The 70,837-nt window shown below is 49.5% G+C and overlaps 1 protein-coding gene across 1 annotated transcript; it reads right to left on the reverse strand.

The window, feature by feature from the left end:
* Window positions 1-5,102: 5,102 nt before the first annotated feature.
* PAX8 (paired box 8) lies at window positions 5,103-60,208 on the reverse strand. The gene is made up of 12 exons (XM_040994090.1): window positions 60,163-60,208; window positions 59,721-59,828; window positions 29,728-29,893; window positions 27,126-27,323; window positions 25,840-25,928; window positions 25,472-25,597; window positions 25,021-25,196; window positions 20,667-20,787; window positions 19,982-20,188; window positions 13,367-13,468; window positions 7,291-7,377; window positions 5,103-5,963 (listed from the first exon to the last, which is right to left on the reverse strand). The coding sequence occupies exons 2-12, from the start codon at window positions 59,743-59,745 to the stop codon at window positions 5,887-5,889; spliced, it is 1,374 nt and encodes a 457-aa protein (XP_040850024.1). The 5' UTR covers window positions 59,746-59,828; window positions 60,163-60,208; the 3' UTR covers window positions 5,103-5,886.
* Window positions 60,209-70,837: the final 10,629 nt, after the last annotated feature.

The following is a 70,837-nucleotide window of genomic DNA, read 5'->3' on the forward strand; positions in this document are numbered from 1 at the left end:
GAAGTCTCTTGGGTGCTCTTAGCTCCCCAGAGAACAGCGGTTGAGGGTGGGGAGGTGTGGTAATGCACCCAGCTGGAAAATTCTGCGCTGGGCCCCCACCCTGGGAGGAGATGAAAAGGCTGGTGGAGAAAGATGAGGTTGTCCTGGGCTGGGGGTCCCTAGTTCACGCTCTTGGTGAGACCTGGAGCTGTCAGTGGAATTTAGTCCTGCTGGCCCCAGCTCATCTGAAAGAGGCAGATAAACCTCAAAACAAGCAACAATCAAGCTCTCTTTGGAGACACATGCAACTCTGGTTCAAGAATGGCTGCTGGAGTTTGGGCAGTGGGTGGGCAGGTGTGCATGGGCATGATCGTGTGCACATGGGCGTGGGCTCTGGTGCCTGGGACTGGAGGAGAAGGTGCCTGGGATGGAGGGTGGGCAGCAGGCAGTCTGATAGGAGAGACTGCAGAGGAGGAGGAGGAGGAGGGTAGTGGGGAGTCTGGGGCGCACTAGGGGGAGGGTGTTGCCTTCACGCTGTTCCTACTTTGATTTATCCCTAATGAGTTCTCAGCACTTGGCTGCTCCCGGCTCACTCCAGGGGCCAGCGCGGCCTCCCGCGGGCCCCAGCCTGCCCGACTCTGCAGCAACAGCCGCCGCTTGTTCAGAAAAGAGCCAATTTCCACACTGCACAGTCCGCTTCACTCAAGGGGAAATCACATTTCCCTGGGCGAGCCGCAGGCAGCGCTCCACTCCATAGCCTGGCCCACTGCCACCCGGCACAGATGCATGGGGGCTGGGGTCCCACTACTTCTCCCAACCCCACCACCCCTTGTCTCCTGGATCCCACCCAGCCTTAGTCCCTGGCCCCAACTCTCCCCAGCCAGGGTTCAGCCTCATGGTGTGGGGAGCCAGGAGTGCTGGCCAGGTGGCAAGGGAGAGCTCTGTCCTCCTGGCCACTTCTAGAATCTCCCAGGAGGAAGGGATATGAAGGTGAAGGAAGAAGAATGCTGAGATAGGACTGTGAGGAGCCTGGGGAATCAAGTCTGTAGTCTGCCATTTGTGTCTCAAAGGCTCCTAAAGAGCCAACAAAAGGGGTGGCAGCAAGAAGAGCCAGCAGCCAGAGAGTGGGAGGCATAGATAGGGAGCCCAAATATCTTTTGGAGCTTCCTGACCACAGGTAGGGAGCTCTCAGTTTTTTCCACTTTCCCTTGCACCTGATCTTGACTGGAAGAAATCATTGCTTCAAACCCTGGAGAAAGGAAAGTAGTGTAAGATACAGAAAGAGATAAGAACAGGAAGAAGGAAGGGATGAAAGAAAGAGTAGAGGTAAGTGAGTCTTTTTTGGCATGGCTGGGTCCTTCCACAGAACTGTAGCCCTGATTAGCAGGGTCTCTTGTGTCAGGATGTGACATATGTTTGGGCAGGAGGAGGCAGCTTCAGTCAAATGGGCAGACTTTACTGCCCCATGGGCTGGAGAGGGGATGGAACATCAGGGCCATGGGTGCAGAGGAGTTGGGATTCGTCTGGCACATCTCAGCCCTGGCTGTTGCCTGCTTCTGCTGCTCTCAGCCGTCTCTCCAGGCTTCAGGCCAAGCCAGGAGGTGTGGCAGTGCCCTAACTGGGCCATCTCATAAAGCCAGGGCTGGCATTCCTTAGAAACCTGGCCAGGGTCAATGATGTGAGGCCTAAGCTTCTTCTGATGCAAGGAGGCCTCCGACAAGGGGCCGGGCTATGGTTTCAGCTTCTCTGCCATTGTCATCTCTTGGTCTGAGTTTCCCCATGTGCAAGCCAGGGCCAGTGTTAGGAATGGAGGAAACCACTCCTAAGTAAGGGGCTGTGAGAGCCTGAAATGAGGGGCTGGTGTGGTGTGGTAGGTTAGCCACCACTTCAATGTATAGGTTCAAGTCCAGGCTGCTCCACTTCCAATCCAGCTCTCCGATAATGCTCCTGGAAAGGCAGTGGAAAACGAGTCAAGTGCTTGGACCCCTGTCAGTCATGCGGGAGACTCAGAAGAAGCTCCTGGCACCTGGCTTCAGCATGGCCCAACCCCCAGGCACTGTGGGCATTTGAAGAGTGAGGCAGCAGATGAAAGATCTCATTCTCTATCTCTCCTTCTCTCTGCTAGAGGGGTCTAAAAGGGAACCACGATGCCTGCTTGTCCTCCTGGGCTCCTGAGGCTGAAGCACAGGCCCCCTGATGCTGGCTCGGAGACTTCTAGATGCCTCTCTCCCAAAGAACAAGGATATTGTGAATGGTCTTAAGGGGACTTGTGTCGTTACTGATGCAAAGTGGAGTGTGTAATTTAACAGTCAGAAGTGGTAGACTGATGGGGTCAGGTGGCAGTAGAAGCTGAGCATGTTCAACCTTCCTGGCCTCTCATTGACAGTCTGTACAGTGCAACCACCTCTCACTAGGGTTGAGTGTATAGCTGACGCACAATAGGCAGAAAATATATTTCTCAGTAGCTGTCCATGGCAACGATTCTGGAGAAGTGAGGCAAGATGAGAAGATGGGGTGGGGTTGGAGTTTGCCTGGGTGAGGACTCCCACTTCCCCCCTTGCTTACCTCAGGAGCTGTGGGATAGGGGCCAGGACATTGCAAGGGTTCCTCTCGCTAGCGGCCTCCTAGCAGGGTCTCTACACTCTGTGGTCCAGTTTGAAACCTGAGCAGGGCCTGTCTGGTCCTCCTGGCACCCTGGGAGGGCCTGGCAGGTCCTAGGTGGATACAGAGGCCATGATGAACCAGGGCAAACTGTGAGGAAAGCTGGGGGTCTCGCCATACTGGTCAGCAGCAAAAGGAACCATTGCAGGTGCAACAGGAGGTTGGGAGGGGGTGGTTGAGAGGGGCCTCGGTGTCTCAGGTGTGTCTTCAGTTCATGTCTTACGCCAGTTCTGCCATCAACACCAGCACCCATAGACCCTACAGACACCAGCCTCCCCCCACCCACTGCCCTGATCCCATGCCACACAGATGCTACCCTGCATTCTTTCCTCACTCCCCAACACAAAAGTGGCTACCAGCTCGGTCTGGCACCCCATCTGCCACCCCATCCCCGTTCTTGTCCCTTGTGGACTGTGACCCCCTCATGGGCCACCTCCACTGTCTCCTAACATCACGTCCCCACCTGCTGGAACACCTCAAATTGTCTTTGTCATCCAATGCCTAAGTATCTGTGTTTCGCAGTGGATCATGGATGAGGTTTGACTGGAGAATGGCAGGTGCAAGCCAGGAACCATGGTACTTGGAGACCCACCAAGATGCCCATTCAAGATTGGCCTAGGATGCTCTGCTCTGCTCAGAGAGGAAGGTGAATAAAGACCAGGGTCACAGCAGTAAAAGCACATCCCCAGTCCTTCTGTCACTGGGGGCTGGAGAAGGTTTTCCAGGGGAGTAGCATTACCAGAAGGCTTCTGGCTGCGAGGCTGCAGCATGTGGGCTCAGAAGCAGGTATTGTGTTCTTGGGCACTCAGGGATGCTCAGGTTTGGGGCCAGAAAAGCTGCCAGAGGCATAGGATGCTGAGTCCTCTGCCACAAACACAGCCAAGCGCAGATTCTGTTCTTAAAAATCCAGTTGCCTTGCAGGGATCTCTCAGGGCAGATGGGGATGGGCTTTCTTCATGGGAAGCCCTGCCCCTCCTCCCAGGGCTCAGCTGCTCTCAAGCCATCTCTCAAACACTCCTGACCTCTCCTTTGGGAGACCTTAAAAAAAGGTAGGATCTGGGCCTGGCATGGTAACCTGGTGGCTAAAATCCTCACTTTGCATGTGCCAGGATCCCATATGGGTACCGGTTCTGATCCCGGCAACCCTGCTTCCCATCTAGCCCCCTGTTTATGACCTGGGAAAGCACTGGAGGATAGCCCAAAGCCTTGGGACCCTGTACCCACGTGGGAGACTAGAAGAGGCTCCTGGTTCTTGGGTTTGGATTGGCACAGCTCCAACTGTGTGGCTGAGTAAATCAACGAATGGAAGGTCTTCCTCTCTATCTCTCCTCCTCTCTGTATCTGACTTCCCAATAAAAATAAAATAAATCTTAAAAAATTAAAAAAAAAAGCATGGTCTGTCATCTTCGGGATCCATGGCTGAGGTGGCCATTCTCTCCTTCCATCTGGCGTCGCCCTGCTGGGGAATGCAGCTGCAGACAGCTACAGGCACTCCTGTTGTCATATTGCTTCTTCTGCTTGTTCCAAATTTCCTGGGCTGGGGAGGGGTGGTCTGAGTCCCTGCAGGCTGCTTCCTCTCTCCGTCTCCCTCTGCTTGCCTATTCCTCTCCACGTCTTAGGTCAAATCTTCAGAGACCAAACCACAGAAATCAGACCTGTAGAGGCAGTTCCTTGAGTCTAGAACTCTTTGTGCTGTAGTGTTGGGGAAACTACTGGACTTAGGGAAATCTGCTATTTCCCACCCAGGGTGAGCCATGGCATTTCTATTCATTTTATTCAATTTCTATTCATTCTATTCAATATATGAATATATTCTATTCATTTTTTGTTTGTTTCTCTCCTTCCTCTTCCCCCTTCTTTCTTCCTCTTTTCTCTTTCTTGCTGGTTTGCTTTCTATAGCTGCTGTGTTCTTTTTCATTTCTTCTTTTTCTAAGCCTTCACTTTCTCACGTGGAAAATAAGACCAGTCCCAGTTTAACCCACATGAAGACCTCCACATCTTGCCTGGCACACAAGCAATCCCAATCTTCTATCCCTTCACTTGAGTATGTGGGCTCCAGTTTGCAGCTCTAACCCTGGTCAACTGAGCCTTATGCCAACAGCACCTACCTGAGGGGAGATGGTGACTGCCCTGGCACCATGCCACTGGTCTGCTTTATCTACACACTCGCTTTGAGTGGCAGCACCCAAAGCTTGGGATGTGCAATTTACCTAGTGCTAAGCATACTCTAAGGACAGAGAGAAGTGGGAGTGAGCTCTGGGGGCACTTTCAACCTACAGCTTAAGGTGACTTGGTCAGCCCCCAGGCTCAGGGGAAAGCTGGCCCTGAGATGCGCCTCCCCAGCCAGTCCAGAAGCCTGAGACAAGAGCAATGGTTTATTGAGTCATGTTGCCATGGCGGTGGTCTTTAAAAAGAAAAGAAGCATCAAGGAGTAAAGCCCAACACAGAGGGGGGCACAGCGAGGAGTGGCAGAGGGGAAGTTGGACCCAGAGTTTCATTTACAGTATTTACAGTCAGGCCTTGGGGACAGGCACTGGGGGAGGGGGCAGCTGGCTTGGGAGGAGGGCTTGGCCTCGGTGGGTTTTGTTGGTGGTTGTGGTGGGTGGGCCTGGGTAGCAGGAAGCACATTTGGTGCAAAGGAGCTGTTGGGAAGGTGGCAGCAGGTTCCTACCACTCCGCCCATGTGGTCGAGAGGAGTGAAGGAGGAAGAACACGCGTTAGGCGAGCAGAGAAAGTGGATGGCTCTAGCTTTGGCCCTAGGCAGGCAGGAAGTCAAGGGAGGTGGCTCTCCAGGTGGTATCTGGCTGTGACTTGTGGACTGAGTGAAAGTGCTTACAGTTCACAATGGTTACAGCTATGTGGATGGCAGACCCAGGTGTCATGACCCCCAGGCCTAGTCAGGCCGCGCTCCCCATCCACCATCCCCCTCGGGTTCCTCATGGCTCCTTCTCTGCTTTGGTGGGTGGGTACCAGCCAAGGGGACCTTTCTCCTCCAACTGTGTCTCTTTGGGAACGGGATGGGCCTGTTTCCTCCTGGCTGGGAAGTCTCAGCAGTTAGTCCATCCTTCCGCAAGGCCGTTGCATCTTCATGGTGCATGAAGTCCACCGCACGGGGAGCGAGCCACCATGCTGGACGTGTGGCTTTTTTTCACATAATAAATAAAGATTCCTTTGTGGGACTCTCTTGGGGCCTGTCCCAGGCTGAGTCCTCCCGTTGCTTGGTGGCTCTCACTGTCCCCATGGCAACTACAGATGGTCAAAGGCCGTGGCAGTGGTGGGTGGCGCACTTGGCCTTGATGTGGAGCTGTAATAATATGGGGAACCTGGATGTGTCAAAAAAAAAAAAAAAAAAAAAAAAAGAAGAAGAAGAAACATTGTTGGTCAGAAGGGGGAAATGTGCACCAGCCTTCCCTTCTATCTGCTAACCTGCAAGACAGCATGAGTTAATCATTGATTCCCTCCAGCATATCTGATCATCAAAGATTAACTCCTCTCTGGCCCCATTTCCTCTTTCTCTGGCCTCACCTTTGGGTTTCTGGCCAGAATGAGAACGGTGGCTTCTTGCATGCCCCCCACCCCACAATGTTTTGACCTTTAGTGAAGGAAGTGGGTAACAGAGAAAAAGACACATGTAGAATCCCTAAGATCCAAGCACTCGGGGGCGTCTCAGGCCTCCCTGCCACCCTTGTTCAGACAGTGCCAAGTCAGAAAAAGAACTGAACTCCTGACTGGTCAAAGGGCATCTGGGCTTGAGGATGTCCATGGCAAGTACCTTCCTCTGTCTGCTGTTGGAATGGCAACCCTTCAGAGAGAAGGTGCCATGAGCCCAAGCATATCTTACTGCCCACACTGTCCTTTCAGGAGAGGCGGTTTGGGAAGTGGAACTTATTTGTCAAACAGGGGCCAGTCTTTTCCAAAACGCCAGCAAGTGACAGCAGGTGGACGGGGTGGGGATGGAGGGAGTGCTTGGGGAATAGTTCTGCAGCCAGCCTACAGTACTGCCTGCCGGAGTCAACTCAGGTCTGCTCAGACACTCCCGAGGCCACCAGTTGAGTAGGTGGGGCTCTCACAGGATCCCTAAGGCTGTGACCAGCCCTGGGGTTACAGGGGGAGACAGGAACACAGAGTGGTCTGGAAGCTCCCCAAGGCTCAGTTCCTGGGCCTTGATCCTGACTGCTGTCCACTTCTCAAGCCAAAAAGAGACAATAGTGTGGAACAAAGGACTGATGGGGAAGAAAGCTGGTGCTGAATCCTGAGTGCTTGCGAGGGGGCTGTCATCAGCTGCCAGGTGAGAGGGCATGTGACACAGCTGGCCCTGCTGCTGCTGAGCCCTAAGTCCCTGGAGGCCAGAGCACCTCTCTTAGGCTACCCTCACTTTGCTCTCAAGGCCTGAGCTATGGCATCACATTGAACAGACATGGCCTTGGGGATCAGAAGCAAGAACAATGCCAGGAAGTCTGATCTTGGGCACCCCCTTTCCTATACACTGCCCTTCCACATCTGTTAAAGACAACACATGGTTCCCTGGGCTCATGGCTAACCAGAGGCCTCTCAGCTTCTAAGGCCTGACCTTGCCTCCCTTCCCCCTCAATCCATGGCATCTCATCAATCCCCACAGAGGACTAGGTGGAGGGGGCCCAAGGAACTTACTCAGCAAGCTGGAGTTGGGGAAGCGCCAGGCCTCGCCGTAGGAGGAGTAGGGGGTGTGGCTGTAGGCATTGCCAGAGTATTCACTTCCTGTTGGAGGCACAAGGTGAGAGAGCCCTGTGAGGTGGCTGGAACTCCAGATAGGGAGTGCAGGTGGAGCTCAAAAGGTGTTTTTCTCCATCCCTATGTCTGCATCCCTTTCTCCTGGTACCACAGAAAGTGCTCTGACATACTGCAGCCTTCAAGAAGCCCCAGGAGGGAGATGTGACTATTCTCACCCCTCATTTTTAGGGGGCAAAAACTCAGGCTTTGGGGCCCGAAGGGGCTAAGAGCATAGGTGAGGTATTGATTGGGTGGAGCGTGGAAGCTGGGCTGGGATTCCAAGGTACAGGTCCTAACCCAATTCCTACTGCTGTCTGAACCTGCAGAGGAGCCGTCAGCAAGTGGATGGGGAGGAGGGATCCAAGGGAGAAAACAGTAAATATGCGTATTTTGGCAGAGGGGTGCAGAGAGAGAGGAGGTGGGGAAGGGGACGGGTGTTATGCATTAAGGATGGGAGGGTAGGCTCTTCTCTGGGTAGGCTGTCCAAGATTCCCTCTGAGAAATCTATTGCTCCATCCTGAGACGGCTACATGAAGCCAACTTGGGCCATGGCGTTGCATAAAGTAGGTCAGATAACTTCCCGTAAGTGGGTTCTTGGTTTTCCCAAAGGAATTATTTACCAAGAAGTTGTTTAAGAATCCTTACATAACAATGACCAAGTCAAGCTGATCACCACTGTGGTGTGGAGCTGAACGTGGGCAAAGCACCATCCCACACGTCCTCACTCGCATTCTCACAACCAACCCAGGAAGCTCCCATCCATTCTGCTGATGTGTGGAAGGGGAACCTGGAAGGCAGCATGATGACTCGCAATTCCAGATAATTCCACCATAGGCTCATTACAAAGCCAGGTCCCTGGCTTGGATCTTGGACCTCTTAATGTCTCTGCTTCATCTTGTAAAAAGGCACATATTATTGTCCCTATCCTAGATGGCATGGCGAGAATTAATTGCAATAATGCTTATTGAGTGCCTAACACCATGCTTGGCAATGTAATAAGCACTCAATAAATATTAGTTTTTTTCCCATTTTCCCATTACACAAGTGATAAAATATAGCTCAACAGAGGCTCCAATGAGTCACTCAGCTGGCCTCAGATGCTTGTCAGAAAAGCAGGCATTTGCACAGCAGTCATGGGAATGAAGAGGAGGCTGCTTGGAACAGAGAAAGGCTTTTAGGGCCTGTCCTTGGCTAGGGTCAATGATAGGAGCAAGTTCACAGCAAGAACCTACTAAGTTCCTCAGGGGCAGGGAGGAAGGCTGATACAGATCAGGCCAATAAATACATACACACATATATGTATCTCAATCACCTCAATCATGTAAAAGAAGACATAGATGAAGGAGAAAAAAAAGTAAACACAAAGAAGACTAGGAAATAATCAAACCCAACCACCCATCCAACAACTGAAGAACCTGCTACCCAGATAGGGAAGGATATTTTCTCAAAGTTACAAGTTCAAATGTAGCTTTGACTGGAAGCCTGGCTCTATATTCCCACACTAGAACTGTGACTTGGGTCCCACAGTGTGAACTCTTGGCATACCCCAAGTCTCCCTGGTTCTAGCATTCCCTGGGCAGAAGCCAGTTCCATACCAGCTGCACGGCAAGCACCTTGATCCCACTTTACCAAATACCGAACATTGCAGGCTTTGAAGGACAAGGAAGAAAGGTAGGAAAAAACAAGGTGTTTGCCCTCTCATTTTGTCAAGCATTCATGCATTTACTTACCCACTCACGTACCCATTCATTGAACACATACTTATCAACTACTTGTCTGCTTATGTCACAGAGAAGCTAGGGCAGGGATAGGGCCTGGCAGGTTGTGCACTCCTGGGTGTAGCACCTGCCCACCATTAGATCAGTCAGCTTGTCTGCAGCCAACCTGCTTTCTTTGCTCAGTACCCAATCCATTCACCTGCTCACTTGGCTGCTGCCATGATGCCTTCCTTCTGTGGCAACAATCTCTCCCTTTTAAACTCATCATCCACCTCAGTGTGTAGACATGCTCAGAGCTCTCTCCTTTGAAAAACCCTCTTCCCGGCCCAGCGTCTCTCTGTTGTTCTCAGTTTCGTTGTCTGTCATAGAGTTTCTGCCTTCACCATGTCATTCCCTTCCAATCAGGCCAATAGTAATCCTCTCCAATCCCCATGGCTTCTGACTCCACCACCCTGGTAGTCACTTCTGTGTCCAAGCATCCTCCAACTGAAGGCTCATCATTCCCTCTATGCCAATCTCTAGATCAGCTTTGTAACTCATTTTTCTAACTCACTCTCCCTGTCCATTCTTTTTCTGTTAGAGCTCTGAGCCCTGTTACAGAAACCCCAGGTCTAACTTGTGAGCTTTCTGTGAATTTTCATCTATATTCTATTCCTGGTAAACTTTTCTAATCTTTTGACATTGGACAACAGCTTTGTACAAAATCTGACTTCAGACATATGCCATTAAGCTGGGGGTTTAGTAGGCATCTAAGTACTAAAATGGCCCACCTCTTCTTATCTTTCACATGCATAACTTGTCACCCTCACTCCTAAAGTACCCCAAACCCCAAATCTACAAGTGTTCCTTGTTTTCTATTTTCTCATGGCGACACCAATTTGAAAGCAAGTTTTGTTGGTTTTACCACCAAATATATATCCTCAGTGCCTCTCCCCTTCTCCTCCACTGGTACTTTCCTGAACCAAGCCACTGAAGAATTACCGTGAAGGGGCCCAATGTGATGGCTCAACTGGCTAATCCTCTCCTTGCATGTACCGGGATCCTTTCTGGGTGCCACTTTGTGTCTCAGCTGCTGTACTTCCCATCCAGCTCCCTGCTCATGGTCTAGGAAAGCAGTGGAGCATGGCCCAAAGTCTTGGGACTTGTGCCCACGTGGGAGACCAGGAAGAATCTCCTGACTCCTGGCTTTGGATCAGGTCAGCTCCAGCTGTTGCAACCACTTGGGGAGTGAACCAGCAAATGGAAGACCTTTCTTTTTGCAGCTCCTTCTCTCTGTAAATATGCCTTTCTAATAAAAATAAGTAAACCTTAAAAAAAATTACTTCAAGGATTCCCTAACTGACCTCTATGCTTGCTTTCTTCATGGTCAGTAATCTATTTTCCCGGAAGTCTGAGTTGTCTTTTCAAACTTGTATCAGCTTTTACTATTATCAACATTTTCTCATCGTGTAGTGTCACTCACTGCTGTTTAATGTACCCACCTCTCTTCCATGTGCTACCTGGCCAGTTCCTGCCTTAGGGCCTTTGCACTTGCTGTTCTTTTGGCCAAGGATGGTCTCTCCAGTTTATCCTTGGCTGGCCGCTTTGAACAGCTTCTCAGAAATGCCTTTCCTGATCAAGTAATCTCAAGTAGTTATCTCCTTTCCCTGCGGCTCTTTATGACATCATTTCATTTTATTGTCTTCACAGCACTTATCACCATCTGCCATTATGCCTGTTCATTCATTCACTTATTTACTGATCACTTCTCTCCATTGTTAGGGTCTAAGTTCCACACAGACAAGACCTGTTCTCGGCTGTGTCTCCAGCAACCTGTGCAATAGAGCCTCACCAGTATTTGTTGAGAGAAAAGTGGCAAATAGAGAGAGAATACAAGAATGGATGGAAGTACAGACAATAGGAAGAATAATGATTGAAGTAGTGGATGGAAGGGTAGATAGATGGATGGAGACAGAGAGAGAGAATGATTTGTATATGGAATGATGGCTAGATGGATCTATTCAACTGGCACTGTTGGTTTCACTACGGAACCGGTGCAAGGGTCACTACCTGCTAGTAGGGAAGAAACAAAAGAGAAGGCAAAATCAAAGCCTAAATGGACAAGAGAAACCTGCATTCAGGCCATTTTCCTGTGCCCCTCTTCTATAACTTGCTTGTTCATTTCTGCAGTGGGGTATAGCCCAAATAGCCTTGGATCTGAAGTCAGAAGGCCTGTGTTTGAACAGCTGAGTCACTTAGTATGGTTATGACCTGAGTATACCAGTTTGCTTTTCCATGCCTGCTTCCTTTTGTATGTAAGCCTACTCTTAAGGTTGAGGAAGAAATGAAAAATAAATTTTGATATATGAGTGGCAGGGTTACAGAGAAACGTGTAACAGATGATCACTCCCTTCCTTCCACAACTGATTCAGGAATGCTAAAGTGTGCTATTGGCACACTTTACTTAAAGCATTTATTGTGTGTCTAACATGTATGCAGTAGGTGCTCAATAAAACATACTACCTTCAAGTGGAAGGAATCCCCCTTATTCAGTCAACTGGGAGACAACAGGCAGTATTAAGAGATAGACATGGGATTTTCTTACCCCCCAAAATTTCTTGAGATTTCATTTGCATGATGGCAACCCTAGGAATCAGGTGATGCATTTCAACAGTACTGCAGTTTCTGAAACTCATGGGTATGCAACTTAGTGGGGACCCATCCTCTGTGTAAGGCAAGACCCCTCCCATTTCCAGTTCACTTTCAGCCTGTGTGGTGGTTGTGACATTTTTTTTTTTTCCTCTACAGTACCCACTGCAGATCAGGTCTCCTTTGATGAGAAGCCCAAAGCCTCCAGCTACCTTGTGGGTCACACTCTGGACTTCAGAAACCCCTTGACCTGGGCCTGCCCTTAGAGAATGACTCATAATTAAGAGGAAAGCCTTGTGCTTCATGTTTCTTCCTCCTCCTCCTGGAAGCATGCAGCACGGGAAGGTGGAGGGGTGGGAAGGGGGATGGGGGACCCAACTGGAGACTGGGATTTTGATTGAGAGGCCCCATTATCCACACTCTTAAAAAAATAACCGAATCTTTTCCTTTTTTATCTTGACCAATCTCATTTCACGCTCCAGAAGAGGAAAGGAGGGAGGGAGGGAGTCCGGGGCTAGGAGGGAGAGAGGAGTCAGTATTCTGTATTTTCAACGCTGCATTAAGCACATCGCCACGGTAACCGGGCAGCAACAAGTGCCAGCTCAGCAGGTTCCCAGGGAGCACAGAGCCTCCTTCCCTCCTCTTTCTCCCTCCCCTTCCTCTGCTCAGAAGAGCCTAGCCCACCTGCCTCTGTACTGGGTGCCCAGAGTGGATGCCTGGCAAAGAATAACACCTGGCAGTGAGGGAAGGGGGCAGGCCAGCAAGGCTGGCTCAAGGTTGGTATGAGGAATCAAGACAGACTGAGTTCACAGGTCCTTTCAGATGCTATAGGACCTCTTCGGGCAATAAAGTCATTTAGTTCTATCTCAACCATCCCAGAGTTTTTCCTATTTGGCTCCTAAAAAGAGTAAGATTCGCCCTAAGGAATTCTGACTGTCCTCCTGTTGTCTAGACCTGGGCATTCCTAAAGACCGTGGGATGACAGCTGGCAAAGAAATCCAAATGAGTGGCAGGCAGGATTCCAGGACAGTCCAAATGAAGATAAGCTGTAGAGGACCTGGAACTTGAGTCCTGCCCAAATCTGAGCAAGTGTTGGTGATCAAGGATAATATACTGCCATCACTTCATCACCACCACCGTCATGATCATCACCAATACAGCAGCTGCGTCATTCATATTCAGACTTGACAGGAAGAGATGACTGAGACTCATCAGACTTGAGTGGCTGGGAGATGTTGGGCTGTCTAAAGGCTGGACTCTGGTTTGGCCCATGGTGTTCCTCTAGTCGCTTGGGTGCTCCACGAACACCCAACCACTCAAGAGGGGAAACAGAGAAACCTGGCTGGACACATGGGGCTGTCTCAGACCCTCCCTATCCATCATGGTGGGTAATGTAGGCAGTCTGGGAAGGAGGGGTTTGAGCTCGGGTACATTCAGGAGCCAGGACTTCCCTGTGCATTTTCTAGAGGCTTTTTATAAGAAGGTTCCCCCCACCCCACTTTCAATAACCTTCCAGTGGTTTTCACATAATCTATAGATTGAGTTCTGGCCTCCCTCGGGTCACCCCAGTCCCATATTTCCCCAACACTACCTCTTTACAATGCTCTCCATTCCATAGGCTTGCCCCTTACCTGCCACCATGCCCGCGATGGCAGAAGAGGCATAGCTGCCCTGTCCGCTGGTTGGGATGTGGGGTGGGTATCCGGGCAGCGTGGGCCCCACCATCTCTCGCCCTAGAAAAACACAACAAGGAGTTATCACTCAAGCATAGAGACCCCTGGATGTGTTGTCTCATCCTCAGGAGGTTCAGCAAGCCTTCCTTTATGCCATTCCCTCTTTCTCCAAGGCTACTTCCTCCCTTGCCTCTCCTCCTCCAAGCCCAAGCTCTTGTCTCCTCTCAGCTCTTCTGCAGGACAGAGACTCCACCACGCGGAGGGCACGTGCTACTGGTGCCCCCTGTCCACCAGCAGTTTCAGTTACCTGATTATTTTTTTACCCATCCACAAAAATGTCATGTATTGGAAGCTGGGGGTTATGTTCCCCGGCTCTTTTTTCATTCCCCACAGCAATGGACACAGCTGCCATAGGCAAACACATCGGAAGGCACCTGCTTCAGTGTTCATCCCTTCTGGCCCTAGCTCTGAGGAGGACAAAGGACAAGGCCCTGTGAAGGGATGACTGGCCCATCACTATGCTGTCCTGGACCTGTGGCAGGCAGTACTAGTCAATCACCACCTTCTTTCACTGAGCCAGGGAGCAGGTCCTACTCCTCAGCCTGGCCTCACAGGTAGATGTCAGCCATGAAGTTGCAAGGGACATGAAGCCTATTCGCAGGCTACCATGTGGCTGAGAGATACCTAACACATACCTGAGCCACACACTTGCCAATTTCATTTCTGGAAACAGTCATTCTCAACAAAACAGACACTCCTCCCTCTCACACTCCTTGAAGAGACCCCATTACCCAACTCCACCTGTCCTCTACAGCACAAAGTCAGGTCTTCCCCTTCTACTGATTTCAGTTGACTAGTGAGCTCCATGCCTCCCCCTCCCTGCCACCTCCATCTGTCCCATGTACCAACAACAGGATCCCTGGCTGTGCTCTATTTCCACATCCTCATGGCCTGTAGACTTAGACCAATCTCTCCCAAGCTCCTTGGCAAGGAGACAAGGCCTTGTTTTCCCCTAATCTGCCCAGGTGATGACCATGGTCTCAGCCTATTTATCAATGAGATTCACTTTACTCTCAGTTTAAAGGATGAATTATCACTCAGTGACAAGTTACTTGGTTGCTGCATTTACTGGGGACAAGTACAGAGTTTCTCCTCTTAGCAGTCCGGACTCTTTATGACAATACTTGCTCGTGGGAGGGGGCCCTGTGCATTGCAGGAAGCTTAGCAGCATCCCTAGTCTCTATTCCCTAGATGCTGGTAGCAGTTCCTGCCCAGTGTGAAAATCAAAAATGTCTCTAAACATCACTGTTTGTCCCTAGGGGAGGGGCTGTAGGGGAAACGTCCCCCTGGGTGAGAAGCACCATGAGTTTTGTTTTGTTTATTTTGAGAACCACCATATTAATTATGACTGCTTGATCCAAATACCTTCCACCTCTCCCTTATTTGGGGGGTATTTTTCTCCCTAGGATTTATACCACCAATTGACCATCGAAGGCACTGCTTGTCCAACTTTCCCCACAGAGTCTTTGATACCCCAACCTTTTTGAGACCGTGAGAAGAGATGGAAGGGGAAGGTAGGTCCCATGAAGCCCAAAAGTTGTCAGCACCATAGTGACTTTGTTTGGAAATGTCTCAAAGATTTAGCAAGGCCAGGCACTAAATCAAAATAGAGCATAGATTTGAGTGGACACTTGGATGTAAATCTATGGGGTCAATGAACAACACCAGGCAGGCATCTTCAACTGCTGTCCTTTCGAAGAAAAAGGTCCAAGAGTCAGAGGTCTTGGGTCCTTATTCTGCATCTATGATCAATTCACCTAGTGCCCCTAAAATAGTCACTTATATGCCCCAAACCTCAGCTTCACACGCAAAATAGGATAAAGCTAGGAGTAGCTTTAGGAACCTTTATTATTATGACTGAGATTATTAGCAGTGTCATGCTACAGAAGGATGTTGATACAATGGACACATTCCAGAAACAGTTGCATGTCCATGGAATTCTTACAGAACTGATTCTCTTTAAAATGAGCCATGCGTATCTATTATTCCTCCCCTTCCCGCTCCGCCCCATGAAGGTTTGGGGAAGCCTGAATGCTACCTCCTACTTTGTTTTAACTTTTACTATAGCACTGCACTCCCCACCCCCCATGATTTGTGCTAGATCAAATTTGTAAACCATTGGAATTCCACAGGTAGCCTTAGTTCACCTGACACAGGATCATCAAAGGAAAAGATCAAGGGCTGAGCACAGAGGCAGAGAAAAGGGAATTTTAGTTTGCCTGGTAGTAGGGGGAGGAATTCGCAGATGGCTCCTCTGCGTAGAAAACTGAGCTTTCTGTGACGAAGACTGTGATCCAGTGGGCCTGGGACTCAGCCTCCTTGGCCCTTGGATAAAGCACTTGGTCAGGCATGCTCATGAGAGGGCGATGTGCTGCACTGTCGGGGAGAGCAGGAGGAGCATGGGGGGGTGGGGGGTGGGGGGGAGGGAGGCCGCGTGATGGAGGGTGGAAGCTCATGCAGCCCTGATGTCTTACTCGTTCCTCTTTTCTTCCTGCACCCTGAGTGAAATGTCTACTGCAGGCCAGACTGTGGACAACAGACTCATCACTTCATTTTGTTAAATCACATCTCTTCCTCTGTCATGGAAGAAGCTACTGTAGTTCAGAACTTGCAAACTGGATTCACCTTGCAGCTGAATTGCCTGACAGGGGCTTCCTGGAGGACATTCTGTGCTGAGAAGGATTCGGAGGCAGTACTGGGGTTTACCATCATGGCAGTGGCACTGTTGGAGCTGTGTCTTGTTCTCAGGTCCCCTATTTGCTAGTGTTAGAAGAGCCCAGCAATGGATGGTCCCTTACTCCCCTTATTCCCATCCTCAACCCTTCCCTTCCCACGTCCTAATCCCTGCAACTTCTGGAATAAAATAACAGAGTGGGGACCTGGCGCAGTAGCCTAGCAGCTAAAGTCCTCACCTTACACGCGCCAGGATCCCATATGGACGCTGGTTCTAACCCTGGCAACCCTGCTTCCCATCGAGCTCCTTGCTTGTAGCCTGGAAGAGTAGTCAAGGACGGCCCAAAGCCTTGGGACCCTGCACCCGTGTGAAAGATCTGGAAGAGGCTCCAGGCTCCTGGCTTCAAGAACAGCAGAGTGCACCCCTAAAAAACTGGGCTTGGGACAGTTTCACTTAGAACATGAAACTGTAACCTCTCCAGAGTTCACCAAACTCTTTCCTTCAATTCCATCAAGACTTCAAAAGGCTGGTGGTAAAGTTAAAGGAGCAGGTAACGCACACATTCCATTAATGTTTCTGAAGACCTTTCATACATAGTTTCTTCCTAAAAGCCAGCAAACAAAACCCAGAGCCCACGAGCCACATTTCCTGGTGGCCTAACCATGGCCTCTCATCAGCTTCTCCGTTTTCTAAAGTTCTTTATCATCAATGAGTCCTCGCTGTGTCATGTCATCTCTTCTATCAACATGACCCTATTTGTAAAACATTGATGCAGGCAGGCATAGACACATGTTTGTGTGACTGGGGCTAGCTAAGAAAATGGTAGCACTTCAGAAACACACGTAAATATTCTAAATGTTGGTAAAGGGCAGCATCAGAAAGCCACTGCTTGGAGGCATCCAGAGAACAGAGGTGCTTCCAGACTGTTCTTTGATGTGCACCCTCGCTGTAACAACCCCTTTTCAGCTCCTTATCTTGCTCTGATAGCAAGCAGAATTTATGGCAGTCCAGAAATCTCTTTGGCAAGACTAAATATGATTTGGTACAAAAGGATGGAGGAGGGCAAGGGACTCTTTGATGATAAAACCAAACTCTGAGTTTTCTGGACGGCTGAGCTGGCAGCAGCCTTGGAGCAGCCGCGATAACTATGGCCTGTATGGCTCTGTCGCAGCCAGTGTGTGGGGACTCCATTCTGAGGTGATTGAAGAGGGGCTGGCAGGACTGCTCCCCAAGCCATGCATCTCCCCTTTCCTGGCTGAATAGGAGACAGGCTGAGATGCAGGACTGTCACCCTAGAACTCCCACCACCAGGGTCACCAGGTTAAGAAATGACTCAAGAGAAAATTCTAGGAAGCAGCTGAATGAGCTCCAGGAGAAGCGGCGAGGGACCTTAGGGGTTTCCCCAGAGCAGGTGAGCCGGCAGGGAAGTAGGTCACAGACTGGAGCCAAACTGACTGGAGGATGAGAACTCACTGGGTGCTGCCTCCTCTCCTCGGTCTGCAGCATTGCCTAGGAGTCACTTTTCTCTGCTTTCTTTCCTTTCAAATTCACCTCTCCTCCCAGTGTCTGAAAACCTCACACCCTTGAGTCCATTCCTTCCCAGTCTTCCTCCACCTGTCATATCTCCCCAGCCCTCTCACCATGGCTCAGCCGTGAGTGAGGTATTCAAGTCCAGTCTTGAGCGGAGGCCAGCTGAGGCAGTCGGTTTGTAGGAAGCTCTAGGGCCAACACTTGGAACTCAGCAAGGATACCACCAGTACTTTGTGTAGCATCAGCAGGGCTGGGCTCAGAGCTGTGAGCTGTAGTCTTGGCCCCCTATTAGGGCCCCAGTTTCCCCACTCTGGAGCCGATCTTCAACCTTTGTCCCTTGTCCTTCCTGTGTGCCCACACACCTGCTCTCTGCTGCCAGCTGCCTTGTTCCCTGAGCCAGATGACCTCCAGGTCCTGCAGCTGACCTGGTGACTAGGCATGTCCAGTCAGAGATGACACAAGTTAGAAATGTCACCCCGACCGGCTGCATGCTGACAGAGAGTATCTAAAACTCTAAAAAGGTGATAGGGAGGGGGTAAAGTGTGGCAGGGCAGGGAGCTTGCCCTGGGCTGTTCCAACTGTGAGGAGTCATCAGAAGGCATATGGAAAAGGCTGTGTGGACTTCAATTTTAAGCTCATCTTTTAATTCCATGTTCCCATCTGCTCAGACAACCCTGTATTCTGAGGTCTCTACCTTGCTCCTCCAGCTGTCGTTGGTCCCTCGCTCTCCTCTGAGCTGGTCCTGCCAGGCCTCTCTGCAGCTCACATGGTAAAGGCTGAACTGTTCTCCAACTCAGGCGCTTCTCTGTAGCTCCCAGCCCTGGCCTGACACTCCCATGAGATGCCAACCTATCCTCTACTCAGACTGGCTGACACACGCCTCTTCTACTTGTCTGCTCCTCCTCTGCCCAGCCCTTCCCCTCAGCTCACATGGTCTCACTCAGCTCCCTGGTTTCTCTCCTTTTTGGTTAAAGTAAATCACCTGTCTTTGCTGACTTCACTCTCTTGAACTTTCTTAGTCAGCAGTGAGAGGGAAACTTTCTCCCTTCAGATCCTTAAGCTCCACTTGCGTGCCCTCACCACACTGGACAGCCACCTGTTCCAAAGCCAGGAGGAAGAGGAAGAGAAAGTCCAGGTGCCAGACAGGGGGGAAATGGAGTCTGTCCAAGCAGACATGTGAGCTGGCTGGTGGAAGGTCTGCCCTTTGCAAGCCCCGGCTTTACACCATGGGCTCTGCTGGTCTAGTTGGGACTGTGGTTCTGCAAAGACTTTTAAGTGAGCACCATGAGGCCCAAGCTGCTTGGCACCCAGTGTTCCACATGGACTGCTTGACCCTGGGTTGTCTGTGTACCAGATAACATCCTATACCCTACTAGCCCCATCCTCTGCCTCATCTTCCCGCTTGCCCCTGCTCTAGTATCTCAAGGTGGTTAGGGTTGGGGAAGTGTCTGCTCTGCCCCTGAATACATGGAGTATCTGGACACAGCTCTCATGTCCAGGACCTTCTTCCAGGGAAGAACTGAGAGCTCGCTGGCCTCGTCCCTTGGCCCTGCAATCCCTCGGGCCCATATCACAACCTTATCCTTGTAAGTCCTTCAGATTCCAGAGCATCATGGAATGGTGCCAGTGCTCTTGCTGCACTCTTGCCTCTTGTGGCCACTACCCAGGCCACGGTAGGCTAGGCTGATGGTCCTTGTGGCAGGGAGACCCAGTTCCACCTGAGGCCTCTGCACTAAAGGCTCCTATGCAGAGTCCTGGCCCAGGTCCTTACCTCCCTGGGCTTGTTTCCTTCTCAGCATAAGGAAAGAAGGGTTCTGGTGCTCCCTTTACACCTCCAGCTTCAAGTCTTCTAGGAGAGGTGCTCCCCCACTTCCCCTCACTGTGACTCCACTTTCCTAGTTACTGACTGTGGGCAGGTGCCGCCATGAAGTATATATGCATATACCTTGTGATCAACTGGGACTCACCCCCAAGTATTTTTTAATGAATCTGACCCAGAAACTGGTTTCAAAAGGTAATGCCTCTGAAGTTTCACTTCTTTTTCATTAAAAAAAAAAAATGTGTATGTATAAGCGTGTATGCAAGATCAAATGTCTCCTCCTTTACAATGCTAACTCCTGGCTGTGGGGGCCCTCTTCTGTGGGATCCTGGGGTATTGCTCCCTGCCTTCCTAGCACCCCCCACAGTACCTCTCTTCCAAGGTGGACAAGATCAAGCCAGGGGGGGTCTCTGGCGGCTGGTCTTGAGGAGCCCCCTCCTCCCACCCCCTCCCCACAAAGCCTGCACAGCCCGGGGCCTCCCTGTCATACCTGAGAGGAGGGCCTGGCCCGTGAACTGCCCGTACACGGAGGCAGCATGGGGAAAGGCATTGAAGGGCGGGACCGAGGCACCGGCTGGGACCCCGGAGCTGACTTGCTGCAGATCCAAAAAGGCGGAGCTAGATAAAGAGGAAGGGGTGGAGCTAGAACTGGACACCTCGGGGGTTTCCTGCTTTATGGCGAAGGGTGAATGAGGATCTGCCGGAGGGAGGGAGACAACAAGGAGAGAGGGTTGTGAGATGAGGGGACGGGAACATGCACAAAACAAACCATGAGATGGGGGGATGGGCAGAGTGGGAGCGGGTGGGGTGGCGGTGGGCATGGGTTGGGTAGACAGGGTGCTTCCCCCCGCCCGGGTTCTGGGGCCAGAGTAGGGGTACACCCTGAGCCTGCGGTGAATGAAGAAGTGGCAAGCAAGGCTCCACCTCCCTGCTGTGTCTTTAGCAAGTGTAGATGGAGCGCCTTTGCCAACGTGTGTATGTGCCCGCCTTTCCCCGCCAGAGACAAGAAAAATGAAAACCCAGGAGGGGCATAAGGTCAAACGTGCCGCCCCCTGGGCTTGCCTCGCTTGCCAGGTCCATACCCCAATCACCTTCCTCCAGCCGGGCAGCCAATGCCCTCCAACTGGGCCTCACAGCTGAGACCACATGGCCTCAAGGGGCTTCTGGCACCATACCTGCCACCACTGAATAGGTCTGGTGAGTGGAGAGGTTGCGTCCCAGGGGCGTATTAGAGGGTGTCAGGGTGGCCTTCCCATCGTCCAGGGTGCTGTTGAGCAGGGGCAGCGGGTAGAGGCCCTGAGGAGGCAAAGAGAGGCCAGCTTACAGACATCCTCCAGGCAAGACACGTAACCCTAGGTAAAGCTCTTCTCCCATGCCATCTCTGTCCACCCCTCTCAGCATCCTTCACCTGCTCCTGTTCTCTTAGAGCCCTGCTGCTCTGCCCCCAGTGCCAGGCCCCAGACTTTCCTTACCACCTCCCCAAAATTCAAGATCAGTTGGTAGCATGGGCACCCGGGAACAGGATGAGCACTCACTTCAGAGGACGGTGCCCTGGCTGGACAGTGAGCCCCAGCTTTGTGTTTTCATGGGCCCAGAGTACAGGAGAGTGACAAGGACGAGTAAGGACAGAGACAGGTCAGTCCAAAGACTGTTGAGTCTGCCTATTCATTCCTTAATTTGCCTCCAGATGCAGTTAAGAAACTCATCATGCTCCCACGTGGGGTGGAGCCAGGATTCAGACGCAGGCAGTTTGGTGCCAATGTCCCTGCTACCCTAGACTAGGTGACTCAATGCCCTCCTCTTAACATGGTGGGGTAGCTGACATTAGTCACCTCAGCAGCAGCCCTATGCCATGGTCAGGTGATAGAATGCCCTGCTCTATAGCTGCAGAGCCTGGACGCAAGGGCCCAGTTCTGAAAGCACCAAATCCAAGCCTTTGGTGGCAAACTGTAGGACGGGTGGATTTCTTCTTCTTCCTCTCCATGTCCAGGAACAGAAACTTGCATTTCCAGCTTGAAAATGATGCTTGTGGTTAATATGGTGTGAAAAGGTATCAAGTAGTTGGGAGTTTTCTCCCATAAGACCTTACGGTAGACTCTTACTAGTCTCCTCTGACATGAAATGCTGCTCCATCTGTAAAGAGCTTGCTCAGCTGCAAGCAGGAGGCCGGCTCTGCTTGTGGCTCCCTTCCACCCAGAAGAGACAGCACACACTTGTCCCTCACACAGAGTTCACACACGTCACCAGTGTGATAGGTGAAAAATTGCACAAAACTGAAATTGGGGAATACTCTGGGTTACACAACAGCTTCACTAGAGGCAGTCATTGGACCAGGCTCTCCAAGAATGCCCAGCACACTGGGCATGGCTGGATGTTGAAGTCCACTCTGGAGGCCATGATAAGTGCATAGTGGCAATGACGGACTCCATGGTGCTCTGGCTCCATGCCTTTTGGAGGAGTCCACTTAGCAGAGTAGAGTGGCTTAGAGCCTGGCTTAATGTAATTAAATGTAAATGTAAATTCAAACAAAATATCCAATTTCTACGGAGTATTAGAAAAGTTTAAAATACCATATGATGGACTAATTCCATATTGAAATATGTACTCAAAACTGTATAGCTGTTTCCAAGTTCAGGCAATTCAGTAAAAAAGAACAAAAAATTCTCCTATGGAGTCAGATGTTTCAGTGTTGTTGCATTGAGTGGCCTCAATATCCTAGTGATGATTGGATCTGTTTAGCTGGACTTGAATTTGAGTTGGGGACAGGAAGGCACAGTGCTTTGGAAATCGCGCAAGTTTGAGCCCTGGTTTGACAATAACCTGTTAAGTAGCTTTGGTCTTCTTGACCTTCCTGTGCCTGCCTTCCTCTTTTGTATTAACTAGGCTTGTAGAATCTAAGACGAATGCAGAGTCAATGAGCTCTCATGGATGGTGCTTACACAAAGTTCTTAAAAGGCTTGCTGACCACCGATACTACTAGGTCATTGTAGGTATTATTCTTTATTTCAGAATGATGTGAAAGCTAGAAGCTGCCAAGTTCATGGTCTCTATCTGGATAATATTCTCATTCTGTTGACCTGCTCCCTGGTGGATTTGCACAATAGAGAGTGGCCGAATGGACTCCTGACTATGCTGGGTAGTGAAACAGCCACCTGGAATGAGATCACGTCATACTCGTCTTCAACACTTTGTCCCTTGTTGACTTAGATGCCTGTGCCTTGGCTCATGCTCAGGTCAGGTGTTGAGCACCTCCACAAGCTGATGGGCCTTTCCATGCCCAGGGGAGCGAACACACACTGTTGCTTTGGCAACATAATCAGTCACCAAAGGCTAGGGAGGTAAGGGCTCAAGCCTTCATACCCTGAGCCTGCTCTACCTTCTCACTACCAAGGCAGGAGAATGAATGAATGAGTTAATGATTGATGGAATGGGAGAAGGAATAATTTCATGGATACTGTCTAGATCTCAGACTCTTCTTCTGTGGGGTAGGGGTTGGGATAGCTTGATGGTTTTTAAGTACTTCCCCAGCACCACCACACTGTCTTCAGGTTAGAACTTATGAAAGCAACCTAGCTTAAACAGGCCAACGGTGGAGCTTTCTGCATGAACCCGAGACCAGCAGAGCTAAGCGCCACAGCCAGCTGCATACCCAGCCCTGCCTGTGCTCTCAGACCCTGGGTTAGTACCACACACACAGGAGAACTGGGCTTGGTGGTCACCAAGGCCCCCTGTGACTCCAGGATTCTCCAGGTCCAAGGGGACTTAAATATGTCATGGAAAATGAAATGAAAATATTAGCTTTTTTTTTAGTGTCACACCTGTTTGAAATTCACATATTGGGTTTTTCTTGTGATATATATTTTCCTGTGATCTTTTGGAAGATGCCTTAGATGTAGGGATTTCAAGATAATTCATTTTTTAAAAAGATTTGACATGTGTACAAAAACACATAAAAATTGGGAAAACATAATAGCTGTGAAAGAGATGGTGCTAATTCATTTTTTTTTTTAAGTTCCCTCATACGTAAGCCAGCAGGGAACAGGACCTTGCTGTAGTTAAGCAGGGGCCTTTGGACAACTGAGCCAGAAAATGGCTCTGGGACCCAGCAAGTGCCCAGGGTCTCAGCCAGGGAGGGGTATATTTACTCTCCTGGGGAGGCTGGTGCTTGCACACTGGATTCTGTAGGCTCACTCCCCCAGAGTGGGCTTCCTGCAGGTCCATTGATGAGGAGGTACCAGGTACCTTCCAGGAGGAGCTGTGTGTTGACTCCCCATGGCTGCTGCCACCTGCCAGCTTTCTCTGCACCCCTTGTAGCTGTCACAGTCAAGGCTGATAAAATCGCTGACGCAGATTGCCAGCCCAGCTGTGGGTGCTGGCACAGGCCCAGTAACCCAGACGGCCACTGGCAGTGGTTCAACCAATTATTGGCATTGCCACCATCATCCTACGCAGATCTTAAAGACATATATGCAGGACTGTTTTATTCCTGGGTCACATGACAGGGTTAGTCAAGAGGGGACAAACAGATACAGTGTCTAAATCTCAGTCTCCTCTTATTGTGTCCCCACCAGACACAGTGCAGCTCATTGACTTGCTGCAGGGAGGGGAGAAGATGCTACAACTATTGATGGCTGCTCCTGAAGGCAGAAGGTGGTGATTCTGACAGAGCTGGAGAGTCTGTGGGTCTCAGGTGCAACCTGTCACGTCTTTGGAAGGCTTTCCCAGAAGCCACCCTGTCATAATTCATTGCACCTGCCCGAGTGCTGGGAAGAGAAGTCCCCTGCAGCTTGTGACGTATTATACTGGATTTCTCAATTCACTCTTTCACTGGCTCAGTCTACCTTTATTGGGTATCTTTTATTAAGGACGGTGGTGTTGTGCAGAGTGCTTGTTGCGGGGACTAGAAACCCTGCTCTGTCCTTAACCAGTCTGCTATGTCCTCACACCCCTGTCCTGTCTGCTAGCTGATCCTCAGACCCTGGGGAGGAGGGCGATGGGAGGGGCAGCCAGTGAGAGGTGCCAAGGCACCAGGGCAGGAGAGGTGACTTACGTCTGAGGGGCAGTGAAGGATTCACGCAGAAGGCAATGTGTTCGCGCTGAGTCATAATGGCCCAGCGGTATTTTTCCAGGCAGAGAAGTGGGAGGAAAGGCATCTTGCGAGGAAGGCACACGGTGTGCGAGAGCAGAGAGGTGTGAACAAGGGTGGCATGCTTCGGGCCATGAATAATGCAGGGGCATGGGGGTGGTGATATGCAGCTGGGGACAGCCAGGGGTGGGGCTGGCAGACAGGGCATCTGAGGTCATGGCAGGGAGACCCAGAAGTGTGGGATCAGACCCTGAACTTGACGGGGAAGGCGCTACCACATCCTGTTATCGCTCCTGAAAGGTCAGGGGAGGGGGGACAATCTAAAAGATTTCGAGTGGAGAGTTGGGGGAGAGGAAGAAGTTGGGCATCTGATGAGAGTGAGAAAGAACACGTGTTGGGGTTGCCTGAATCACATGCCCTGAGCCCCGCAAGGGGCTCCTCACCTGCTCGCCTTTGGTGTGGCCTGGGGAAGCGTAGGTCTCCGGGTAGTGCTGCCGCTCAAAGGGGCATTCCAGGGGCTCGAGGTGGTGCTGGCTGAAGGCGTCAGTGCGGAGGTGCTTCCGGGGCCCGCCGCTGCTGCTCTGGGAGTCAATGCTCAGCCGGCAGCTGTCCTGGTCACCTGAAGTCCCCCAACCCCCACCGGGAGAAAGTGATCAGGCAGGGGACCCATCTAATCCATGCTCCAGGCCAATGCAGAAGACAGACTGGAGGCACAATGCCAGGCTCCCGAGCCCCCTGGGAAACTTGGCAGGATTAGAAATAGGACAAGCCACTGTGCAGGTGGAGATGCTTGCAGAGTCCTGGATTATAGGGAAGAGGGCCTTGTGTCCTCGGCAAAGCCTGGGCAAGTTGTACCCCTAGCCCTGGCTGCACCCTGGGCTCCCCAACACTCACTGTCATCCATCTTTCTCTTGCTTTCTCCGCCAGGCTGAGCAATCCCCAGGAGCCCGTTGATGGAGTAGGTGGAGCCCAGGGAATCCGACTGGGGTGACTCTGGAGGTGTGACGGCTGAGCTGGGGACTGCAGTGGGGTGAAACGGAGGCGGTAAGGATATGGGGGTGACATCCTCACCCTGCCCTTGCTGCGAGAAGGCAGCAAGTCATGCCGTGAGGTCACTCCTCCAGGGCCACTGGCAAGAAGCCCCTGGGAGTCAGTGCTGTTCCCAGTCTTTGTCCCTCTGGGAGTCAGGCCAGCTCAGTGCATGCAAGGGTTTAGCGGGTGTGTGTGTGTGTGTGTGTGTATCCAGGCCCCTCTGTACTCACTCAGCGTGTGTCCTGGGCTCAGGGACTTGGTGGCCACGCAGCTGTCCATGGGGAGGTTGAATGGTTGCTGCACTTTGGTCCGGATGATCCTGTGAGGAAGAAGATAAAGTTCTTCAGAGAGGAGGAAGCAGCACTCATGGTCATCTCCTGCCATCAAACCTACGACTTCATACCTGGGACCCGATCATCCCCAGTGTCGTGACTGGTGCCACGGGTCACCCAAGGCAGAAATGCAGCGTCCTTCCACTTGCTATCAAGCCCACCATTCAGGACCCTATAAATCCATCCAGCTCTGTACCCTCCATCTTTGAATCCCTCTACAGAGACAGAGTCCACGTGCCACCAGTAACACTTCCACCGGGTCCCTCACTGGCCTACACCTATCCACTCTCCTCCTCGCCTGATGGATTCTCTCAATGGCAAAGTGGGGTTTTTGAAGTGGGAGTCAGCCTCTTGCTTAAAACCTGCCAAGCACCCCCTTCCCCCTAGCTCATATATCAGAGGCAAGAATATAGATTAGCCACTCAAAGGGGCAGCCTCATCTGACCACCCAGCCTTGGTCTACCTCATGTTTCTCTGCTTGTGACCTACTGGCTGTCTTTCAGCTTCGTGGAAGAGCCTACAAGCCATAGAACCTTTGCATGGCCATTTCAGAGTTCCTTCCTTCCACCTTTACTTTCTTAACTCTTCCTCACTGTGTCTTATTTCAGGAAAGCCTTTATATTCTCAATAAATCAAGGTACCCCTCATTGACTCACATGCCAGCTCACCTTTGTTAGCAGACTATAGAGGTACGTGCTTACAATTGACTACCTGATTAGTGTCTGTCTTCTCATTTGACTATAAACTCCCAAGGACAGGTATTGTGTGTCCCCAGGGCCTTACACCTAATGAATGAGTTTTGTGTGAATGAATGCATGAGTAAGAAATAATTGATGCAGAGAGGCAGTGAATGAAGAACTGGAGGACTACACAAATGAGTGAATGCTTGAGTGAGGGCCACGTTTCCAGTTTTGTGGTGCAGGAAAAGATCAATTCTAGAAGACTTTTATTGAATGAAAGATGTGACATTTGAGGAAGGAGACTGTGGATCACATAGCACAGTGGGGCATTAGGGAAACGTGTACCCACAGCATGGGGCAAGTGAGAGGCCTCCGTGGTAGACCTGCCCAGCACCTGGACTGCCTTCCTCCCTTCTGCTCTGCCCATGCCAGGTCTTTCCTCGGGTGACCCTCTTGTGACTCCCCCAGAGTCCAAGCCTGCTGACAGGGGCTCCTGTGGCTCACCTGTTAATGGAGCTGACACTGGGGACGGTGTCATTGTCACAGACTCCTTCAGCCAAGAGCCGGTCTCGGATCTCCCAAGCGAACATGGTAGGGTTCTGCCGCTTGTAGTCTCCGATCTTCTCCACCACTTTGGGGGTGGCCACCTTGGGCTTGGAGCCCCCTATCACTCCAGGCCGGATGCTGCCAGTCTCGTAGTACCTACTCCAATAGAGAACCCCAAAGAATTACCCAATAAGCAGGTGGGGTCTTTGGGCAACGACCCAAGCCAGAGCCTCACTCCTCTTGGAGGCTGCTGGAGTGGGGGGTGGCACCCCAAGACTGCCCTTGAACACTTGCTGTTCCTTGAACTGTCTGTTTCCCTCACTTGGAGAGGTTTTGTTGCTGCCAACCCTGACTTTACTCCAGCTCCCCTCCTTCCCTTCCCATGGGCCAGGCTTTTGTGCCTGCCCCAAGAGGAGCCATCCTCAGGGGACTTCCTTTCCCAGATATGAAAAATGACAGATGTGCCATATTAATTACAGGTGGAGAAGACATGACTGACGATTTTCTCTGGCTATCCTGATTTTACTTTTGTTTGAGAAGCCAGCTAGGGTCACCGGGCACTCCACCCTGTCTCGTTGGTTCACCTTTGCATCCTGTCTGAGCTTCTCTCACAGCCCTTACCTCCCACTCCGGCTGAAGTTGAAGCCACTTTTCCTGTACTCCACAGCATGGCCCAGCCCTGGAAGCTAAGTTTCCCTTTCCAGGGTCTGTACTTCTCCCTTCTCCCCAGCCCTCAACTAGCTTGCCTTGGCAGACGGATGGCAAGGAGGGTCATGCCCTTTGCCTTGTAGGGAAACACCCTGGTTCCTTCTACCATGAAAAAGAAAAAAAACACAAACAACAAACAAACAAACAAACAAACATGGCTCTTGAAACTCCATTTAAGGACTGGCATTGTGGTGCAGTGCGTTAAGCTATCACTTGCAGCCCGGGCATCCCATATAGGAGTGCTGGTTAGAGCAGTGGCTGTTCTGCTTCTGATTCAGCTTCCTGCTAATGTGTCTAGGAAGTCAACACAAGATGGCCCAAGTACTTGGGTGTCTGCCTCCCACTTTGGGAGACTTATATTCAGTTCTTGGCTGCTGGCTTCAGCCTGGTCCAGCCTTGGCTTATTGTTCGCATGAGGAGTAAATCAGCAGGTGGGAGATCGATCTGCCTGCCTATTTCTCTCTTCTGTCTCTCCTTCTCTGTTGCCCTGCCTTTAAAATAAATAAATAAATAAATAAATAAATAAATAAATAAATAAATCTTTTAAAAGCAACAACAGCAGCAGCAACAACTCCTCTATTCATTAGTCTGTGCCATCCAGGACTCATCGCTCTGGAAAAGCCATAGCTCATCGTGGAAATCCCCTCTCTGCAATCTCTGCAAAAGACCATGCTTTTCCCTGACAACTTCAGGCACCATGCCAGGGCCCCCCACAGTTTATTTATGAGTCAGGCTTCTTTGCCTTCTTAAATTAGAGCTCCTGTTTAATCCACATGTAGGTTGTGAGAAGGGGACAGGTACACGGAGCTGACCCAAAGCCCAGAATGCTGGAGATTTCATTTCATATGTGGGCATGGTGGTGCACTTGCTGGTTCACTCCTCAAATGCCTGCAATGGCTGGGACAGGACCAAACCAAGCCAAGAGTTCAATCCAGGACTTCCATATGAGTATCAAGGACTCAAAGACTTGAGTCATTACCTGCTATCAAATGGGGTGAACCTAAGCAGGAAGCTGGAACTGGAAGCAGAACCTGGACTTGAACCCAAGCACCCCAATGTGGAATGATGGTGTCCTTACCAGAGTTTTAACTGCCAGGCCAACATCTGCCCACTCATTTTTTTTCTTAAGTATCCATGTATAGCAAAACTTGCTTCCATTACCCTAAAGTTTTGCTCTGATTGGTCTGGGTTGGAGGATAGATATTGATTTTGACTGTTTTGGATCAATGATAGCTCCCAGGCATAGCAAGTGCTGTGAACTGTTGCATTGGGGTCTTACAGTTGAGTGGCTCTTGACCTCCATGGTCCATAAACATGGCCTGGTCATCTCAGAAGAGTCAAGGTAGCCAAACCTGGCTTCTAAAGAAGCCAGTTTAGTAAAGACTGAACAGGGGCCTGAGAATCTGCATCTCATCAATCAACCCTCATACTTCTGTGGCCGGTGTTCTGGGTGTTAGTTTGAGAAGCCAAAACACGGGAGTCCCTCCTGCGGGGCTCTTACCTGGGGAGTCACCCAAGACTATGTGTCCCCTCCCTATTGGCATCAGTACTCTGAGCCTTCCAGAGAAGACTCCTGTCACAGGACCAGAGGAGACTAGAGCAAATGAAATTTGGGGCAGGACAAACTGAGAAGAAAAGGACCAAAAAGGGAGGAAGGACAGGAAGACAGTAGACGGATGTTATGTCTGAGTAGAAGTTCAGAAGCACCACTACACCCTATTCAGGTCCTGAGGCCAAACCTGGACTTGGACATGGGTCCCTTGCCCTTGGACAGGTTGGCTTGTGGCCATGAGGTGGGCTGCAGAGGACAGACTCTGCAAGGACAGTGGGGCAGGGTGAATTTCGTGCTTACCTGCCGAGGATCTTGCTGACACAGCCATGGCTGACACGGAGCTGGCGAGAGATATCGCAGGGTCTCACACCCTGGTGGGCCAGGTCTACAATGCGTTGACGGACCACTTCAGGCAGGGGTCTGCCATTCACGAAGGCCCCTCCCAGCTGGTTCAGCCCTCCGTGGCCTGAGAAGATAGCATTTGCAGATGTCAGGTTCAGGCAGGGAGGTTTGGTGAGGATTAGCTTTGAAGATGAGTGTGTGTGTTTGTGTCCATGTGCATGACTGTAAATTCCCACAGTCAGGCCCTCAGGAGCTCCCTCTGCATCCTTCCTCATATCCCTCCTCCCAAGCAGGCAGGCATGGTGATGTCCACAGCCACCCCCATGTGCTGGTTCCCAAGGATGCATTATGAGCAAAGGTCTACTCTGTCCCCCTTGGAGCCTTAGTCCTTCACTCAAAATCTCCTTTCCTTCCATCATCATAAAAAGTATATTAGAGTGAAGGGTTCAGGCCAACACAGAGCTGGGTGACCTCGGAGTCGGGTGGGGGAGAGTCCCTTCTTATCCTCCACTGCTTTTCCAAGACATTAGCAGGGAGCTGGATCGGAAGTGCAACAGCCAGGATTCGAACCAGCGTGCTTAAGATGCCAGATCTGCAGGTGCTGGCCCCAGGCCTCTTTCACAGTCCTCATTCTCCTGTTTAAGAAGTGGAACTGGGCTGTGAACACCAACCGCACTGTAAAGCACAGAGCATCCAAGCAGAGCTTCTCGGTTCAGCTGGGGCAGAATGGGCCTGAGTGCTGCTAGTGGGCCTCAAGGCCAGAACATTGAAACCAGCCACCAGAGGCCTCAAACACACATGGTCCTGTGGGTTACAGGACTGGCAGGTCCAGCTGCAAGTAACTGTGCAGAACACAGACCTGCCATGGAAATGAACGGCTGCTTCCTTACTGCTTTCTTGACTCAGTCTCTGTCCTACACACTGCAATCTGCTTCCTTCTGAGTCCAATAGCTACACTACACAGACACTGGGTCCTACAGGGGCCAGAAGAAAGGAAGACTCAACCCCTGCCCTTCCCTCATGAGGTTTATTACACAGGGAGGCCAGAGCAGCCACCAGTTAATTAACATTCCTTGTGATCACATCTGGGACTAGGAATAAGAAGAGAGTATGAAAATCAGTGGAGGGGCAGCTAGCCCTGGCTCAGGCAGCCACAGATCCCCTCCTGGACAAGTCTGAGTTCACATGGAACTTTGAAGAAGGGCCAAAGTGAGATACAAAAGAGAGAAGGCTATTCTGGGTAGTGCAAATCACATTGCAAAGGCTCAGAGACTAGAAAGCACTTGTCTGCCCAATGTGCCAGCATGTTCAACTCTATAATATTTCTGATTCACAGGGGGCAAGGCTTGGGCATCCACCAAGACTGGGCATGGAGAGTTTGAGAGAGTTGATTGCTATGGCTTGGATGACTCAGCAGATAGGAGGAGCAGCCTGGATCTAACTCAAGTTTAGGGTATTGCCACCTGGGGTGAACTCTGTCCACTGGCCAGAGCTGACCCTGGCGGCTTGGGACTGGCTTTGCAGCTTATCAGGAAGATGCTACAGTGTGGGCATTGTGGAGTGATCCAGCTGGGAAGGAGGATGGAGTCTTGGGGGATGGGACTCCAAGAGAACAGGCAGGCAAGAAGGCAACTCCAGAGCTTCTGTGAGAGCCAGTTAAGACTATTTATGGTCCAGGATGGGAAGTGCCTTTGTGGGTACACCGTGCCCATTACCACCCACTGACTTAGCACATTCAGGACTGCCTTGCAATTTCTCCACAGGGGCCCAAGCTGTCTTCTGGTAAAACAGTCCATTTCCCTTAAAAGGGGGGGTGGGAGAGACTATGAGCCTGTGCCCTGGGCAGTTAGTCAGGAGGAAAAGCCCGCTGGCCAAATACCAGTGTGAGGGACAGGCTGATCCACCCTCCAGGTGGTAGAGACAGCTGGGCCAGGGCACAGCTTCCACCTGCCCAGTTCCAGGCACCTGCCCAGGTGGATGCTTCACCACCAGGGCTGGAGAGATGCCCGCAGTGGCTTTCAGTGCAGCCTGGGTGGTGGGCAGAACCAGCTCCTCACTGGCTACCCTATCAGTCATGGAAAATGGATGTAGGCATTTACTCCCACACTCCATCATGGTTGCCTTCTGGCTCTTTCTGAACACAAGGGGGCGCCAGACAGCCACCCAAATATCAAAAGACCTTGTACAGCCCATCGTGATCCTTATTTTCTAGAACTTTACCTGTACAGCCCAGCTTGGTCTTTATTTTCTAGAACTTTCCCTGTGCTGTTCTGCTCTAGGATATTGAAACTATTGCCTCTTCCACCTGGAAGTGAGATTTCCTATAGATGGGAGTTGTTCACCTCTAGCTAGGTAGTAGATTTAAAATAATCACCATTTTGAAGTGGTGTGATTTAGGCACTGTGCCTATTAAAAAATATTGTGTTGTCTTTGTCCTAAATTATCCTAAAGGACTGACTCTGGAACCTTAGAAACCCAAACCCTGGGAAATGCTCTGGAAAGAATATGAGCCACAATGTGTGGAAAGTCGTATTCATATCTCTGGCCCCTTAACTCTGAAACCTTTGGGGCTTTATTTTGTTTTACTGGCTTCTGAATGACTTTGAGTTACTATAGTAAGCGCTTTGGGCCAGATTCCTGCCTTCACTCCACCAGCTTTCATTTTATCATTTGACAATGTGAGAATATGTTTTTTTTTTTTTCAACCAGAGTATTTCTATCTGTTGAATGTAGCTTAACAAAACTTATGGTACTTGTGGCTGACTTGTAACACCTAGCTTTGACTTTAGGACCAAGTGCTTCTCAAACTTGAGCAAGCATTAAAATCACTGGGGTGGGGTGGATGGGGGTTAAAACAGATGGCTGGCTGAACACAGTGCCCTGCATTTCTGAACCAGTTAAGTCCTGAGTTCACCAAGAATGTGTGTTTTGAAGAGGTTTCCTGGTGGTGCTCATCCTGCTGGGACATGGCCAGGAAGGAAAATCTAAAGGAATAATTTTGCATTCTCCCTCCCCAATCTTCTTTTAGGTGTAACAGTTGATTCTATGTTACGGTTTTTGTTTCCTCGACTCAGTACATAGCAGCAACCTTGACCAAGAATCCTGGCCCTGAGGAACTTAAGAGCTTCTGAGGAAGCAATCAGACAAATGGAGAATCACCATGTTAAGGTACAAGTCCTTTCAAAGAGATAGGGTCAGGTGCTTGAGGTTCAGTAAGTCACCATAGTAGGGAGGAATGACTAGGCAGTGAGGAGGTGAAACAAAATCCATGCATAATATCTCATGTTTTCAAGAAGATTAAAGATGCTGATGTGGCTGAAAGATAAGCCAGAAAGAGGTTCTAGAGGGAGGAGAGCTGCAGGTGGAGATGGCCCTTACGGTTTGATGCTTAAGCTGAGTCCCTGCAATGGAAGGACTTTGGTCTTCCCTGTGTCCGGTGTGGGGGAGTGGATTCCTCCGGATGAGTCACCATCAAATGCCCAGAGGTGGGTGCAGGCTTCCTTCCTGCCCTGGAGAGGGCCAGGTGCCCTCTGTGCTGACTACCTTTCCAGACTGCTACGGATGGGGTGGGCCTGAGGCCGGAAACCAGCCATGAGTAGGAGCCCCCTTGGTTGGGCAGGAGGTGGAGAAAGGTGTAGACCAGGAAGAGGTTTGAAGTTTCCTATGCAAAAACCCTTTGTAAGTCTGGAGGGTGATGGGTGGGATAGGGTGGATGAGGAAGGGGAAGATGAGATCTTCTGGCCTGATGAAAGAAATCGAAGCTTGCCTAGGGTCAGAGGGGACCTATCTCACAGTAGGGAGACTGGAGCTCCACAACACATCAGCCTGCTGTCCAGAAAGACATCTTCTGAAAAAATAGCCATGTGTGGAGATCAGAGTCCCAGGAATCAAAGAGGAATTGCAGTTTGCATCTCTACTCTTGAAAAAGAGTAGGTCCCCAATAGAACTTTTAAATGCACTTTGACAACCAAATACAAGACTCTTTACCATTGTTTATACCTATAACATCATGACACATCGAAAGAGCAGACCACTGGGCTTGAGACTACAGCTGAAGGACTATATTATTGTAAAATACAAGGGATCTTGAGGAGGGGGTGGGAGAAGGAAGAAATGGAGGTAAAGATGGAAGCCCTATAACTGCAAAGCTGTAAAATGGAAAACAAGAATTTAAAAAGGAAGTAACCACTGTGGTTGGCTCTGGGATTTTCCTTGGAAATTCTGTCACCACTTGTACAGCGCTGAGGAGTAGGTGTGGGAGAAAGGCAAGAGGGGCTCATTGCCCAAAACTCTTGTTACATGTGCCCCTCTGCAAAATCTGAAGATGTGGGGATCTTTTCCTAGATCCTTGGCACAAGTCCTCACATGGCTCTGACGTGCACTGAACAGCAACTCAATCCTTTGAAGGGCTTTTATGAGGGGCTCAAGGGTAGAGACTTTGCCTTTGCCTACCTAGCATTTGACACAGAGGTTCCTGAGTGCTTCAGTGTGTATGTATATCTGATGTCTGACCCTGTGGTGGCTGCTGCACAAATTCCCAGGTTTTCTCATGAAGGAACTGCAATTCCAGTATCTGGTGCTTTCTGCTCTTTTCTTTCTGTTCGCTTCTTTACAGTTCTGCTCACTCCGAAAGGGACAATGGTTTGATGTGTTGTTCTGCAAAAATTTCCACAGAACCACCAGGAGACTCAGTTATAGCTCCAAAGAGTGTCAAATGGGAGTCTGATTCATATCAGGCCTCTGGAAAGTGGTGTGGTGGCTGCTTTGGAACACCCTTCAAATCATGGTGGGCCTAGTCCCCTTCCGTGAAGGAGCAGGCTTCTAATGCCAGTCAATTAGTCTCTGACGTTCTCAGCCTGCTTTGTTGTTGCTCCCCAGAGTACCTGCTCCTTCTGCAGCCTCTCAGCCGCTTCCTTTGGCTTGAAGAAAAGTCCAGGACTTTCCGGAATAAAGACGAGAACTTGCCTTGAACTGCTCCTAAAGAAAGTGTCCTAGGTCCATGAAATCCTAGTGTCTCAAGTGAACACATGGGATCACTGGAGCACCCATGAAATTCTGGGTTACTTGGACACTTCAGACTCTTGGAGCAGGATGAAGGGGACAGGCATGTTGCAAGGCAGCGTTGTGCACCTGCTGTGCTTCACCTTGCTGTGTGACCCTTGGTGTCTCCGTGCCTTACGTCTGTCCTCCTAAAAGCAAGTGGAGAAGTGAGACAGATCCTCTCCTTCTCTACCTGCTTCAGAATGCTACTCTAAATTATCTTCTTACATTGTTTGACTCTTTTTCTAGAAGGTCTTTCCCATGAAAAACATTCATCTCTGCTGTCCTTGCCTGGTGATGGACAGAGAGATACAGAAGAAAGGAAAGAAGGAAGAAAAAGGAGAGGATTTCTCCTTGATTATGAACTGGTTCTTTCTCTCATTTTTAACCAGACTTCTCAAAAGCAGTCATACTGAGGTTCCTGTCTTGCATTTCTTCCCTGCCCTTTCAGTGCTAACTCCTCCTAAACTTCCTGCTGGCCACATGCTCACACACTTGGTGATAGCAGGTGAGGGGAAGAAGAGAGCATGCTATGTCCTGATTCCTTATATTTTCAGTGTAGGCTTTTGGTTTCTTTTTAATAGGGCTCTTTCCCTTCATTTGCTTCATTTTATCTACTTTTTCCTAAGCTTTTCTCAAATCTCAGAGCTGTTGTTACTTGCCATGGACATCCTTGGTAACTCTGCCATTGTTTGACCTACAACCCATCTTCTGAGACCTCACGGGCATCCCAGATGTGCTCAGCCAAGCCTTCCTCTGCTTTCAGGTTCAGCTTCATACTGCTCCTTACATCTGGAACTCTTGCCGTCCACTTTTTTCTGGTTAACTCTTCGACTGTGTATCAGCACTAAGTCACTTCTGCCAAAGTCTCAGTAGTTGTATGTTATCCTATGGGGTAGTGTCAGCATACCATTCATCAAATACAGCACCTACTATGATGTCTTTTGAGAAATTTGATGGAAAAACAAGAAAAAGAGCTTTATAATCAGAAGGAAGGTTTTGGGTTGCCTAGGAAGCTATTGTAGATCAAGTTAGTTCAATTTGTAGGTTTACATTTTAAGTGTATGCATCTTTGCATGATTATCTGTATGAATAATCATTACTTTCTCCCATCAGATTGAAAGTTCATACCAGGCAGTCTGCTTCTGTTTTGTTCATTATTGAATTATATTAAATAGGGATGTGATTTTGCTGCTACTTGGGATGCCCAGAATCCCATATCGGCAACTCTGTTCTCCATTTCAGACTTCTACTAATGTTTACACTGGGAGGCAGCAGGTAATGGCTCAAGTAGTTGGGTTTCTGTGATCCACTTGAGAGACCTAGATTGGATTCTTTGCTCCTAGCTTCAGCCTGGCCCGGCCCTGGCTTATGGGCATGTGGGGAGTGAATTAGTAGAAGCTAATCTCTCTGTGTGTTTATCTCTGCCTTTTAAGTTAAATTTAAGGTTCACTAAATAGGACACATGAATTAATTGTTAACCTTTAGTATCTCAATTTTTCCCATATGTAACACTTTTGAACAGTTATTTAAACAATCCTCAGTATTCAAAGATCCACATGTTCATTTATCCATTCAGCATATTCTTTAAATACCTACCATGTTCCAAGTGCTTTAATAGAAGCAAATGCATGGGGCCTCCAGCCGAGGGACAGGCAGTCTAGGGATGGGTTCATATTTACATAGTAAACACACAAATGAATGGATAATTTACTAGTTGGGATATGTGTCAAGGACACAACAGGGTGTAGTGTAGAGAATGGAGGAGCTGAGAGTGAGAGGTCGAATCACTTCAAGGTAATGAAGGACAATTTCTCCAAATGATGTATAATCTGTGGGAGAGGTGACTTGGAGTTAAAAGCCTCCACTTTTCAGCTTGCACATAGCACCCTTTGCTACACAGGTGAAGAGCATCACATCTAACCCCAAGTCTGGCTATATCACTACCATTTAAGAATCCTTCCTGGGCAGAGTACCATTTCCTGCAGGATAAAGTCCATGTGACTGAAACTGCTCATAGTCTACATGACCATGCTGGGTGATGCTACCATTCTCATCACCCTGAGCCCATTTTCTGAGACATCAGGGGTAAGCTACTCTGACTCAGCCTGACCTAAGCTTAGCTATCTAACTTCACTTTCTACCTGTCTGAGCCTTGAACCTGATGCTCCAGCAACATGGAATTGCTAGCTTTCTTTCACAGCATTTGACTACTGTCTTGTGATACTGTTGGTATTATTCTGTATGCACTCACCTTGTTCTGGGTGAATTGTACTCATACCTGAAGAGTCATTTCATCACGCTTGCTTCCCCCAACAGGAAGTCTCCTCTGGCCTTTCTTGCCTGCTTTTGATGCTTCTTGCTTTTATGCAAGCCAGGGTATCATCTCTTCCACTACATTTAGCAGAATATGAGTATGAATGTCTGTTTATTGGTTGTATGCTGCTACATAGATTGCTTGTCCCTTGAGGGATGACAAGCTTCTTTATCTCTGAAACCCTAATATCTATTGCAATGCTAGGTGCACAGTGGTACTTAATAAATGCTTATTGAGTTGATTGCCAGGGAAGATGCCAGGAAGGAGGGAGGGAAGGCAGATCTAAAACACATGTAATGACACCCATACATTATTCTTTTGCCCTAGACAGAATTCTGGCTTCCACAGACACATGCTATAGACTTGATTTGTTTCTAGAGGGAGTATAGCTCTTGTGACCTTGGGAAAGAGAGGTTCTTCTGTTTCTGCAGAAGCCTGGAATGAATGCATAGCTCTTCCTGTTGGCCGTGACATCATCATTGAATATGAGCACTTAACAGGCTTGCTTTTTTTTTTTTTAATTGGAGGGGTAGAAAAGGAGAGAGAGAAACATACAGAGGCATGTGTGTGTGTAGGATAAGAACATTCTCTAGTCTCTGACTGCTGATTCGTTCATTGAATGCCCAAAATGGCCCAGGCTGGGAGTAACTCAGTCCACATCTCCCATGTGGGTGTCAGGAGTCTAGTTACTTGCACTGACACTAGTTTCCTGCCCTCCACCCCAGGGTCTACATTAGTAGGAGGCTGCAATCAGGAACCACAGTTAGGACTGAAATCTGGGGCTTCTGACATGTTTTGCAGGCATCTTACCTGCTAGCGCAAACAGTGGGTCAGCACCCTTGTCTCATGCTCCTATGAGAAGCTTTACATTGGGTGGAGCAATAGTTGTACGTGCTCTCTTGTTCTTGCAGGAGCACTCTGTGAGATGAGAGTCCCTGGCACTATTTTACATAGATGAGGAATGTGTCATCAACTCTGGACTTTGGGCTCTGAGCCAAGAAGCCTTTTCACCTAACTGTGGCCATGGAGACTCTGTGGAGAATGACAAAGAAGACCTGCACAGACTCTGCCCTTGTGGGGTTTACAGCTTTCTTGTGAGAGTCCAACAAGCATGGAGACAATCCAAGCTAGAGAAGAGCTCCCCACTCCTAAGAACACAACCATCCCAGCTCACGAGAGGAGACTCCCTGATTATGTACGTAGAGCTGTCCTTGTCCAGCCAACTTTCACATCTGTCTTCTTGCCCTGGTGGGTGGCTGAGGTTCATGGATACATCTATTTTCATTCTGAAGCCATAAAGGATAGAGGTTGGGAAGCCTTTGCTCTACCTCTGCTACCTTCTGACTTTGGCACAAACATCTTCCGCTGCCTTCTTCTCATAGGTGTATTGTGTGGTCTAAATAATGTGATGCATGCAGTGAATCCTTTACAGGGCCTGGACTGCAGCAGCCATTCCACAGATGTTTCTCATTGTCACAACCACCTCGACCACTGCTCCCTCCATGCTAGACACTACTCCAGGCTTCAGGAGTATAGGCCGGAGGTGGGTGGAGTGTCAATTTTTTAAAAAAAATAATGGATTCAATTTAATGAACATTTCTTAGCAGCTGATAGAGTTTCCCCACCTCAACTGTCCCTATTCTGGCCTGGAACATTTTATTCTCTCACTTTTCCATCATCTTTAGTAAGTGACAAGGAAAAGGAAAGGTTCAGGGATGCCCATAGGGGTGTGTCATAACTCCAGCTCCTTCTTTCCTCTCTTGACTATTCAGTGATCCTTGGTCTTGTTCTTGTCAATTTGATATCCTAGTCTGTTCTCTAGTAGGGTTTCCGTGCTGTTTCATGTTGCCCAGGATTACCAGAGGACATAAGGCCACAGGACCAACTCCAAATCTCTACATGCTGAAGTTCTAACAAATCTAAGGGGGCCTCCCAATAAGGCACAAAATTTGGCTTCCTTGGATGTTTTTGTCTAAGATCAGCCCAGAGGATGGAATTGACGAGAAGGCTTAGCACTCCATTTCATTAACAATGTAGAGTTGACTTAGAAGGAGCAGAGGAAGGGGGGGCAAAGCATGGATAAAGAGGCTTATTTGGATTAAGCCATAGGTGGGAAAGAATCAGATTTGTCTGGTATTTCAGCAAAGTTGGACCTCACATAGAAGCAAGGAATGGAAGGAAGAGGGTTTATTGTCAGTGTTCAGCTCCTCGCCCCAGAATACACGTATTCATCAACCAAGCTAAGCCCTATAAACACATCCTTTCATTTAATTATCCTAAATGCTCTTTGAGGTAGGAAGCACATTCCCCATTTTGCAGCTCTGAGATGAAGAGTAGAGACAATAGATGACTTGTCCAGGGCTGTCTCATTGCAAAGGGACAGAATGAAGCCTCAAACTGCTTAGCTCCTGCCCACCCACTACCTGGCACAGCCTCTGGTGGCAGCAGTGTGCTTGCTCTGGGTGCAGCCAGACCCTGTCCTGAGTTAGGATGGGGACTTTCCAAAATCTACTTCCAAATCCTCTCCAGGTTTTCATCTCCCCCCCTCTGCCCACACCCATATTCTTTTAAAAAATCTTATCTAATCAGAGAGCAAACCCAATTCCTCTACATGTTCCTCTGAGTCTTCCATGTTGGTTTATTCTCCTCCATTCTCTTTGTTTACATCCGTCTCTACCTCCTTTCTTCCTCGGCTTTTCTTTCCTGCCTTGGGGTTTTATTCCTCTTTCTTAAGTCTCTTCCCCGGCTTTGCTTTCTTTTATTTTTATCCCTTGCAGACCGCACACCCACTCCACCCCCCCCAGCCCCCACCCCCGCCCCCTTTCAGGAGAGTCCTCAGCCCCTTCCTTGCTCAGGTCCCTTCCTGGGGTAGCCCCTCCCACACCCTCCCCCTACCCACTAGCCTGCCTGGCTTCTCTCCTCTCTCCCTCCTCCCCGCTCCTTTGGCCATCCCTCTTCTTTGCATCATCTTTATCGCCTGCATGACTGCTCAGGTTCTTTATCCCATCTTCCCCTCAAAGGCATTCGCAGCTCGGCTGTTATTCTTGTATTAGCATTGAACCCATTAAAGCTAATTTGTTTGCCCTAATCTCCATTTATTTTTCCCTAGTTGATATTAGATTTCCCTTTCTATTGCTCCAGCATGATTTTCTCTTTGTCTTCCTAATGGTCTACCCCCCTCTCTCTTCCTCTATTCATCTGGCTGGCTTCACTGTGTGGATTCCGGGCCTTTCTCTGCCTCCCCCAACCCTTAGATTAACCATAACCCCTCCCTCCAGGAAGGGCCCCAGTGTGTGAATTTCCAGGGAGAAAGCTGCTGAAAATGCCTGTTGACCTCTAAGCTCCCTAAGGAGATGGCTTGTCCCAAGATCCTGCCTTTCCCTAAAGGCAGTCTGGATGCCTCAGTAACACTGGAGTGAACGGGACACAGGGGGCTGTCTTGAACCTGAACATGACCTAGGTGGAGGCATTCTCTAGCTAGGGTGGTTTTTGGGATTCCCCAGACTCTTTCTGGAGGTCTCTGCAAGGTTTCATACATCCTCTATCATTGACAAAAGAGCACTAGGGCCACCTTCTAGTGAGTAAGGCTGGGCACTGTGCCCACGTGGAGGCACACTCTCACCTTCCCAATGAGGTGACTATACTGATGTGGCTGTGACACTGGACTGGCCAAGCCTCACAGTGCATTCTGGACTTCATGGCTCCCAAAGAAGTGTCCCAGGAGCAGGACTCATGGGACCGCCCCGTGTGGCCTTTCCAGCCTCATCTGTCCACAGCCCACGACCTGTGTTTAAGTATTTCGGCTTCCACCTTGACACCAAGCTCCCCAATGGCAGGGCGCCAAGCTTGGCATGCAGGCAGCAGAGCACTGCTTACAACTCCAACTGCATGGTGAATACAGAAGCTTCCCACCTTCATGGAGTCCTTTGGCTTGTCTCCAAATCTAGATTTTTGAAAAAGCTCCCCTGATGAATGCTCGGAAGTTTGTAGCCCCTCAGTAGGTGTCAACTGAAAGCATTAATTTGTTATTTGGACATGAACTTGCAGGCAGGGGCTGTAAATGGAGACATCCAGGACTCCCTGGAAAGGTCATTCTTCCCAGATATTTCTCACTGAGCTTCCTAGACACCACCGCCTAGGGCTGGGAAAGGAGCCTCCAGGTTCAGCAGCAAGGGTCAAGCCTCCGCGTGTGGGAGCAGGTGGGCACACCTGCTGAATGCAAGTCACTGAGCTGGATCCTTAGCTCCTTCCAGGGGTCAAGATTGATATTAAAGCAATTTTCAATTCAGTAGATTGCAATTCAGTGAGCACCCACTCTAGTCAATGAGCCCACCAGTATTCCTGTGTGTGTGTGTCTTGGGAGAGAGGGATGCTTCTGAGCAACAGTCAGCCCTGGTCTTTAAAAACTTGTAGGTTAATACCCCTGAATGTGTTATAGACCCAGCAAGATTTGCAGTGCACTGCTCTCTTTCTGTCTTTTCCACGAGCTGCCCTGTAGGATACCAGCAGGGCCTGGGCATGTGCACATGTGTGTGTCCCTCTGGGCAGGCACCATGAGGATGCAGGTGGAGAGCGCACAATCCAGGCCATGTGACATGTTTTCTGATGACTGCAGTGACTCGTGATCTTATCAGTGCAAGGTGTGTGGACACTGACTTGAAAGTCATCCAGAGACGGAACAAGAAGGGAATAGAGAAGTGACTAGTCTTCCAGCTCCTGATAGGGATATGAAAGCAGGGGTGGTGCTAGGAGGTGGGAGAAGGGGCAGGCAAGAGGGAGGCAGGTGGAGAGGGCCCAGGGAGCAAGCAGGAGCTGCAGCTAGGGAGAGAGCTGGGAAGCAGAGGCCAGAGGAATGCGGGATGCTGGATGTAAAGAAGTCACTTAGAGGAGAGAAAGGAGGACCCTTCCCTTAGCCAGGGCAGAAACTAAATTGCTGCTCAGTTTCCAAGTCTGGGATTCTGAGCTTCTGAGTGAACTGAGACAGACTGAACAGTTTAAGGGGGAGGCAATAGGGAAGAGAGGGCTCTGGTCTGAAGTAGAGGCACAGTGAAAGAATCCTTTCCTGCTTTCAAATGAGATCCCATTCCCTGTCAGTTTTAGGAACCACAATTCAACTTGACAAATTGAATGCTACCCGTTTCTGGGACAATCTGCTCCCTGCCGCCCAGCTATGACAGACTCTGCTGTTTTGGTTCTGAGTGACACCAGCCACAGATGTCCCAGTTTGGGACCCTCCGAGAGAGAGGGGAAAGCAGGATCTTTGCAGTGACCCAGTCAAGGCAGGTAGTTAGAATGGGCCTTGATCCAATATGGCCACATCCCTGTGATGTCTGCACACAGAGAGTCATGGGACGGCAAGACATGCCAAGGATTGCCGCACAGCTGGGATAGTTTTTGCCTTATGACCCCCAGAAGGAATCAATCCTGCCGACACCTTGCTCTGACAATTTTGGCCTGCAAGACAGTGAGGCAACCACTTTCTGTGGCTTATGGCACCCAGATTATGCTTAGATATGGCAGCCCCAGCAAACAAATGTGCAGACCAATCACGCCCCACTGAGTTGAGCACAGCAAGTGTAAGGGAGCCCTGTGAGTTCGTCTCCCAGGACATTTAACTGCTCCTCCAGCTTCCCGCCTAATGGCTCTCCAATAGAAGACAGGCTCCATCAGGCAAGCCAAGGCAGATCCTCTGTAGGTTTACCTGCTTGTCTTGATATCACTTCCTTCCTGCAGAGCCCTCATCCTCACTGCCAATTTTAATCAGATGGTGATTCTTTCTTTCTTTAACGAGAGCATCAGTGGATCAGCACAGCAAAGCCTACACAGAAGGGTCTGCTTTCCATGCCCTGTTGGGCTTGGATCCAGTCCTTGTCTATGAGGGCTTTTAGACTTCTCCTTTCAAGAACTTTCTGACCCTGGATTCAGTTGATTGGCATAGGTATAGTTGGTTCTGCACTCACCTAATACTCACAGGGTCCGTTCAAAGTGCTATCAGGTAAATGACTCTTCAATCAAATTCAATAAATGAAGCACTGGGCTTGGGTGGTGTCAGGGATGGGTTTTCACAACAAACTTGGGAGAGAGGTGGGGCTGGCACTTTTAGGCCTATTTTCTAGGTAATTGAAAGGTTAAGGGACTTGTGCCAAGCCAGTTAGGAGCAGACCTGAGACTGCATTCAAGTCTGACAACCTGTCCCTCCTTTCACAAGCAGACAGGAAGTCTCTGGGTAGACGGGAGACCCCAGTAAGGAGGACCATGTGCCCAGTGCACTGGCTTGAAAGATTCTATGTGGGAAGGAAGGTTCTCTGGGTGGGTATTGGGTGACAGACTTTAAATCAAATGCTAGTTGTCTTACTCTGCTTTCTTTTCTTAAAACAAAATACCCAAGAATTTTTATGGAAAAGGGATTTATTTTGGCTTACAATTTTGGAAGCTGAGTAGTCCATGCTTGGGCAGCCATATCTGGTAAGGGCCTCATGCTGCTTCCTAATATGGTGGAGGGAACATGGGAAAGCAGTGAGGGATGTTTGCAGAAGAAGCCAAAACATGGAGCAGCCTTGCCTTGTATCAACCCACTCTTCTAGCATCTGATCCAGTCCTGTGGGACCTAACCCACTCCCAAGAAATAGGCATTATTCTCTTCTGAGGGCAGGGCCTTCAGTAGCCCAGTAACTTTCCTCTGGGAGCCTCCCTCTTAAGAGATCAAAACTTGCCAATATCATTACCCTGATGACCAAGCTTCCAGCATATGGTCCTTTGGGAGGACAAAGCATACCCTAACCAAGCCATTGACCTATGAAAGAATCCCTAAGGCTTGTGAAGGATTCAGATCTCAGGACCTCATGTCTGCTAAAACAAGCCCAGAAAGTTGGGGTGCTGGACTAGAAACAAGACTTGGGAAACACTTCTCTAAAGCTAAGGGGAAAAAATGAAGGGGATGGAAGGGAAGGAGAATGGAGGTAGGGATGGAAGTGGGAAGGAAGAGCGATGAGGAGGGAGTAAGAGAGGGGAAGTGAATATCACTATATTCTTAGAATTGTGTCTGTGAACTACATTAAGTCTGTTTTCTATTTGAATATTCTATTCACATGAAGGAAAAACTAAAGCTTAAGGGAAAAGAAAAACACCTGGTATAGGATGCTAGATGTTGATATTGTTTGGAATGTCACTTCTCTAGAATAATTACAAGGCTCTTATATTCCATGGCCATCACAGATGCTCTGGGGCTGAACTTGACCAGCCATCCTGCCAAGCTGACACCCTCATTTGCCAGGAAGGTCCCCTGTTATGACAGAACTGCCCAGGCCTGCCAGTGTTTTCCACTTCCCCCTGCCACGGTCGCCTGGCCTGATCATCTTCCTGTGGAGCACAGGCTCTTGTGTGCCAGGAAGATGCCTCAAAAACTTGGGAGTTGTCCAAGTGGGGCCCCTCCAGCCTCAGTGGTTGCCCAGGGCCACTAAAAGGCTGTGTTTCCTTAGTTCCCCAACCATCATCCACTATAAAGAAAACAGAAGACTAATTATAGCAATATCATAGGAAAGAACTGGATGTGCTTCGTGGGTGGAAAACTCCACATCTAAAACTCAAAAGTGCAAGTTACAACAACTGGTGAAACGATAAAACATGGTATTAGAGAACTGGGAATGAAAACTCCAGCATGAAGTTTGTAACATCCTTATTCGGTGTGAGATTTTATATAAGGTGGTTTGGGTATAAAGAGATCTGAAAGAGCTCTTACTCCTGCCAACCTCAGGAGTAAGAGTAAGAAGCTAGGTGACCTTCGTTGGTGTCAGAAACTGGGTACCAGTGGAGGTGAGAAGAAGAGGTACAGGGGGAAGTCAGACTCAGTGTGCAGTGGGACAGTCACTGAAGGTTGAGGGTGTCCACAGGGGTCTCACATGAGAGAAGTGGAGCTTGATCAGAGCTTTGCCACAAGGTTGGGAGTGGGGACTGTGTTCCGGGCAGCTGGCATGGAATGGGCACGGCTCAGAGATGGGAGTGGGCACTGGTGTGTTTTGCAAACACAGGCTAGTTGGCCGGAACATGGGTTGCACATGGAAACAGAGGGGAATAGGGCCAGGGAGGTGGGATAGCGTTCTTTCAGATTGTATGCCAGTGGTTTACCTGAGAACGTTTGTTAATGATTGGATCAAAAGGAAGTACAAGCAGGAATCTAAGCTTATTTTGGAAAATCACCAGGCTAAGTTTCTCTGGAGCAGGGCCAGGAGAGCAAAGGAATTAGAACATTTTAATAATGCAAATAATCTAGCTATCACAGATTTCTGCCATGGCTATTCCACACAATAAAATCCCTACAGAACTAAGGGGAGGGTTGGTCGGCTTGCAGCTCTGGAGAGTGCTGAGAAGGATATGAAAACTGCCAACAACAGGAGTGTGAGGGTCTCACACACAAACAAATTAAGTGTCCTGAAGCATGTACATTAAACGCACCGGAGAAACTGGTGTTTCTGGCACAGTAGGTAAAGCCGCAGCTTATGACAAAGGCATCCCATATCAGAGTGCTGGTTTGAACCCTGGCTTGTTGTGCTTATAATCCAACTCACCATTAATGCACCTGGGAAAGCATCAGAAGATGGCCCCAGTGCTTGGGTCCCTGCACCCATGTGAGAGACCTGGATGGAGTTCCTTGCTCCTGGTCCAGCCTTGACCTCTGTGGCCATCAGGATAATGAACCAGAAGATGGAAGATCTCTATATGTCTCTTCTCTCTGTGTCACATTGCCTTTCGAACAAATTAATAATTTTTTCTAAACAAAAATAAGTGCACTGTACTCAGACTTCATGATGGCAGATTAGAAATGATACCATAGCCTAGCTTCTCCTTAGCAAGGCCCTGCAATCACTTTCCATTTAGGGACATGCCTGGGACTCCACGTCCCTGGCCATGCAGGTCCCTCCTGTGAGCCACCTTGTGGAGCCCTGGCCCTGCCAGACTTCCATAGGCACCCCTCTTTGCCCCACTTGCTCAGCATTCAGCGTCCAGCTAGGAGCAACCTAGGAGAAACCTTTTGTTTCTTCCATTGATGCCTGAAGTCTAGCTTGCTTTCCCTGCTCCTTTGAGAGTGTCAGCATGAAGGTGGAGACACAATCCCTTGGATTCCTCCACTCCAAACCTGACTCCATATCTGACACACTGAATGGCTCTATTGATGTTTATTTATTAAACTTGATAGCCAAGTCATAAGCTCTTGGAAATTATTTGGACTGGAAACTTAGGACTTGCGTGGCCAGGAGATGCATGACTGCGTGAGTGCACGTCAAAGCACTGGGAGGCAGTTGAACATGCCTGGAGTAGGGTGAGATATTTGCATGAGAGGGGCACCTCTGGGTACCAGAGGGAGCAGAGCAGGGGGCTGAAGGCCCAGGGTGAAGGGAAACTTCTTAGAAGCAGGGCAGAACCAAAAGTATTGTGGGAACCATAGAAGAGAAGAGAGAGGACAGTGGAGGGTTAGGCTAGAAACATTCCAGAGAAGAATCAAGAAGTCTGCCAACTTGAGGAGATAAAAGAAGAAATCATGACTGCCCCAGTGGCTAGGATAGAAACTTTAGCAATGATAAGGTCATTGAGGGAATCTCCAGCAGGAACATCTTTCAAGTACCAGATGTATGACAGGGAACCTGAGTAATGGCAGACTCTGCCCCAGAACCCCATATTTTCTGTATATGTCCTTGCCTTACCAGAAAGCACCTGGACTTTGTTAAGTGACCAACACACAAGATGGCTCTTTCTTGGGATGGTGACAATACAAATCCTCCATGACAGGAATCCTAGGAGAGCCTTCTGATCAAAGGATAGACAGACATGTCAACTCATCACCTAGCATGGGAGGCTACAGCCACAACATGGATGTCTGGCCATTCCAGACTCATGTCAACATGAACTGTCCTGACACTTGTCACATATGCGGCACCTGGAAGGTCACACATTCCTCAAAGAGCACCAAAAATCAGCAAGCTCGACATAGTGAAAATCACCACATGTTGTGAAATCAGACGACTCTAAATCTTACAGACCACCTGAAGGGGTGACCACTGAGAACCACATATGCCTTAAACCTGAAGGTGTGTTACTCACAAGTGTCCTTTGTCCCACCACTGTTGTTGCATTTTATTACTTCAATGAGCACACCTCTGCCCATCCTGCAGGGAAGCACTGCTTGAGAATCACTGATTTATGCAAGTTACACAAATTATTATTATTATTATTATTATTGCCTATAATAATAATAAATAATCATAAGCTACAATTGGCTAGGTGTTGGACACCTATGCAACTGCTGTTGATTTTCACTTTTGACCTTCGGGCTTTGGTGAACAAACCTGTGCTTGAACTGAGCCCTGGCTGAGCCCCATGCTTTGGAACTGAAGGTTTTAGCGGGCAGAGCTGCATGGAATTCTGAGTGAGGGCAAAATGTTAGGATGTTCTTACCTTCTGAACAGAGGTGCGTCCTGGGACAGCCCTCTGCCACTTGCCTTCAGTGCTGCAGGGGAGCAGGAGGCCAGATTCTAGAATGGATGAGCCCTATTGCCACTGCCCTCTTACACTTGGCAATTCTGTTCCCCTCTGGTAAGATCTACTCAGCACCCTGGGGACCAAGATGCAGCAAATGACTGTCCCTAAGCCTCACCTGGAAACAAGAATACAGACCTGGAGGGCTCTGCTAGTCCTCACAACAACTTGTGTCCCATAATTTCAGTGAGGATCTGGGGAAGCTGGAGGGGAACGTGGCTGCATACTGATGTTCCTGTACTCAGACCTCAAACCACAGACTGCAAGAACAGGGAGATCACAGGTTAGTGATCGCCTGCCTACACTGACCCACAACACAGAGCAGTTTCCTCCACACAAGCTGGACCCCACTTTGCTACAATATCTGCTATTCCTTCCTTCCTAACAATTGTGGATTCAACCAGAAGCCATGGAGTATACCTGCCATTTCACACTTGTGTCTCTTGGGTCACCTCCAAGAGCAGATATCTCTCTGTCTGTTTTATCACTGAGATAGTCAACTACACAGGCATGTATGTCATAAAAGGTTATTCCTAACATGTTTATGTGTGTCACGGGGTGAGTATCATCTTTGTATAGTGAACCTGTGTGGTGGTAACTGCTGTTTGTATAACTGAGTATGTGCCTGGCCCATGTGTATCAAATATGAGGACCTCTCATGAGGATAGTCAGGCACCAAGTTATGGAATCCAAGGAGGCACTTGTTTTCTAAGCCAGTCCCCTTGCTGCATGGATCTGGGATGGAGCGCCTCCTTAAATTTTGCATTTTGAGTGCCCGTGTACCTCACCCCATCTCAGACCTGACGGTATGTATGACTGTCTCTGTCTGAGTATATTATGTGTGCATGTACATGGGTGGGAGTGTGTGAGCGCTCTGTACACGTTTGTGCACCTGGGCAGCCCCCGCTGAACTTCTCAGTCTTTGTCAGCAGCTGATGGAGGCCCTTTCTTTTCCTTTTCCCCAAGGTCTTGCTGGCCCAGAACAGGTCCCTGAGCATGGGTCAGGCTTTAGTCTATCCTTGCTGTGCTCTGGCAGGCAGTACAGGGTCATGGGGAGAGCCCTGGTTATAAGAAGAAGCCCCTGCTCTGTGATGGGGGTTCTGTGATCATAGGGCCTCATTTGTGAGCCCCTGCAGGGCCTTAAACAAGTCTGAATCCAGGCAGACCATCTGATATGACAAAAACCTGTGAGGCAACAGAGTTGTGCACCTGCCCCCAGGGCTCCCAAGTAGCTGATAGCCCTGCTTGGGGCAGATGGGTGAACACAGGCACACCAGTCTACAAACAAAAGAAGGCTGTGGACAATGCTATCTACACTGCCCAGTACAAAGAGTGCCTTCCAGGAACAGCAGTGTGGGCAGGGCCACAATGCACTCCTGCACCTCACCTCTCCCCAGGCTATGGACCCCTTCCAGCCAGCACAGCACAGGCAGGCCCTCAGGAAAGGAGAGTCTTAGGCCACAGCAGGGTCACCAGCCAGATCTTAGGAGGCACAAAGTATGGCAGGTCCAAAAGAGATTACAAATCTATGAGAGCACAGGGTTTGAATCTTCCAGGTACCCAGCAAGCATTCTTATTTAGCAGAAGTGGCCATGGCTGCATGGTAGCATGCACCTGTATCTCTGTCCCCTTTTTCCAGAAGCTGATTGACTATCCTGGGGTGGAGCCTCCGTGCAGGCCACCAGGGAGCCGGCTGATGCTACACAACTCTGGGACAATTGGCACTTTAGGTCAGACTCCAGAAAGCCAATTGAACTGGACTGTCAACCATCTAGTTGTGCTGTGGTTGCTGTTCAAGATCATTGACCTCTGGTACTCTTATCCATGGGGATTTTACTACTCAGTCCTGAGCTCTTTCATTTGATTATCCTTGCCCTGCAATTCTGTAAATCTCTCTTCTTGGGTGCAGGTTTCCTGCCCCAAAGAGGTGCTCCTCAGAAGCCTAGTCATTAATACCATCTACCCCGGGCACGGATGCCACCATGGCTGCCACTGTGCTACACGTTGAGACCTCCCTCAATCCAGTGAAGCCACTGGCCCTCAGATGCCAACTGCTCACTAGCCTGACTCCAGTGCCTCTCTGGCCCTGACACCTGCCCCACTCTTTCTCAATCCCATACTCCTTTCTTTGTTCCTACTCAGGGTCACGGACAGAGGCTCTGTACCACTTGGGCCTCGGGAAATGTCAGGAGGACACCTTATTCCACCCTCCCCTTGAATACTGTTCAAGTACTAGCCTTAGCATTTTAGCATAAGGGCAGGACAGAGCTCACATCAGAGAAGCGAGAGCTCTCTGGTTTGGTGTCACTTAAAAACAAGTAACCGGGCCTGGCAGCTGGAGTCTTCACCTTGTAGGCACCAGGATTCTGTATGGATGCCTGTTGTAATCCCAGTGGCCCTGCTTCCCATCCAGCACCCAGCTCGTGGCCTGAGAAAGCAGTCGAGGACAGGAGATCTGCAAGAGGATGTGGTCTCCTGGCTTCAGATCTGCACAGCTCCAGCTGTTGTGGCTGTTTGGGGAGTGAATCGTCAGATGGAAGATTCTCTGTGTAACTAATTTTCTAATAAAAATAAATCTAAAAAAAAAAGTAACCCAAGACAAGCCTCTCTGTGGGCCTTTGCTGCATGTACCCATTGGAACTCATTTTAGCTCTAAGATCAGTTTTGCTAAGCTCCTGGAATGTTCTGGATTCTGATGTGAAGTCTAGAGACAACTCATTTGATCCAAATCCTAGTGCTTCTCCTCTGGGTTTCCCGGTCACCAGATTGGCTGCCGTAATGCTGACAACGACCTTAGCGGTCTAGTTAGCACTTGTCCTGAGTCTTCATTAACTTCAGCACTGTTGTGTGATAGGCCTATGATTTTGTCCTTATGGAATATTAAAAGATCTGTCCTAAACTTCAAAGGGAACAAAAATTTCAGCACTGGATTTCAAGTCACTCATGACAAGTTTCACAGGAAATACTAAGACAGGGAAACATGGGGGAGTGTGTCCTGGAGACCCTCCTCCCTGCTCAACTACTGGCTGGAGCCGAGGAGAAGCTCTCCAGTGGCCATCGTATCCTAGCAAGGACATTACTTTTACTTACACGACTTTTCGGAAGCCCTGCATTTGATAGAGGGGAGCAGAGTCAAGTGCAGGAAAATAACTGATTTGCCTAAGACCACACAGGGAGCACACAGAAAAGAATGGATTGGGGGCAGCACCTACAGGGCTGAGTCCTCTTCTGCAGCCTACAAAGCCAGGGGTGTGGAGGTGTAGGGGGACTCTGTAGGGAGGAGGTCTCCACACAGCCCTGGCCTTGCAGAGGCATCAGAAGCTGCTGGACCTCTTGACATTTCACAGCCCTTGAGTTTATCCCAACTCTCTCCTGAAGATACCGAAGATTCCAAAATGCAATGCACACTAAGGGCCTTGGCTGTGTACAAACACAGTCACCATGATGACAGCCGATTAAGCCATTTCTCTCTTAGATGTGTCACCCCACCAGCTCCCGAACTTTTCTGCTGTGCTTGGCCTGACAGCGACAATATGTCCCAGCAGACTAATTAGCACTAACCACCCAGGTCACTGCAAGGCCGTTTAGGAAAACAAGGGAAAAAAAAAAAAAAAAGACAAAACCAATGAGGGCAGAAAAGAAAAGAGTGAAAGAAGACAGAAAAGAAATTCCTTTTCTTTCTCAGTCTCCCTCTTGCTTTTTTTTGATCCAACATGAGTTTACATGTGAGAAATGCAGCTAAGCCTGGGAGCTGAGTAGCTATGTTCCATGTGAGAAAATAAAAATGTTTAACTGAAACCTCTTGGGTCTAGAAATTGGCCTGGCCATTAAGATGACTGCTGGGCCCTGCATTTCCTATCTGAGTGCTTGGATTCTATGCCTAGCTCCACTCTGGAGGCCAGTGTGGGAGATCTGGATTGAATCCCTTGCTCTGGTCCCACCCTGCCCAGGCTGTGGCAGGCATCTGGAGACTAAGACAGTAGATGGGAGCTCACTCTCAGAGAAATGAACACTTTTGCTGTTGTTAAATCAAGCTAATGTTACAAACTAAACTTCCAAGGCAGCTTCTGGGAAGTAGGTGCTCTTGTTCATGAGCCTAAGGGTGGGAGACATGCCAAGGAAGTGGCAGAGGGTACCAGCCTAAGTAAGGGGAGTGACGTCCTGCACCTCCACTGCACCTGTCCCCTAGGGATCAGAGCTCCTGGTGCTGACAGTGTAAGTGGGAGGTCATTCCTACTACAGCATTCGCTGAGTCATCCATCTCCCAGGCAGTTCCAGGCAGGAAGACAGAGATCCCAAGGGAGGGAAGCGAGTTTCCCATGGGTCTGCAACTTACTAAGCTGAATGTGGTAGCCCTGGAAGGGACTGAGGTAAACAAGTTCCCTTCCTCTATTTTGCCTGGTCATCTCTTTTTTTCCTCATTGCAGTTCCCAAGGGAGGCCCCCCAGACAGAGACCACTTTCCCTGCTTCACAGACTGGGACAGCGTTGTGGTGCATCAGGTTAAACTGCCATTTGCAACACCTACTTCCCATATGAATGCCTGTTTCACTCCCGCTTCCAATTCAGTTCCCTGCTAATACTCCTGGGCTGGCAGTGGAAGATGGCTCAAATACTTGGGTCCCTGCCGGCCACCTGGGAGAACTGATCTAGCATCAGCCTGGCCCATCTTGCGATCATTTGGAACAGCAGATGAAAAGAGCTCTGTCTCTCCCCCATTTTGTAACTGCCTGTTTCATATAAGTAAATAAATAAATCTTTAAAAATGGAAAGATGGAGAACTACACATATTGTTGTTATTTTAATGAATTGTTGTAGCTCTGGGGGTCACTGACAAGCTGACAGAGTGAAGGTGACTGTTGCTCTTGGCTTTTGCACCTTCTGCCAAGTGTTTTAACTGGAGTTTCCACTGGGGTTGCAGGCATTGCCTGCCCCTCTGTCTCCTGCTGGGGGCAGTTCTGATGAGCTGGGACTTGTGTAAGGCCAGTGGAAAAGGAACTAGAGTCAGACCAACCTCTCTGTATATCACTTTCCTTTTCTTTAAGAATGTCAGCAGCGGGCCCAGCGTGGTGGCCTAGCACCTAAAGTTCTTGACGCCAGGATCCCATATGAGCGCTGGTTCTAATCCTGACGGCTCCACTTCCCATCCAGCTCCCTGCTTGTGGCCTGGGAAAGCAGTGAAGGATAGCCCAAAGCCTTGGGACTGTGCACCTGTGTGGAAGACCTGGAAGAGTTCCTGGCTCCTGGCTTTGGATCGGCACAGCACCAGCCATTGCAGTCACTTGGGGAGTGAATCATCGGACGGAAGATCTTTCTCTCTGTCTCTTCTCCTCTCTGTGTCTCTGACTTTGCAATACAAAAATAAATAAATCTTTAAAAAAGTGAGAATGTCAGCAGCAACACCTGCCTGGCAGAGCCATTGGAAACAATGTGCTGATGGCAGTGCTGGCTGTCAGTACAACCTCACTCTCCACAGCTGTTCTCAAGATAGACTAGGACTGCAGCTGCTACTGTGGAAGCTCACCAAGTGCCAAGGTGTACTCAGCTCTTGGGCATCAGTTCTGTTTCTTTGGATTAAAAAAAAGTGGCATTGGCAAAGCAGAAGAGGCTGTGATGACCCATGCCCCTTCCCTTAGCAGCTGGGCATCTTAGATGGTATCTGAAATTATAGGTAGGGGAAATCCTGCAGAATCATCGCAGAAACAGGATCCAAGGTCGTAGGGATGGGAGAGCCCTTAACTTCTCATGCCCTGGTCTTGGACATACCTTGGAAAAGAGATGGAATTTCTGCCTCATTTCTGACCCATTACTGGGGAAGAACCCTCAGCCAAGGAAAAGATGCAATTCAGTAACATGAATCCTGAGTCTAAAACAGAAATCTTCCCATGAAGATGTTTCAGGCTTGTAGTTGAAAAAAGGTGTTTGCTCATCATGTCACCGTGTGGCTGCCAGAGGGGTCTGGAGGGGCTTGCCAGCTCCAACTATCTAAGGTGCTATGACTGCAGGTACAGAATGAGGGGTTGCTCATGGACTGTGGGCTACACAGACAGGAACTGGCAGGGGAGAACGGGGGATGGATGTTCCGGGTTCCTTCACAAGAGAACTGTCTAGCCCCAGGACACTTGTTGGAAGAACTCTCTATGCAGCTGTTTCCAGGCTTCCTCCCCAAAAGAATCTGGGCCAGTCTGAACCCAAAAAACCCCTCTCAAAGGTTCACACTCTGAGTGTGGGGGTGTAATCCCTTTCAGAGGGTTTCATCACCGCCACCACAACCTCCAAGCTCTACTACTGAAGGAAGCAGGGGTCAATGGTGGCTGTTGCCTCCGACTTCTTCCACTTCTCAACTAAACCCACAGCAAGAAGCACCAGCGCACATTTCTCTGCCTCTCCCCTTTTGAAATTATTCCCCCTCTCCTTAGGCAAAATTAATTTTCTTTATCTTTGGACTCTTCGTGTACACAGAGCCACAGAACTCAAAGCTTCCCAGCTCAGCCGAGAATTTGGGCACTTCTCAGACTCATAAATAGAGCAGCTTTAAGATGCTTAAAGCTGGGATAGGTGTAATGGCTCAAATGGCTAATCTTCCACTGCCACGTACAGGGATCCTATATGGACACCTGTTCATGACCTGGCTGCACCACTTCCCATCCAGTTCCCCGCTTGTAGCCTGGAAAAGCAGTGGAGAGTGGTCCAAGTCTTTGAGACCCTGCACCAGCACGGGAGACCTAGAAAAAGTTCCTGACACTTGGCTTCAGGTGAGCTCATCTCTGGCTGTTATGACCATTTGGGGGAATGAACCAGTAGATGGAGGATCTCTCTTTGTCTCTTATTTTCTCCATAAATCTGCCATTGCAATGAAAATAAATAAATCTTTGAAAAAATGTTTATTTAAAAAGTGCTTAGAGCTCAAGACGGACCAACTGTGGCAATAGAAAGTAAACACGGGCATGCGCCAGTAAACCCTGGCAAGTGTCTCAGTGGGATGACAAGCAGCAGCTTCTGCTGGGACTGGCCAGAATATGTCACAAAACAGGCCTCCTCTGCCTCTGTGAGGGTGCCATCTCCCCTAGGTGGTTCTTCTCTCCCCGGGAGTGCTCTGGAGGGTCCTAAGCCAGAACCGAGTCTGCAGCAAGTCCCTCACTGTCTTCACACCTGCAGATGATGTGCCAATAAAAGGCGGATCTCTCTCCATTCTTTCCCATCTAGAGGGGACTCCTACCTCATGCCTCCTGCCTCCAAGGTTTCCTCTGTGCAGGCAAAACTTGGCAGGGAGTACATCAGGAATTTTTCGCAAAATAGAATGTGATAATGCATGATTCGATACGAATGTTTGAGGAACATTTCCTATGGAAACTCCATCCTTTAAACCCATCGCTTTCCAATGCGCGCATGCACACACACAAATTGTTTTTATGAAAACCAATTAATAAATGCTAATTCATTCAGGCATATCTCCACTAAATTACTGTTTCATTTAATTGCAGGGGAATTTTCCATTACTAAACTCTCCCTTGCTGATTTTTTTTTTTGCATTATTTATATATTTTTTTCAGTTTCACTAATAGTGAGGTTGGTATGCGATATTATCTGCTGTTTGTACGTCTTACATTTCTTTTCATTTAAAACGTTTCCTCATTCTTGCAACTCCACATAATCTGAGAGAAACAGCATTAAAAGCAGACACGATTTTTACACAAATGATTGAAAGGAAAAAGCCCTAGCTGAAATTAACCTGAGAGGAGTGCATTCTGTGTGATTGCGGTCCTCTCATTCCAAACAGGTGTGAGTGTGTGTGCGTGTGTAGTGTACTCTTCGGTAGGAAACGTTTTTGTATGCCAGTAAGCCACACGTTTACCTAAGCAAAGATGGTGCGTATGCAACTAGAAATGACAATCACATGGAGTTTGAATCCCAAAAGGTTCCAGAGCCCAATTATTTTGCTTCCTTTTCATGGACCTCAAAGTCAGAACTCTGCACCTAGATATTCAAGATCATGATTAACTGGGTCCCCTAAGTGCTACCTTTTTGTATGCAAAGAAAGCAGAAGTTTTGAGGTGGTGGTTAGGGGGTTTGGGAGGGAGGCTCTAGTAGAGATTTTGTGTTCAAAAGAAATGTTGGAAATTTCTATGATGTTCACGTATTGAATGGCAAAGCTTCCATGCCTCTGCCCACCTTCCTCTCTGAACTACTTTCCTTTGATCACCTCTACTCGCCTCCCTCTGTCTGCACTCCTCCCCCCCTCCTTTGGATGTCTTTTTCCCTTTATTCTTTCCCTTGCTTCTCCCTCGCAGTAAAATGTTTTGCAGGGTGTGAATGATTAAACTGTTGACTCCAAGGTTGAGGTACAAAAAGGCATGTCACTGTGAGTCGGGTTTCACCTTTATACCCAGCTCCATCAATAATTACAGAACAAGGATAGCTGCTAGTCCATCTTCCTGATGGTTAGCTCTCGCAAAAATAATTTCATTTATTCTGCACATACCGAATTCTATTGAGTTACTTTTTACGAAAACTAATCACAAAGCGGAGAACCTCCTCAATGACGTTTTTCAGCATCTACCAGGCTATGCGTATGCCCAGGAGAAGCACGTACCCACCAAACAGGCACTCCAACAAAATTACAGACGGGGGTCATAATGAGAATGTTCTGACACAAGATATCTGTAGGTGCTCTCTTTGAAGCAAAATTGTCTTTTCAGTAATTAAAGTTCTATGAGATTGATTTTTGTTTTCGCTTCCTTTACTTCCATTGTCCTTTTCAGCAAAATTAGGCAGAGTCCTTTTGGGTGTAGATGGATAAAATTAATTAACTGTCTTTTCACATCCAGCCCCTCTCCAAGTTCCACACAAGCTTCCAATGGACATCAAAAAAAGTGTCAATTAGAAATAATTACTTCTTATCAATCAGGGAGGCAATTAAAGTGACAAAGCTTGAAAAGATACTTATCTTAAAACTAATTCACAAGGTAGCTAAATTATCTCCTAATTATCTTGCATTGAGGAGGGTTAGGAGGAGTGTAGCCTAAGACAGGGATGAACAGACGGACCCCCAACACCTCTTCATGTTCCTCAACACTTTTCTCTCCCTCCAAGACTTTATTTCAACCCAGACCAGGCACCTGGGGCACACACACACACACACACACACAAAAAAAAAAAACCAAAAAGCAAAACAAAACAAAACAACAAAAAACCCGGACCCTTCTCAAATGCATTTACTTTCTCATCTAGTCAGTCCTCTATTCTAAAATCGAGAGGAGGGAACCGAACCGGGCTTGAACTCTGTCGGGGAGGTAAGTGGCATCTTAATTCTGGATCTTGCTTGGCCACGTGAATGACTTGTTTTACAGATCAGCTGGAGAGTGCTGGTTCGAGCAGCGTCGTGCAGGACGAGCCGCGCACTTTTGCTGAACTCTCTTCCTCACCGCTCCGGGAGTATTTACCAAATTTATGTGACTCGGATTTTGTCTCGGGCACCTCTGAGCATTTTTCTTACATAAAGTTTTTTTTTTTTTTTTTTTTTTAGGATTCCCTGATGCAACAAAAAATGCCAGCGGATTTCACGGTGCAAATCGATGGCTAACTTGCGCGCTTCAGAATCATTCGCTCCCAAATTTTCTTGGCGGAATAAGGCTGTATAAAGGCGCAGCGCTTTCTGTCAAGCCAGTGCGGCGGCGGAGGAGCCCGGCTCGCGCAGCCAGCCGGAGAAAGCACGGCCGCAAACTTTCTCCCATCGCCTGAGGTGCCGGCAAAGGGTGCGCCAAGTTAGGCCTCGCTCCCGCGAAAAGCCGAGCGGGCGGCCACGGGCGCCTCGAGTTCTGCTCCCGAGAAAACACCTATGGAGTTCTCGGAGCACAGCAGGACCTGGCAATAGGGATGTCTGGAGGGAGGGGGAACCCTAAAAATATAGCAAAAAATGGGCTTGTAAAAACCAAAGGAAGGGGTTTCTGGGTTTTATTCTGAACCCAGCAGTAGTGCTAGAAGACTCGGAAAGTTAGGATGACCGCTGAGGTAGTATTACAAGAAATGGCACAGCACAGAACGATTTGAGCTGGGTTTCAGACTTTGTTTTCTTGGCGTTTTCTTAGCGTCTAATTAAACTCAAGGAGGAGGTCTGACGCACTCAGACTCCTAGCTTGTTTTCTTTGTTTTGGGGGGAAAAGGGTAGCAGCATCCCCTCCGGCTCTCCCAGACGGAAAATTACCTGGCAAGGTCGAGGCGGGCCGCTCCCTCCCCAGCCCCGAAGACGGTTTGCCTCTGAGCTAATGGGGAAGAGGCTTTTCAGCATTTGGGAGCACTGCAGATTAATAATAAACATCAATTGTGTTCTCCTTTCCTTTCTTTTATAAATTTCCATTTATCGTAATAAGTGCTTCTAGAATGAAAGTAAGTAACACCAACAACAGAAATAATAACGTGTCGGTCCGAGGGACCGCGAAACGGTCTTAATTGTGCAGCCGGCGCCGACAGAGGGAAAAGAGGCTTGCAGGCCGGGTAAATTCGAGGTCCCTGCCAGCTCCGCGCCAAAGGTCAGGGGAAGGTCGGGGGCAGCCGGAACCCCTGAGTCGAGTTTAAGTGGCCAGGACTGGCCCGAGGTGGAAGCCCACACTTGGAGCTGCGTGTGCTCAGCCAAGAGGGCGGCACTGATTCGGAGGCCCGAGCGACGTCTACAACCGAAGCCTGCTTCGGCTAAATTCTAAAGGGGCGAAAACTGGCCTCAGAGGGCGGCCAGAGTGCGCGTGGCTCCCGGGGGCGAGGGTGCCAGACATCTCGTCTCGGTCTGTGGGCTCGCAAGCCCTTCTGTGCCGGGCAAAAGGCCTCGGAGTGGTGGGTTTCCTCCGTCACACTAGCGGCGCGGTTCCGGGAGGCGAGCTTGGGGGCCAGGCAGAGCGCACACTGCAGACTAGGTCTGCCGCTCTGGAGAGAACCGGGATCCAGATCCTTGCTGCGCTCTTGGGAGTTGCTTACGCCCCTCCTTACCGGGTCCCGGCCTCGGGAACCGAGATTGAGCGGCACATCCCGGCCCTAGGCGCGCTTTCCTAAATAGAGATCTCAGTGGCGTTCCGCGCCCCAACCGACCCTCCTTATTATAACAAATGTCCCGTTTGCCGAGCGGGACTTCATATTCGCTGGGAATTCATCTGAAATATTGATTTCCTCTCACTTGACCGGTCCAAATCGATCGCGATGCGCCCTGGCCCCATAAATCGCCTTTCCCGCGGCGGGTCCGGCTCCATCCATCACCGAGGGCCGTGCCGCGTCCCCGCCCGCTTGTCCGCATTGGCCGCGAGCAGGGGTAGCCGCGACCACCGCGCCGACCCGCTCGCGACCCCGGGGCTCCTTCACGACACAGACTCGGTTCGGGCAAGGCCGTGCTGGGAGAGGGAGAGCAGGCACCATGGGCCCCAGCTCTGGAGCACTTGGGGAGGTCCAGGGCCTTGAGCGCAGGTGGGGAGGGGCTTCCGCTTTGCGGACAGCTTGGTCCTCGGCAGCCGGACGCCCCGTGCGCGGCTCTCCTGAGCCGAGAAACCAGGGGTCCGGGAGCATCCCAGTGAGCTCTTGACTTCCAGGCCCGGGTCCTTGAGCTCCCTGGAGAGATGGGGGGCGCTCACGGTCCCGCCTCACAGTCCCCGAAAAGGACTGCGCGCACCCGTGTGGACCAGGGCTTGGAGGTCCGGGACTCGAGAGTCCTGCACCAGCCAGGCCCAGGGTGTGAGAGCGCGCGGAGTATCCACGCTAAAAGGCCTTTTACCACAATTGTGGGCTGCAAAGGACCCTTACCCTCCACCCCATAACCCCCACAGATCCCCCCTCACCGCTCCGTGTGGTCGGCACAAACCAAGGCCTGGGGCGAAGCGCTCAGCCGCACCAAGGGGGTTCCCAGGGCCCGATAACAGCAAGGCGGCCCCGGGCAAGAACCAGGCCGTAGGCGCCCCGAGCTGCGTCCCCACGTAGGTGGGTCCCTCTCGCCCCCAGCGTCAGCTTCCCGAGCCCCAGCGACCAGAGCGCGCGCAAGACGCAAGGCGGCGCGGGGGTTCTGGGGTCCCAGCCCCACAGCGTCTTACCGGATCTGATGGAGTTGTGAGGCATCGCCAGGCAGTCGCTCGCAGCCCTCAGAGGGCTCGGGACTTCCTTGCGCAGGTCCCGGCCGGGGCTGTCGCCACGCCGCTGCCCTGCATAGACCCAGGGGAAGGGTATGAGATGCTAAGCTTTGTTGTGACCTTAGACGCCCCTCGCCCCCTCCCAAGGCCCAATCCCTCAGACTTTCTTTGAGGGCCAGGAGTTAGTTAGGCCAATCTCAGGCTGGCCTAACTGGGATTGGGAGGGGGCGTGCTCCTGGGAAGCCCCAGCTCCAGCCGGGGTGCCCTCTTCCTGTGCGCTGTCTGTTGTGGTTAACCCGTATGACTTGGAAAGGGGTAGGCTGTTGTGTTTCCTGGGGACCCTCTTCTCTCTCCTATCCCTTCCCCATCTCCCAGTCAGCTTCCTGCTCACCCCTGGTCAGTGTACCTGGCTGGCCAGTACAGGCCTTGAGTGCCTGGGTTCTGCCCGCGAGGGTGTCTGGTCTCCTGTCGTTCGGAAGTTTGTTCCCATCCACCCGGCATCGCTGACCGGTTTTATCCCGCCGAAGCCCTGGGAGATGGGTCTGGCGAGGCTTGCAGGCCGCGGATTGGCTGGTTGGGTGCAGGGGGGTGCGGGAAGGGGAGGTTTTTGCAAGGGGGACATGGCTGAGTGGACTCAGGAGTTAGAAACATTCGCTGGAGCTGCTGTTGCCAGCGGAGGCGAGAGAGGAGGCAGCTGAGCCCTCAGTCAGGCGGGCCTGCAAATATTCGGGGAGTGGATGGACGCCTCTGGGCCTGTTCTCTGGGTCCCTTGGGCGGTTGAGGGCCACCAGAGTGAGACACATGGCCCTGTCCTGACACCCTGAGTCCTCCATCTCCTCCCAGCTCTGCCACCTGGGGCCCCTCCTCTTCCAGGAGGGAATTGTGGCTTTCATGCCTGGTTCACAGCCTGGCAGCTAGACTGCTCCAGGGCCTCCTCCCTGACTGGTGAGAAGCCCTGGCTGGGCAGAATCCTCTGTGATTCCTCAGGGGTTGCACACAGGACAAGAGCCACACCCTGGCATCATTAAGTGAAAGTAAAACGATATCACAGCCCTGTCCCAAGCCCATCTGCCCCATTTCTTGCGCCTGGAGAATTTGAAACTTGGGGGGCAAGTTCACAGAAATGGCAGTGAAGGCAAGAACTTTAGCCAAGGACAGGCCTGTGTGGACCTCTGCCTTAGCCTGTGGGAACCCACAGCCTGGGCCAGGTGGAAGCCTCCATGTGCATAAGGAGGGGGTTCCCTTGGAAGGGGGGTAAGAGATCCTGAGGGGTGGCAAAAACTGCCTCGTCCTTCTTCATCACTCTGCTCTATTCAACTGTAGGAATTAGAATACAGGGGAAGCGTTTGTGTAGATGCGTGTGAGCGAATGCCTTGGGGGCACGTGCAGGGAAGGTCTTGGCACTGCCCAACCCATCTCAGGTTGGACCTCTGGGCTCAGGATTGCAACTGAAGGACCACTGGCGTGGCTGAGCTGCCTGGAAGGGCTGTGCTGGGGTGCAGAGGCTAAAGTGCAAGTGAATGAAGGGGGATAGAGGAACCTGGGATGGTTTGGAGGATGTGTGTGTGTGTGCTTGTGTGAGTTTAAAAACACATGCAGCTTTTCTTCGTTAAGCAAGTTCATTACTTTGGTTAATTCACTACCTCTTCCTGTTTAGCTTTCTTCAATCATCTCTCTACTTAAGAAAAAGAAACGTTTGGTAAACCCAGTGCATTTCCCTACATGAATCCTCCACATTGCAGTGGGCTAAGAACTAAAACAGTGGGCGCTTTCTTGTGCTGGAGGCTTCTTCAAAGTTGTGACCTCAGCTAGGGGACCAATCATCTCCACACTTGGTCCATGCACCCATTCCTGCCAACACTCTTTCACCACCCTACCCCCAAACCAATCAGTCTCGCTATTTCCTCATTTGGTGGGCAGAAGGTTTCAAAGGGGAAAAAGATAGTTAAGTTCTGAAAACATTTTCACCTGTGAGCTGATTGTTTAAGGACTGATTTTCATATGAAAACTTAATATGCACCTATGCAAGCCTGCTTCTCAAGGACAAACATGCTCACAGCCTCGGCTCCCTCTCCTTGTCCACACTGCAGGTGACATAACAGATGACCAGGAGGAGACTGTGCAGAGAAGACCATCTAGAGCCAATAAGGTAAGAACACTGTGAACCCTGCCATGCAGATAAACAAAAGCCTGTGGCCTCTGGTCCTCATGGACTGGGCCTGATTTCTGATTACAGTTCAAGATCAGACTTGGGTTCTTTAATGCTTTTTGATTTCTTGAGACCAAGGCCAAGACCTATGCCATTAACCAGTAGTCCAACCCTGTCTCTTGGGCACCAGCCTCTTGTGGGATGATTGCTTTGAAACATATGTGCATACACACACACACACACACACACACACACACATCATGGACTTTCATCATGGTTGTTCTCTAGGTTTTAAAAAATTCCTTTGTCCCAGTGAAGCCTATAATTCTCTAAATTTCTTTGACATTATTTGAAATTTCAAAATCACTTTGCATCATGACCAAGAGAGTCTCAGTTTGTTGGCCATTTAGTTCTCAATTTTCATAACCCTGCCACCCTCTTCTCTATGTCTTCTGACCAGATGTTTCTGAGGCTTTCAATGCAATGTTTTTCAACTGACACCTTGCTGTTAAAAGACAATCGCAATGTTCTTTCCTTTTTTTTCCCTCCTAAAGTCTCAGTATTTTTCCCAGGAAATTTTATTTGTTGCCGATGTTAAGAATACACACACCACACACACAAAGGTGAGAAGCAAGCGAGTTGGGCTTGTTTTTAGATAATTGAGCATTCTAGCCACCACCTGAATCTTTGTGGAAATAAATATTCTTTAGGTTTAAATATTCCAACAAGGAACTGCCCAATCGCAGTAACTTTCTGAGTCTGTATCATAGTCCATGTCTTTTTGACGCTGTGTTGAACTTGTTGGGACTTCAAATGATGGTCTGTATTTCCGAATTTCAGCTGAAACTCACTGAGCCAGAGGAAGGCAGGTAGGGCAATCAATGGTTCTAACTTGCTAAAATGCTGCTGTGGGTGCTGGCACTTAGAGCTTCTCAGGGATAAACCTAGAACTTGCTTGGCACACTAGGGTGAGTTGATTATCCAGCTGGTTAGAATTGGAGAGAAGGATGGTTTAAGGGGTTTTTATAAACAGCTCAGTTTCAACTGATTCCTGGGTGGATACCTGACTGAGCAGGTGGAATTCTACCACCTGCTGGCCCAGGCCATTGGGCCCCTTCAATTGCACCAGATCTGGTCCATGGGTCTCTCCCCCTCACCCTCTTGTGCTCTAGCAGAGGGAATATGGGGTCACCCCTTCTCTTCCATTTCGATGTGTAGGCTCAGAAACAAACTGTGCAGATGTTAACCTGGGGTTGGGGGTGGGAGGATGAACCCCATGCCCACCAATCTTGCTTACTCACCTGCCCTGACACCCTGGCCTGCACAGTGAAGCAACTACCCTCTGCCCTGAGCCAGAAGGGGAATGTTCCAGGAGGCGACTGTGAGCAGTAGAACTGTGGCCTCTCTCTGAGCCTCTGTTTTCTCTCTGTAGCCTGGTGGTGCAGGTGCTGGGCTGGGCAGGGCGGAGAGAGTGAGACCCACCTCTTAGCTTTCTTGGAAAGATGAATAGAATGATCAATGTGAAAGGCCTTTGAAAACTACAGCTCGAAGGGAAAGTTAATTATTGTCAGGCAACAAAGGCAGGAGCAATGCGTCCAAGGAGGGCAGAGTTAAAAGTCCTTTAAAATTTTGTTGTTGAGGTCAGTTCCTTTAATCCTGTGCTGAAAGTATGGTGAGTTTTTCCAACAGCCGCCTGTGCCATCAGGTGAGCATTTGGAAAGGAACAGGGTCTAGAAGCCAGTGCTTATGGTGGCAGGGGCAGGTATGTCTGGGAGGGGAATGATTCATATCCCTGGATCGAAGCCAGGGGAGCAGAGCCAAGGGCAGAGGGAGGCTGGGCCCAAGCGGAGCTCCAGCTACGGCCGACTTCTCCATTTTGCAGAGGGCAGGGAAGTGTTCAGGGTGCTGGCAGTTTTTGCCTGGCCCTGTCCCCTCATAGACGTGCCCCATCCTGCCAAAGCCACATGGGATTTCTCCAATCTCCACATTTGGCAAGGTGGGGTCAGGAGCTTGGGGTAGAGAAATGGCTGACAGCCTGCCCTCGGGCCTGCTGGTGGCTGTGCCTGTGAATCAATCATTAATTACTCCCTGTCCTCCTCCCTCTCGCCCTCCCCCTCCCAGGCTTTCAAAACACAGAAATAGAAAAAAAAAAAAAAAAAAAAAAAAACCCCCCCCCCGCCCCTCCCCCCCAAAACCTCACAGGTCCTGGCAGGTGAAAGGAGAGGGGCCACCGTCTGAGCAAGGCAATTTGGAAAAAGCCACCTGTGGCATTTGTCCAGTTGAGTAAGGTTGGAGATGGGTATGCGTCTCTCCTGGACTCTACCCACCCCACATACCTTGATGGCGGCCTCCCCAGGTCTCTGCCCTCACCTTCACCTCCCCACCTCCCCACCCCAGGGTGTTTGCTGAACTGGGTTGGAAAAACCCTCTCTAGGGAGACAGAAAGCAGGGTGGTGGAGTGAAAGAGTAGGAGCAAGGAACAGAGAGGATAACACACCTTAATTTCTTTTCTCTAGGAATAATTTTATTTTTAAAAAAATTAAGTTACAGAACGAGTTATACCCCTTTTAAATTCATTCTGGAGATGAGAGAGCTGAGTCCCAGGGAAGATAAGGAACATGAGTAAGGTGATCCAGCTGGCAGGTGGCTTATTTGAAGCCCTAGTGACCCAGGTCTTGCTTTAAGTGTTGGGAATTTTGCTTGCCCCAGCCTCATCAGGAAGGAAAATTATGGAACCCAGGGAGTGCCCAGAATGAGGTCAGATACTTATGGCTGGAAACTTTCCTGCCACAGGAGAGGAGAGTAGCTCACTGGACAGGAATGTCCTTCGCTTGGCCAGGTCCCTGTGGTCCAGCCGAGGGAAGTGGGAGTCAGGGAACGGAGGGGGCTGCATCCTGACAGCAGCTTTTGGGGAGGTGCCAGGGGAAAAAGCCCAGGCCCAGGGCTTGGCATCGATTCTGGCTTGGCTTTGTTCTCTGGGACCTTGGGATACAGAGTTCCCTGCTGTTGCTACAAATCATAGTACAGGGCACGCTGCCTGTGGGTCCCACCTGCCAACCTCTGGAAACAGCAGGATTCTCTGGAAAGGACAAAAGATCCTGGGGACAGTAGTGTGGAAGAGGGGTGAGGGATAGTGAAGACTCAGGGGAATCTCACCTGCCTTTTGTGTTCCCCTCCTCCAACCTTTTCTGCTTGCCCCCAGGAGACTTCTGGCACATTCCAAGCACAGAAATCTCCAGCACTTGGTCCACTTCTTTGGAGGACCAGGCTTGCTTCAGAATTGTTCCTTGCTGGGTCACTCTTTCGCAATAGTACTGCAGGTCAGAGAACAGCTGCCTAGCTGCAAGCTGGGAGTACATTCCTGAGGTTTAGGGCTCACTCAGGACCCCTGTACTGGAGTGGGTATCCCTTGGGGAAATGCTAAGTGGTATTTCTGTCTAATGACAACGTCCACTTGTGCTACCATTTTTTCAGTGCTAGCGGCTGTGGTGCTCCTGACCTAGAACCCCTCTTCTAGGTGGTGGGGCACTCAGCGACTCAGAATTTGGAGACTGTGTTGCTCCCCCAGAGTGCTAGCGCCAGGCTCTGAACTCGGGCCCGTTGAATTCCTGAATCAGTGATGCTCCCATTGTTCCGTGGGGCATTTTGAGGATACGGACCACCACAATATGAAGGGACTTCCACAAGTCCGCAAGAAGATGAATTCAAAGATAAATTTATCTGGATGCAGAGAGCATTTGAAACCCATAATAAATTTTGTCAGGGTAAGCATTTTCCACTAACTTTAAAAAATAATTATTATTTATTTTTATTGGATAGACAGATTTACAGAGAGGAGGGGAGACAGAAAGATATTCCACCTGCTGGTTCACTCCCCAAGTGGTTGCAACAGCTGGAGTTGAGCTGATTTGAAGCCAGGAGCCAGGAGCCTCTTCTGGGTCTTCCACAGGGGTGCAGGGTCTCAAGGCTTAGGGCCACCCTCAACTGCTTTCCCAGGCCACAAGCAGAGAGCTGGAATGGAAGTGGAGCAACTGGGCTATGAACTGGTGTCTATATGGGATCCTGGCACATGAAAGGTGAGGACTTTAGCCACTAGGCTACAATGCTGGGGCCCATCCAAAGAAAAAAATGTGAAAAGACCGCTTGTAACTCCAAAAGCTATTGGAATCTGCTAGGAAGTAAACTGGAAGTAGATTGGCCCTCTCAGGGTGTCCTGAGACCTGTGGAGGGGAGAGCTTAGCCCTTAGGTCCTGAGAGAGGCCAGGAGATTGATGAATGAACAGGAAGTCAAGGGTTGGGGTACAGGAAGGCCAAGCTCTTCTTACCTGAACACCTGCTAAATCTGCAAAACAGACGCAGGGCAGGAATACTCGTGGCAGGGTAAGTGAATCATCCTTGTACATTTTTCTAAGTGTTATTATTTTTTTTTAAACTTTCCTTGTTTTAGGCATACCATTTTTCTGGGAGGCGGCATTCATTTTTGTGCTTTCATGATCTCTCCTTTGGGCCTCATGAACAATGCTGTGGCCCTGATGCTCCCTGTTCTCTTGATTCCCATCTCTGGTCACTTCATAGATTTGGAGCCCATCTGACCCCCAAAAGAAGCCACATCTCCCTGGGGCTGGCATTGTCATCTGCATCCCATAGAAGCACCAGTGTAAGTCCCTGTTGCTCCACTTTCAATCTAGCTTCCTGTTAGTGTGCCTGGGAAAGCAGCAGATGGCTTAAGTACTATTTATTCACCCCCCATGTGGGAGACTTGGATAGAGTTCCAGGCTCCTGGATCTGTCTTGCTCAGCCCTCGCTGTTGCAACCTTTTGTGGAATGAACCAAAAGATGGAAAATTTATGTCTTTGCCTTTTAAATAAACAATAGCATAAATCTTTAAAAAGATAGAAGAAATCATATAAATGTTTTGGTACTCACACAAGAAAAGCATTGCTCAGATCTATTAATAAAAGAAGAAATCACTTCCTCTGATTCACTGTGGTGGAGCGAGTTCTGGGAGAAGGGGCTTTCCACTGGGTCCTGGCACCCAGTTATCCAAAGGGCAGAGGTGCTGTAGAGAGCTAAGAGGCAGAGCATGGAATCAGATTCCCAGGGCTGGAGGCCTGGCACATTCCTGCTCTGGCTATGTGACCTGGTGGCAGTTGCCCAACTTCTCTGAGTTGAAGTCTGAAAAGTGAGACTAACCATCATGGTCCTTGCATGCTACTGTGATGACTCAGTTGGAGAGAGGGCAGGATCTGAGAATCTGTCAGAGAGGCCTGACTTGAAGATCTGGGTAGGGTGGTGTTGTCACTTTCCTGGGAACATCAGGAGGCACTGTGAATTCCACAGGTGGCAGTGAGATAGAGAGATGCTGAGGACAAGTGTCCCACGTATCTGTCAGCTGCGTCTTCCCATACAACTCTGATCTCTGAGTGGGCTCTTGCTGGGGCTTGGCCCCATTCTACAAATGCCATAATCATGAGCTAGAATGTGCTTCATCACTTCAATTGCCAAGTTCTGCTAAGAAGTCTCCTCTTAGATGATGCACCTGCTGCCAGGGGCTTGGGCCTCCAGAAAGTGGAGTCAACAATGTAAGACACTATTCTGGGGCCGGGGGCGGGGAGTGTGAATGTGGATTTCAGAGCTAAGTAAGACTCTGGGCTCAGTTTCTCTGGGCAATGTCTGACCCAGCTGAATTAATCAGGCTTCATTGGTAAGCCAGATCCTTGTCTCACTTTCTTCCTGCATTGGTTTAATTTAATTTTATGTTGCATATTCAGGTACTATATTATAAATAATTCAAGTAGTGATGACTAATGTACCCTTTCTTCCAGCCCTTAGCCTCAGGTAACCTTGTTATCTGCTGGATATTTATCCCTCCAGACCACTTATGTTTATACCTCTCTGTCTGCTGCCATTGAAGTTATGACCTTTGTTTTGAGGAGTGTGTGTTAGCATAAATAAGAGCTCACTGTGAGTAAGTTTGGTTCTGCCAGTTACTTTATTCACTTGGCAGTGTCTCAGCCATCTTTCCATGTCAGAACATACAGCACCAACCTATGTTATTGAACTGCTCCACTATAACCCAAACTATGACATAATATAATCCCGTGGGTATCTCACTCTGTCTCTTCTTATCTGAGTTGTTCTGCAATGAACTCCTTGTGTGAATATTTCCTGGGGAATCTGTGAGAACAGAGAGTGGGCATGAGGGGACAGGCTTCTTGCCAGCTGGCCTATCTGGTTTTGCTGCTCTTGAATGTCCCTTGAAGAACTGAAGGCTGAGAGGATTCCAGGCGAGCTTCCCAATCCTGGATTCCAAGCATGTGCCAGGCAGTGACCCAGCATCCAGGCTGGAAAATGCTCTTGAGATTGAGAGCGCCCTTGACTGCCTGCAGGTAACGGGAGAGGATGGGGAAGGTGCACCTTGACCCCCTAAGTCCAAGGCCATATTTGCAGGTCAAACCAGGTAATTGGGCTCAGTCTACAGATCTTTCCTTCAGAATTTAAAAGGAAATTGGAGTCACATGTTTGGGACTTAGGCTCTGCCTGCCTGAGCAGGAAGATTGTGAATTATGGAAAGCATGCTGGGCTCCAAAGTGGAAGACCTAGATTTGCGATGTAATTCTGCTCTAAACTGCGTGATCCTAGGAAGTTAACTCACCCTCTCTGATTCCCAGGTTTCTGAACCTTAGTACAAGTAAATGCATATGATGTCTGCATCCCATCAGTGGGTAGGGTTAAAATGATGAAATGTGAGGGTGATGGAATCAGAACAATTGTGCTGATGAAAGAATGCCTCTCTTCAAGAGAGTCATTCCTCTCTCCTTCTCCTTCTATGAATTTAGCTGGAGATGTGAATTGTTGAGGGATGAGTTGGAATCAACCAAACAAATGTAAGATTAAGAAGGAGTGAAAATGGGGTACAGGGCAGGAGGAAGGTATTGAGTAAGAAGGCCCAGAGGCCAGCAGAAGCCAGACGTATTTAGGGAACTGAGTTTAGTCCAGTAGGGATAATGTGCAATAATAGAGTGTATGTGTGCAGCAATACCTGAGAGTTGGATCCGGGACAGCTGCAGGGGGAGTTCACAAAATCCCTTCTAGGCATGTGGAGGAATTTGGACTTTACACTAAAAGTGAAGGGGTTTTAGTATGGGGTTGAAGATGTATTCAGTGTCCTGGCTGCGGGGTGGTGAATGATAGGAGGAGACCAAGTAGCAGGCAGGGTCAGGAGAGTCTGTTCCCATAACTCCTTTAGAACTGGGAATGGAACAAGGCAAAGATGCAGTGGGGTAGGTGATACTGTCATGATTCACTTTTCTTCTGAAGATTTATGCATTTATTTGAAAGGCTTACAAAGATGAAAAGAGACATGCACAGAGAGATCTTCCATCTGCTGGTCCACTTCCCAGATGGTTGCAACAGCCATGCTGGGCCAGGCTGAGGCCAGGAGCCAGGAGCTTCATCCAGTCAGCTACAAAGGTGACAGGGGTCCAAATACTTGGGCATTCTCTTCTGCCTTTTCCCGGTCACCAACAGGAAACTGGATCAGAAGTGGAGCAGCTGTGTGTGTGTGTGTGTGTGTGTGTGTGTGTGTGTGAGAGAGAGAGAGAGAGAGAGAGAGAGAGAGACAGAGAGACAGAGAGACAGAGAGAGATATTGTGATCCCTGACTCACTCTCCAAATTTCCAGGACAGTTGGAGCTGAGCAAGGCTGAAGCCTTGATCCAGGTCTCCCACAAGAATAGTAAATGCTAAGTACTCAAACGCTCACCTGCTGCCTCCTGAAGTGCATATTAGCAGGAGGCTGGTTGGGAAGGGAAGGCAGGATTCCCAGGCAGTCCAAAATGGGATGCAGGTTCCTGAAGTGGCGTCTTAACTGCTGTGCTAAATGCTTATTCAGGTGTCTTCCTGTTTTGTCTCATTCCACTGGCTGTTGTGAACTGCTATGCGTGAAAGCACCTCAAAAATCCATGGTTGTAATCATGCTAGACTTATACATTGCTTTAGAATGCTTAAGTGCTATTGTATATCTTATTACCATGACTAATACATTTGCAGTTCATATGTATATCATGTATTTATATGTGCATCTACCATATAATCATATATAGTAGCATGTGTGATACATATGTGGATGCATTGCAGCATGTGTGTATATAGAATAATATATAACTCATCAGATGTACAATTCTAATATACTCTAAGTCATATTTAGTAGCCTCCTAACTCATTCAGGAAAAAATGATAGAATTCTTACAGTGGCCTCCAAAGTTCTACTAAATCAGGACATTCTCTCTGTATCCCACCCTGCCACCTCCCTCCCACATATGTCCTTCTGTACTTTGCCTCTTATCCTGCTCCAGTCCCGCTGGACTCTGCTTGCTTCCAACAAGCCAGGCTTGGTCTCACTGTAGACCTGCATGTCACTGCTCCCTCCCCGGGTAACCTGGTGCTCACTCCCTCACCTTCTAGTCTTGGCTCAGATTTTGCATTCTTGTGAATTTTCTGATCTTCCTGTTGCAAACATCTCTATCCCAGTTTTTATCCTTGTCACTTAATCTCTCTGCTTCACCTGATATCTTATTCCTTCTTTCCTATTTTTCCTTTCTTTTCTTCCTCCCTTTTCACCCCCTTATCTATAATCTCTCTTTCTCTAGTACAAGGTACGTTTTATAAGGACAGAGATTTCTTATCAGTTTGGTCCATTTCTCTATCCTCAGTGCCTGGGGCAGCGCCTCAATAAATATTTGTGCTTGTGTTCTCATTGTGTTGTGTGGCACTTGGCACTGGGCACCCAGCAGGGAGCAATGCAAGCTGGGTTGGAGGCTCAGCTGTGCATGCCCCTCATTGCATTGTTTCTTAGCAGTTTGTGACAAAAGCAGAAATTCAGTAGCCTCCTCCCCTCCTCCTCCATTTTTTTTTTAACCTCAAGATACTGC

The sequence above is a fragment of the Ochotona curzoniae genome, unplaced genomic scaffold (assembly GCF_017591425.1).
Source record: "Ochotona curzoniae isolate NIBS_2020 unplaced genomic scaffold, NIBS_Ocur_1.0 contig_883, whole genome shotgun sequence".
In the NCBI taxonomy this organism is placed as follows: Eukaryota; Metazoa; Chordata; class Mammalia; order Lagomorpha; family Ochotonidae; genus Ochotona; species Ochotona curzoniae.

Excerpts from the sequence above, each read along its gene's own strand:
- PAX8 (XM_040994090.1), bottom strand. The coding sequence starts at position 59,745 with ATGCCTCACAACTCCATCAGATCCG. Across the intron at positions 29,894-59,720 it reads TCACAACTCCATCAGATCCG|GCCACGGAGGGCTGAACCAG; the intron begins GTAAGACGCTGT and ends CTATCTTCTCAG. Across the intron at positions 25,598-25,839 it reads GAGCCCAGGACACACGCTGA|TCCCCAGCTCAGCCGTCACA; the intron begins GTGAGTACAGAG and ends ACCCCACTGCAG.